Source organism: Triticum aestivum, chromosome 4A (genome assembly GCF_018294505.1).
Source record: "Triticum aestivum cultivar Chinese Spring chromosome 4A, IWGSC CS RefSeq v2.1, whole genome shotgun sequence".
Classification (NCBI taxonomy): Eukaryota; Viridiplantae; Streptophyta; class Magnoliopsida; order Poales; family Poaceae; genus Triticum; species Triticum aestivum.
The window spans coordinates 498,342,241-498,414,329 of NC_057803.1; the positions used below are offsets into that span (position 1 = coordinate 498,342,241).

General features: G+C 44.5%; 3 protein-coding genes across 4 annotated transcripts; all 3 read left to right on the forward strand.

Moving 5' to 3' along the window:
• The first annotated feature begins 26,524 nt into the window (after positions 1–26,524).
• LOC123086570 (calcium-dependent protein kinase 24) lies at positions 26,525–30,965 on the forward strand. Of its 2 annotated transcripts, none has more exons than XM_044508330.1 (9): positions 26,525–26,792; positions 26,978–27,069; positions 27,161–27,818; positions 28,576–28,719; positions 28,798–28,950; positions 29,062–29,177; positions 29,877–30,044; positions 30,153–30,377; positions 30,485–30,965. In XM_044508330.1, exons 3-9 carry the CDS (start codon positions 27,215–27,217, stop codon positions 30,614–30,616), a joined length of 1,542 nt encoding a protein of 513 aa, XP_044364265.1. In that variant the 5' UTR covers positions 26,525–26,792; positions 26,978–27,069; positions 27,161–27,214; the 3' UTR covers positions 30,617–30,965. The 2 variants fall into 2 exon arrangements, with proteins under 2 accessions (XP_044364265.1, XP_044364266.1); XM_044508331.1 differs by having other exon boundaries at positions 26,556–26,873.
• A 5,620-nt stretch (positions 30,966–36,585) lies between these two features.
• On the forward strand, positions 36,586–39,028 carry LOC123086571 (integrator complex subunit 3). Its single transcript, XM_044508332.1, has one exon. The coding sequence runs from the start codon at positions 36,700–36,702 to the stop codon at positions 38,158–38,160; it is 1,461 nt and encodes a 486-aa protein (XP_044364267.1). The 5' UTR covers positions 36,586–36,699; the 3' UTR covers positions 38,161–39,028.
• An 871-nt stretch (positions 39,029–39,899) lies between these two features.
• On the forward strand, positions 39,900–42,992 carry LOC123086572 (fructose-bisphosphate aldolase, chloroplastic). The gene is made up of 6 exons (XM_044508333.1): positions 39,900–40,196; positions 40,968–41,237; positions 41,469–41,578; positions 41,653–41,743; positions 41,843–42,112; positions 42,321–42,992. The coding sequence occupies exons 1-6, from the start codon at positions 40,050–40,052 to the stop codon at positions 42,597–42,599; spliced, it is 1,167 nt and encodes a 388-aa protein (XP_044364268.1). The 5' UTR covers positions 39,900–40,049; the 3' UTR covers positions 42,600–42,992.
• Positions 42,993–72,089: the final 29,097 nt, after the last annotated feature.

Sequence of the window (72,089 nt, forward strand, 5' to 3'; positions counted from 1 at the left end):
GCTTTGATCGGTGGCACCAAGGATGGGGCTTGGTGCCCTTTGAGCTTGAGTTTTTAACAAAGCTTACCTTCCACGGCATGCCTTGACGTGCTTGGAACAGCGAGTCCATGAATGAGCTTATCAGCGACCTTGGAGGTGAGCTCGTAAGTATGTTTGTTCCTCCAGACAGCTGGGCTCTGATGGTTATGGCATGGGTGAAGAAGTCGTCCACCAAACCTAAGGTGATTGGTGTTGAGATACCGGTGCAGGAACCGGGGTTGTACTATTCGTCGCCACCAAGGCCGTCGTAGACCACATTAGGGATGTACCTGTATCGAGTGTTCGTGCATGTCGAAGAAGTGGTCAATCCATCAATCGAAGTCCTGCCCCGCCGCTGGTGCCAGGGTCCGTTGACGACGTCCATTACAGGAGTCAACATCAGACTTTCCCCATGTTGCTCGGAATGATGGAGGCATGGGGCCTACTCCATCGTGTGGCGGAGGCCACTGCTTCTTTGGGAGAAGAGGCAGGGCTGGCTGCCTGAATGTGCTCTAATTTGAGGTAACAACTGAATCTTGTCAGATACTAGTTAAATCCGAGCTATGGGTGTGTAGCACTGATGTGCCAGTACATTTGATTGTGACCTGTTCTATTTTTGTACCTGAACTTTTTTTAGGAAGGGTTGTACGTCAACTTAATGTGCTAGCAGAACGTATTGTGTTGTCTATCTGTTTCTTTGCACAACATTCAAGATATTTTCCTGACATTGATAAAGACGATGAACTGTTATGTATTAGTTCGTTGGTTTCAACATAGCCCTACCCATAGTGATCCACTGCTTCCACCCTGATTGTGCCACCTGCGTGAAATTTTTGTACGCAAGTTTAGTGTGCTATGATGTTCTATATGACTGCGTCAACTATATAAATTTTTACTGAGCATCAGCAATACATATGGCTGAAAGATGTATTTACGAGCATTGACCATGGGTCTCTCTCTCTCACATACACACACGCACAAGTGGACCCGTTGAATTATTTCTTCGACCGTGACAACTTTTAATTAGATTCCACTGTACTCTAACTTTTTTCTTAAGTTATTAATTGAGCTCAGTGACTTCAAAAAATTGTACAGAAGCCTTGTTTGGGCCTTTCCGGCGTCGGTGAATGTGGGCTGAGTAGCCATGTAAAGTTGTACTGTACTACACAGGCTTTTTTTAACATCAGCAATGCAATTGGGCCGACAGTTGTACACTTAATCGGCTCAACTTGTTATTCTCCACCCCGTTGGGCTGCAAATCTTTCCTAGGTGGGATGCATTAGGCTTAACAAGAAAATGGGTTTTAAGAAATAATAAACGGGATGTAATTATAAAAATTGGGCAGTAATTGTAAAAAAATGCATCAAACACGTAATTAGTTTAAAAATATATTATTATTGGATTTTGAAAATTTTAATTTCATTACTTGTTGTGTGTGCAATACTTCGGTGGATTTTTACCTAATACAAATTTATTTTGAAATTATATTTAGTTTGACTAGAAATTTTGGAATAAAAATATTTCAGATCCCATCAAAATGTGGGAAATTTTATTGAATTCTGTTTTGAGCGGCTGGTTGAAATTATTAATCGTTGTCATAGCTACAAAATGGCATGTACTTTTAACAAACTGTAAATGGACTGTACTAAATTCCATTAGAATTCAAAAATGGGTTGTACATTCTTACAAATCACAAATGGGCTATATGTTCTCTGCCACATATTTGTGGCCCTACTAAGTTGACACGTACGCAAGGCTTTGTCAACTTATAGTCAACACACGGTTCTAGCAGTAGTGGCCGTTGGATGTCCATCCAACAGATTTTGTGCTTCTTCTTCAATCTCAGATATTCTTGCTTCAGCCGCCCAAAAAATGATCCTCCCCTGACATCTGGGGCGCACCGTTTCAGAGGCTGACCTGTGGGCCTACTAAGTTGACGCATACCAAGGGCTTTGTCAACTTAGTCAATATAAACGATTCTAGCTGCAGTGACCGTATGATGTCCATTCAACAGCCGTCGTGCTTCTTTAACCTCTGGTCTTCTTGCTCCAGCCGCCCAAACCAGCACTGGCCGTATCGCCTGCTCCTACCTCCCGTGTCCAGCTATGCTGCCACCGCCTGTGCAAAACTGTCTTGCACCCGTTGTATGTGAACGTAGAGTCTGCCACATAGAGTTGGAATTATCCGGTTAATACAATTCTAGCATGAATAATAAACATTTATCATGATATAAGGAAATATAAAATAACAACTTTATTATTGCCTCTATGGCATATTTCCTTCAGTCTCCCACTTGCACTAGAGTCAATAATCTAGTTCACATCGCCATGTGATTAACACCAATAGTTCACATTACCATGTGATTAACACCCATAGTTCACATTGCCATGTGACCAACATCCAAAGGGTTTACTAGAGTCAGTAATCTAGTTCACGTCGCCATATGATTAACACCCAAAGAGTACTAAGGTGTGATCATGTTTTGCTTGTGAGAGTGGTTTAGTCAAGGGGTCTGCCACATTCAGATCCGTATGTATTTTGTAAATTTATATGTCTACAATGCTCTGCATGGAGCTACTCTAGCTAATTTCTCACACTTTCAATACGTATCCAGATTGAGAATCGGAGTCATCTGGATCGGTGTAAAAGCTTGCATTGACGTAACTCTTTACGATGAACTCTTTATCACCTCCATAACCGAGAAATATTTCCTTAGTCCTCATAGGTAACTAAGGATAACTTTGACCGATGTCCAGTGATCCGCTCCTGGATCACTATCGTACCCCCTTGCCAAACTCATGGCAAGGTACACAATAGGTCTGGTACACTGCATAGCATACTTTATAGAACATGTGGTCTTAGGCATACAGAATGACTTTCATTGTATTTCTATTTTTTTGCAGTGGTTGGGTTTTGAGCCTTACTCAACTTCACACCTTGCAACCCAGTCAAGAACCCTTTCTTTGACTGGTCCATTTTGAACTTTCTTCAAAACTTTGTCAAGGTATGTGTTTTGTGAAAGTCCTATTAAATGTCTTGATCTATCTCTATAGATCTTGATGTCTAATATATAAGCAGCTTCACCGAGGTCTTTCATTGAAAAACTTTTATTCAAGTATCCTTTTATGCTATCCAAAAATTCTACATCATTTCCAATCAACAATATGTCATCCACATATAATATTAGAAATGCTACAGAGCTCCCACTCACTTTCTTGTAAATACAGACTTCTCCGAAAGTGTGTATAAAACCATATGCTTTGATCACCTCATCAAAGCGTATATTCCAACTCCGAGATGCTTGCACCAGTCCATAGATGGATCGCTGGAGCTTGCACACTTTGTTAGCACCTTTAGAATCGACAAAACCTTCTGGTTGCATCATATACAACTCTTCTTTAATAAATCCATTAAGGAATGCAGTTTTGACGTCCATTTGCCAGATTTAATAATCATAAAATTCGTCAATTGCTAACATGATTTGGACAGACTAAAGCATCACTACGAGTGAGAAAATCTCATCGTAGTCAACACATTGAACTTGTCGAAAACCTTTTGCGACAAGTCAAGCCTTGTAGATAGTAACACTACCATCAGTGTCTGTCTTCCTCTTGAAGATCCATTTATTATCAATGGCTTGCTGATTATCGGGCAAGTCCACCAAAGTCCACACTTTGTTCTCATACATGGATCCTATCTCAGATTTCATGGCCTTAAGCCATTTATCGGAATCTAGGCTCATCATAGCTTCTTCATAGTTCGTAGGTTCGTCATGGTCTAGTAACATGACTTCCAGAACAGGATTACCGTACCACTCTGGTGCGGAACATGCTCTGGTTGACCTACAAGGTTCGGTAGTAACTTGATCTGAAGTTTCATGATCATTATCATTAGCTTCCTCTCTAGTTGGTGTAGGCATCACGAGAATGGTTTTCTGATGATCTACTTTCCAATTCAAGAGAAGGTACAATTACCTCATCAAGTTCTACTTTCCTACCACTCACTTCTTTTGAGAGAAACTCCTTTTCTAGAGAGGATCCCTTTTTAGCAACAAAGATCTTGCCTTTCGGATCTGTGGTAGAAGGTGTACCCAATGGTTTCCTTAGGGTATCCTATGAAGACGCACTTCTCCGCTTTGGGTTCGAGTTTATTAGGCTGAAGCCTTTTGACATAAGCATCACATCCCCAAACTTTTAAGAAATGACAACTTAGGTTTCTTGTCAAACCATAGTTCATACGGTGTCATCTCGATGGATTTAGACAGTGCCCTATTTAACGTGAATGCGGTTGTCTCTAATGCATAACCCCAAAACAATAGTGGTAAATCAGTAAGAGACATAATAGATCGCACCATCTAATAAAGTATGGTTATGACGTTTGGACACACCATTACTTTGTGGTGTTCCAGGTGGTGTGAGTTGTGAAATTATTCCACATTGTTTTAAATGAAGGCCAAACTCGTAACTCAAAGATCCACCTCTACGATCAGATCGTAGAAACTTTATTTTCTTGTTACGATGATTCTCCACTTCCCTCTGAAATTCCTTGAACTTTTCAAATGTTTCAGACTTGTGTTTCATTAAGTAGATATACCCATATCTGCTCAAATCATCTCTGAAGGTTAGAAAATAACGATACCCGCCGCGTGCCTCAACACTCATCCGACCGCATACATCGGTATGTATTATTTCCAATAAGTCATTGGCTTGCTCCATTGTTCCGGAGAACGAAGTTTTAGTCATTGAGGCATGGTTCGCAATTATCAAATGATTCATAATCAAGTGATTCCAAAAGTCCATCTGCATGGAGTTTCTTCATGCGCTTTACACCAATATGACCAAAACGGCGGTGCCACAAGTATGTTGCACTATCATTATCAACTTCGCATCTTTTGGCATCTATATTATGAATATGTTTATTCTACGATCGAGATTCAATAAACCATTTACATCGGGTCTATGATCATAGAAGGTTTTATTCATGTAAACAAAACAACAATTTTTCTCTGACTTAAATGAATAACAGTATCGCAATAAACATGATCCAATCATATTCATGCTCAACGTAAACACCAAATAACATTTATTTAGGTCCAACGCTAATCACGAAGGTAGAGGGAGTGTGCGATGGTGATCTTATCAACCCTGGAATCACTTCCAATAGACATCGTCGCCTCGCCCTTAACTAGTCTCTGTTCATTTTGCAACTCCTGTTTCGAGTTACTAATCTTAGCAACTGAACCGGTATCAAATACTGAAAGAACATGCGGTGCCCCCATGTTTGGTTTTGGTAATTGATGACAATCTATATGGACTAATGGTTGCCTTGAGTTATATTTGAAGGTTTTGTCCATAGGCTTTTCTTGGAGTACATGTGTTGGTTTCAAGGAGAGTTTGTGTTGACCAAGGTGCTATTCAAGGAATTATCCAAAGATTGGTCATGTGAGTGTTGAGCTTATTGCAAGCATGTCTTGAAGAAGAAGATTGTGTGATCATTCATGTCTACCTTCAAGACATCATCCAAATGAAGAGAATTGGAAAGATTCAAGGTTGATCAAGATTAAGTCAAGAATGAATCAAGTTGATCAACACGCAAAGCATACAAGATGTACTGAGGGATCAAGTGATCCCATGCTATGGTAAGCATTGTCCATTGCGCTTTTTTTGCTAACCCATGGTTTTCGTGAGAGTTCTTTGTGGGGTTAGGTTGCGATGTGCAAATTCAAGTGGAGCATCATGAAGAGATCAAATGCTTGAAGCTTGCCATCCATTATGGTAACAATGGATTTATGAAGATGTGCCGAAGAGTGGCTCACCCATAGTGGAGTATGGGGGAGCAATCAACTAGTCTTCATCGAGCCAACACAATCAATAAAGGTGGTCCAACTTGAGGAAGTCAAGATCATCATCATCTAGCTCAAGTGGACTATGTGCAAGACAAAGGTTTGCCCTTGATAGGTTTTCTATTTTACTGGTCTCATAGTGGTAGTTGGGAGACCGGGTTATAGGATCGATTGTCGTACTATCAAGGGGGGCTCTCGATGAGTAGCTTGATTGTATCGTTCGTAGAGATCTCAAACCATTGCATCCTTGCATCATCTTCTTGGTTCTTGTTTGGTTCTCTTTGAGAGTTCTAGAGCTTATCATCATCTTGATGACAAGCTCGAGTTCGTCGAAAACAGAGTTCACTTGCATCTTTTATGATGTTTTCGATGTTGGAGGTTATGCCCATTCTTCTCTATGGAAGGTTGTACTCCTCCATTTGTTAGGCATACCTCCCCTGCCTCTTCTTTCTATGTTTGATGCTACTCGTCGTCTTGTATCCAACAAGCTTGAGTTTGCTCAATTCGGAGCTCTTTTGTAGAAGTTATGGCAGTTCTGGTTTTATGGGATCTGTTTTGGAAAGGTATGGGTGGATTCTTCACGTACACATCCCCTTTGCACCCTCTGAGCTTTTCCCCTTCGTTGAAGGCTCCCTTGCGGCCTTCTCCCTGAGATCTGGTCCCAGCGGTAGTACTGCTTGGAGCTCTCAGTTGTAGTACCGCTGCGACTCCGTGCTCTTACCGCCTCGACTTGAGGGTTCTCCTCTCGTGTCGGGTTTTGCGGCACTAGCTGCGGCTGTAGAGGCGGTAGTACCGCTCATAGGCGGTAGTACCGCTCATAGGCGTTAGTACCGCCCTTATCACCATGATAGTACCGCCCTGGGTCCAGGTCCTGCTTTGCTTCTCGCTCTCTTCTCACTGTGCGGCAGTACCGCGAGGTGGAACGGTAGTACCGCTGGCCACAGTGGCAGTACCGCCCCTCCCCCCCAGCGGTAGTACCGACCTGTGCGGGGCTGGGCGGGGGTTACGGTTGGATTGTCTCCCCCCTTTTAAAAGGGGGTCTTCTTCCCCATTGAACGTTATCTCTTGAGCTCGTGTTCTTCCCCCATTGTTGACCTTCTTCGAGCTTGCTAACTCTCAATCCCTCCATGAATTCTTGCTAGTTTTTGAGGGAAAAGAGATCTAGATCCATATTTCCACCAATCACTTTCTCCTCTATGTGAGGGGAACCCCTTGGATCTAGATCTTGGAGTTCTTGGTGTTCTCCTTCTTGTTCTTCCTCTCATTTTCTTCCCTAGCATTAGTTGCTTCAGTGGGATTTGAGAGAGAAGGACTTGGATAATTCCTTAATACCACCTTGGTCAACTCATAAACTCCTTGAAACCAACACATGTACTTCAAGAAATGCCTATGGACAAATCCTTCAAATATAACTCAATGCAACCATTAGTCCATAGAGAATGTCATCAATTACCAAAACCACACATGGGGGCACCGCATGTCCTTTCAGCAAGGGTGTGAACTTCGGGATACATTGTCGTCTCCGCGTGCCTCGTTATCTCTTACCCGAGCCCTTTACTTATGCACTTTACTTTGTGATAGCCATATTGTTCTTTGTCATTTTTCTTGCTATCACATAGTTGCTTATCGTTCTTAGCCTAAGTTGTTGGTGCACATAGGTGAGCCTAGTTGTTTTAGGTTTTGTGCTTGGCAAATTAACCGCTAGGTTTATTCTGCATTTGTTCAAGCCTAAACCGTAATTATTTTAAAGCGCCTATTCACCCCCCTCTAGGCGACATCCTCGATCTTTCAAATACCCTGGGGTTACTATGAACACTAGTAAAGTACACATCAATAACATGTATATCAAATATACCTTTGTTCACTTTGCCATCCTTCTTATCCGCCAAGTATTTCGGGTAGTTCCGCTTCTAGTGACCATTCCCTTTGTAGTAGAAGCACTCAGTTTTAGGCTTAGGTCTAGCTTTGGGCTTCTTCACGTGAGTGGCAACTTGCTTTTCATTCTTCTTGAAGTTCCCTTTCTTTTCATTTGCCCCTTTTTCTTGAAACTAGTGGTCTTGTTAACCATCAACACTTGATGCTCTTTCTTGATTTCTACCTTCGCCGATTTCAGCATCACGAACAGCTCGGGAATCTTTTCCGTTATCCCTTGCACATTATAGTTCATCACGGAGTTCTAGTAGCTTGGTGATGGTGACTAGAGAACTCTGTCAATCACTATCTTATCTAGAAGATTAAGTCCCACTTGATTCAAGTGATTGTAGTTCCCAGACATTTTGAGCACATGCTCACTGGTTGAGCTATTCTCCTCCATCTTGTAGGCAAAGTACTTGTCAGAGGTCTCATACCTCTCGACACGGGCATGAGTCTGAAATACCAATTTCAGCTCTTAGAACATCTCATATGCTCCATGGCGTTCAAAATGTTTTTGAAGTCCCGGTTCTAAGCCGTGAAGCATGGCACACTAAACTATCAAGTAGTCATCATACCGAGCTTGTCAAACGTTCATAACGTCTACATCAGCTCCTGCAATAGGTATGTCACCTAGTGATGCATTAAGGACATAATTCTTCTGTGCAACAATGAGGATAATCCTCAGATCATTGACCCAGTCTGCATCATTGCTACTATCATATTTCAACTTTCTAGGAACATATCAAAAAAATAAGGGAGCTAGATCGTGGGCTATTGGTCTACAACATAGATATGCAAATACTATCAGGACTAAGTTCATGATAAATTAAGTTCAATTAATCAAATTACTTAAGAATTCCCACTTAGATAGACATCCTCCAAGTCATCTAAATGATATGTGATCCAAATCAACTAAACCATGTTCGATCATCATGTGAGATGGAGTAGTCATCAACGGTGAACATCTCTATGTTGATCATATCTACTATATGATTCACGTTCGACCTTTCGGTCTCTAGTGTTCCGAGGCCATGTCTGTACATGCCAGGCTCATCAAGTTTAACCCGAGTATTCCGCATGTGCAAAACTTTCTTGCACCCGTTGTGTGTGAACGTAGAGTCTATCACACCCGATCATCACGTGGTGTCTCAACACGACGAACTGTCACAACGGTGCATACGCAGGGAGAACATTTATACCTTGAAATTTTAGTTAATGGATCATCTTATTGTCACACCCTAGCTAGTTCAAGCATTAGAGTGTGCATCATGTTTAAATTTCTCTTAAATTTGAAATGGGGAAAGCAGAAACCCCCAACACCCCCTGTAAACAGCTAGGGTTTACCAAAATAATTTCAATGAACCTGAAATGCCCTTCTAAAATGTTCACCCTCTTTGTCTTAGGTTAGAACCTCTGGCAAAATTGGTGCACAATTTTTCTAGGTCAACAGAAGGTCATTGAATTAAATCATAAGTATTTGAATTTGGGCATTTAAATGCTATAAAATAATTTAAATGCCCAAGTAATTCTGGAAATAAATGTTTGCTGTTGGAAATATTCCAAACAGAGCCCACAATTATTTTCAGGATTTTTGGAAACATTTTAGTATTTTTAATAAAGCTAAACAGTTGCAGTTAAATAGAAAACAGAAACTAAATCAAAAAAAGGGGAAAGAAGTCCACCTGGGCCTTACCTGGCTCGGCCCAGCCTACTGGCTCGGCCAGTCACCCCCTACCTCGCGCCAGGAGGCAGGGGCGCGTGCTCGCCGCACGCTGGCCACGCGCCGGCCACCTCCTGCTTCTGCCGACGCCGGGAGACGCCCAGAGGACGCCACGCGACCCCCACGTCTCCCTCTCATCCTCTCTCACTCTCCCCCTCGTCTCCCTCATCCTCTCCCGCGATGGCCAAGCGCGTCCCACGCTGCTGATCGCCGTAGTTGCCACCACAGCCACTCCCTCGCCCCTCCGACGAGCCCATTAGCTCTGCCTCGACTCCCTCGTCCTCCCCACCGAGCCACGCATCGCCGGAGGCCCTGCATCGCCTCCTTCGCCCTCGTCTTCAACCTCGGGCACCCAAGCCATCTCCGGTCGATTCGCCGGCCTCAAGTCCTCCCCGAGCTCGCTGACCCCCTCTCTGACTCCGCTGTGAGCTCCTCTTCCTCTTCCCCTAGCTCCCGTGCTCGTTTGGCCCCTGTAGCCACCGTTTCCACCGCACCCGAGAGCTCCCCGCCGCCGGCCATGGCGCCGTTGTGGCCAGAGCCACTGTGGCTCGAAGCCAAGCTCGCAGTTGTGCTCAGTGCAGCACCAGGAACCCGTAGCCACCACCAGCTCCTTCTCCCGTGCACCGTAGCCTCGAAACCGTCCTCACCCGACTCCGGCGACCGCCAAGCTCGTCGCCGACGACGTTTCCGGCCACCCCGAGCCCAACTACCACCACCAAACGCCGCGGCTCGTTCCCAGCTACTCGTAGATGGTCTCCGCCATCGATTTGGTCGCCTGAGGGCGTTTTCCGAAGCCCTCCGCCGTCTCGGCCTTGCCGGTGACTCAACGCCGGCAGGATTAGCCCTGTTGACCGGTGGTTTGACCACTAACGTGGACTGGGTGGGCCCAGGTTGACTCCTTTGAGTCAATGACAAGTGGGCCCCCCTCTGCTAATTATCCAGATTAGTTTCTAACTAAAATTAGTTAGTTTAATTAGTATAGTCACTGACTAGTGGGCCCTGCCCAGTAATTAGGCTAACTAAATGTAGTTAGTGCACTGAGAGGCTGACAGAAGGGGCCCACCAGTCAGGTTTGACCTGGGCTGGCGCCTTTGACCTGCTGAGGTCAGCATGATGCAATGTTGACGCAGTAATGCATTCTCTGGATTTAATTTTATTCAGGAAATTCCAGAAAATAGTCAAAACTTCTAAAAATCATAGAAAATCAACCATAGCTCCAAATGCAAAGAATTATATATGAAAAATGATCAGAAAAATTCAATCTATCCATCTGTAATGGTTTCATGCATGACAAAACAAGTTTACCTTGCTGTATAAGCAGAATAAGGAAATGCACTATTAAGGCCATGTTTAATGAGCTAATATTTGAATCTTTGATTCAAATGAGTTCATTCCTTTCTAATATAACTTGCATTAGGCCAAGACACATTCATATTGCCATGTCATAGCATGCATCATATTGTTGCATATCGTCATGTGTTGATTGTGTTCCGATGTGTTCCTCGTGGTAGGTTCTGCCTCCGAGGATATTCACGAGTATCCAACTAAAGGGCAGTATCCCACTACCACTCCATCAGGCAAGCAACCATTGATCATTCCGATACAAACCCATGTTCTCGCTTCTGCTCTTGTTTACTGCATTAAGACAACGCGATTCAAACTGCTGTGTGCTACGGTAGTTGAACCCTTATCCTCTGCACGACCTGTCATTGCCACAGTAACTAGATGAAACCCACTAGCATGTGTAGGAGTTGATTGAGCCACGTATGTGTTTCCTACCTTGCTATGCCTGCTATGCTTAGAGTTGTGTCAGGTCTGGTTCATCTGGGTGATGGGCTAGAGTGAAATGCTTATGTCGGTAATGTGAGGGATGTGTTGAACATGTTTTGGTAAAGGTATCGATGAGAGGCCATGTAGGAGTACATGGTGGGTTGTTTCATTGAGGCCGTCCCTAAGAACTGAGATCTGTATGTGTGATTTAAGATTCAGCTACTACCATGCATTGGGATCCTTAATTGACCCTCTCGGCTTCTTAACCACCCTAGTACTCTGTCCAGGAGTTGCAAATAGTTTCTGGTGTTTGTAGGTTATGTGTTGGCGGCCGTGCGTAGCGCTGACCCTAGGGGTGGGCTATGTTGCGGTAGATACACCGTGGCACGGTGTACCGAGTCACCCGTTTGGTGTCTCGGGAACCCTGTTCACATCGTTCGGGGCCGTATGTGGAAACCTCGGCCGGACTCCCTGCGGATGGAACCTGGATAGGCGATAAACCTGGACTAGAGACTTAAGTGTTTAGGTAGGCCGTGGCCGACACCCTCGCTGGGCTTCCGCTTGAAGGTTGCCGAGTACATGTCGTGTAAACGGCGGTAAGTGGTGAAAGCGTGTATGAGAAGTACACCCCTGCAGGGTATAAAACTATTCGAATAGCCGCGTCCGCGGTAAAGGACTACTTGGTTGCCTATACAGTTCATAGACAAGTTAATGGATACTACTAAAAGACTCAAGATAAGTGTGAGTATCGAGGATGGCCCTCTCGTAGGATGACGAGGGAGGATCCACGGTGGAGTATTGTGTTGGTGAGTAGTGGACTCGTGTGCGAAAACTATTTTACTGGTGAAGTTCCGTAGGATAGCTTAGCCAAGAGTCAAAGCTGGCTTGCTGCATTAACCCCACCACCTTCTTGAGAATAAGCATGTTTAGTAGGTTCTGATGTAAGACTTGCTGAGTACCTTTGTACTCATGTTTGCTTAATTACTGTTTTCAGACGACAACACCGCCCCCTCCGATGGGTTCTATGTAGACCTTGACGTCGACGAGTGACTAGCCACCCAGGTGGTGATCCTGGCCATGGAGGGCCCTATGTAGATAGACAGGCTTCGAGAAGCCTTCTTTCTTTCTAGAGTCTGTACTCAGACTAGTTGCTTCCGCATGTGCTTGTATGTTTGTATGACTTGAGTGTCGGGTCATGTGACCCCTATCTGTATGAACATGTTATGTATGGCTCCCTGGAGCCTTTAAATAAAGTACTTGAGTTGTAGAGTTTTGTTGTGATGCCATGTTGTATGTACTCATATCGGGCATATTGTGTGTATGATTGAAATGCTTGGTATGAGTGGGATCCGACAATCTAGTTGTTTATCCTTGGCAGCCTTTCTTATGGGGAAATGTAGTCTAGTGTTCCTCGAGCCATAGTAGTCCGCTACAGCCCGGTTCACCGGAGTCCTGCTAGCCCAGCACTACTGTTCAGGACACTTGACTGGCCGGCATGTGTTTCACTTCGTTCCTATGTCTGTCCCTTCAGGGAAATGTCACGCGGTGATTTCCGGAGTCCTGCCTAGCCTGCTACAGCCCGGGTTCCCCGGAGTCCTGTTAGCCCAGTGCTACAGCCCGGAATCACTCGCTGATGACCGACATGCTCGATGTGATTCATGTATGCCTGTCTCCATAGGTCTGTGCCGCTTTGGGTTCACGACTAGCCATGTCGGCCCGGGTTCTCTGTCATATGGATGCTAGCGACACTATCATATACGTGAGCCAAAAGGCGCAAACGGTCCCGGGCCATGGTAAGGCGACACCCGTGGGATACCGTGCGTGAGGCCGCAAAGTGATATGAGGTGTTACCGGCTAGATCGATGTGACTTGGAATCGGGGTCTTGACAGCGTTGGCGTCAGAGCCGGACTGCCTGTAGGTTCGTTGAGCCAAACTGGTCGATATCGAGTCTAGAAATGCTTAGTTATATGTAGGGGAATTGATTGTGGGAGGGAACGTAAGGCTCTTTTACTCCTTTACCCTATGCCTCTGATCTGAGTCATTCCCTTCTCATTCAACGTGGGTTAAGGATTAGGCTCTCTTCTTCTATCAGGTTCACGTGTTACTAATCCGTAGTAGCTTATAGGATTGTTGCTACAAGTCCCAGTACAGTTTCTACTATTCTTAGTATGTTGCTAATTGGATCAGAACCTTGATATGATGTTGATGAGTGGTATTGCGAACTGTTGTGGATGTCTCAAATCTTTTTCTGAGCATTTGCAGCTGTTATGCTGTCCAATTTTCCCTAGGAATTCTGATGTCTTTGCATTGTGGTTGTGCTTTCAGATGGCCAACCATGTTCAAATCCAAGTGGTTCGCCTGACCCGGTGCCTCGACGTGCCCGGTCATACTGCTATGCTAGTCCGGGTAATGATCGAGACGGGCTACCGTTGGTATCCCGAATACACTGTCGAAGAGCAGTTCCGCGACTTTAATCAAAGCCAATATCTCTGCACCGTCAGGATATTTCCTTCTTATCCTGGATCTACCGAGCCCCTTCACTGTTCCTATGGACTCGGGGTTACTGTTGAGATGGCTGTGCAGGATGCTGCCTATTCCATGATGACCATCTTGCGAGTCCGGACTGGCCTGCTTCGGAACACCGACTTCCGTTACATGCCAGCTTCACTTCCGGGAGCGCAAGGGTATCTTCAGGCTATCTATGCTGACTCCACTCAGGAGGACTCATTAACTCGTACCACTGCCGAGATGCTCGAAGATAAGGACCGAGAGAATCGGGCCTTGAGGCTGGAGCTTTTCAATACCCGTGCTGATCATTGGGCCACATTGACTCGGTTTGCACCTGCGGTGCAAGCTGGATGTATGGATACAAGGGATCTGTATCCTGTGAGATCAGCTCTGCCAGACATGGTGGATTGGCGTGATGTGGGAGGCATCACCCCACCCCGTGGTCCCCGCAGGCCACCGTTTGTTGGTCCAAGACCTCATCCTAGCCCCTATGGTCCACAGGCTCCTCAGGACTGTATGTTCCCGGATGGTCATGTTGAACTTCCAGGCTATGGAGGTGACTTCTATGAGAACTACTACGGAGCTGTCTGAGTTAGTAGTAGTACCACTAGTATTGTAGTAGTTGTATCTCCACTGTCCTGCGTGACTTGTGGAATATGACTTAGTGTGTAGTCAATTCCGGAGGTGTAGACAAATAATGTATAGGAGCTTGGAATGCCTCCGATGAGATGTAATGTCTTTCATCATAGTTGTACTGTAGCCTGGGCTTGTACTGGACTATGTATGATGTGTATGACCGTTGGTATATATATGGCAGTTTTATATTACCATGACATACGGATGAACATCTCTGCATTCCGTGTTATCCATTACATTCTGCACTTCCTTGCTAAGTTTGAGCCATCCTTATCTAAACCATTGTCTTGTTTTCTCCTAGGATGGTCAACACCCGCAGCAACCCTGCTGCCTCGGAGCAGGGGGAAGCCAGTGCAGCTAGGGGTGAAAATCTGCCTCACCCACCTTCTCTGGCCGAAGTAATGCTGGAGGCGGAAAGAAACAAGCGTGAGACTAACCGCCTGCTGGAGCGGATTGAGCAGAACACTGCACGCCACCCGCGAAATGACTTGGTGTCAATCAATGACTTTATCAAGCTGTACCCACCAAAGTTTAACCATTCCGTCGAGCCCCTCGACGCGGATGACTGGCTTCGCAGCATCACCCACAAGCTACGTTCTGCCAACGTAGCCGAAGCCGACAAGGTTACCTATGCTGCCTATCACCTCGAAGGCCCTGCTAGCCTTTGGTGGGAAAACTTCGAAGCTATGCGCCCGGTCGGCCAAGTTACTACTTGGGCCGAATTCAGTGAGGCTTTCCGTGAGCATCACATTCCGGAAGGTCTCATGGATCGCAAGAGGGAGGAGTTCTGCAACTTCACCCAAGGAAGATTGACTGTGGATGCTTATAGCCGTGAATTTGGAAATCTGGCACGCTATGCTCCTGAAGAGGTATCTACTAATGCTAAGAAGCAAGCAAGGTTCCGCAAGGGACTTAGCCCTGAGCTTCGCCGCGATCTTCGTCTGCACGAGTGCACCTCCTTCCAGAAGTTGGTCAATAAAGCCATCAGTGCTGAGACGGGCCAGACTGATTATGACGCTTCACGCAAGCACTCCCATGATTTTGGCTCTTCATCCGGCTCTGGAACTCAGAAGCGCCGGTGTGGATTCCAAGCACGGCACTGCCACCCAGGTTCATCCCGAGGCCATCCTTTGAGGCGCCTCGTCCCAACCAGCAATTTGTACCGCCCAAGCCCTATGGTGGCCCCGCTGCTAATGCTGCTCCACGCCCCAATGTGGTGACATGCTTCAAGTGTGGAGAGCCGGGTCACTATAGCCGAGAGTGTCCCCAGAACAACAACCCCAATCAAACTGGAAAGTCCGTTGGCCGTGGTAAGCCCGCGGGAAAACATTCTACGCCAAGCCGGCCACCACTGCACGTGGCCATGTCAACTATGTTTCAGCCGAGGAGGCTCATGAGGATCCCAACGTCGTCCTTGGTACGCTCCTTGTTAACTGCCATCCGGCATCTGTTCTTTTCGATACTGGAGCATCTCATTCATTCATATCCGAGAACTATGCTCGATTGCATAACACGACATTCTGTGACATGCCCACTTCCATGGTAATTCAAACTCCGGGTTCCAAATGGCAAACTTCTAGAGTAAGCCATGGGAACGAAATTCTTGTCGATAGACTTGTCTTCCTTGCATCCTTAATAGCTCTCAAGTCCTCGGACATAAACATCATCTTGGGTATGGACTGGATGTCAGCTCATTATGCTAAGATCGATTGTGCCACTAGAACCGTTCAACTTACTCACCCATCGGGCAAGACAGTCAATGTCTTAACTCGAGTGGCCAAGCGCCAGCTTTACTCCCTAAATGCCAACCCCCTTCCAGATCTTGAGGATGTTCCGGTAGTCCGATACTTTCCGGATGTCTTTCCAGAAGAACTGCCAGGTGTTCCACCTGACAGGGATGTTGAGTTTGTGATAGACCTTGTTCCAGGAACCGTTCCAATTTCTAGAAGACCCTACAAGATGGCACCCTTAGAACTAGCCGAGCTTAAGAACCAACTCGATGAGTCCTTGAAAAAGGGTTTCATCCGTCCTAGTTCCTCTCCTTGGGCTTGCCCCGTCCTCTTCGTTAAGAAGAAGGATGGAACGGATCGAATGGTTGTGGATTACCGACCTGTCAATTTGGTCACCATCAAGAACAAATACCCGCTTCCCAGGATTAACGATCTGTATGATCAGCTCGCTGGATCCTCAGTCTTTTCCAAGATGGATTTGAGGTTGGGCTACCATCAAATCAAAATCAGAAACGGGGACATTCCCAAAACGGCCTTTGTTACTCGTTATGGCCAATACGAGTACACCGTCATGTCCTTCGGTTTAACCAATGCCCCAGCAACCTTCTCTCGGTTAATGAACTCAGTCTTCATGGAGTACTTGGATAAATTCGTCGTAGTATACCTCGATGACATACTCATCTACTCCAAGAATGAAGAGGAACATGCCGAACATCTAAGGCTGGTATTGATGAAACTTCGAGAGCATCGCCTTTATGCCAAATTATCCAAGTGTGAATTTTGGTTGCCAGAAGTGACCTATCTAGGCCATGTAATCTCTGGCAAGGGTATTGCTGTCAATCCCGAGCGAGTTCAAGCCATCCTTGATTGGACTCCACCTGAGACGGTTAAGAAAGTTCGGAGCTTCCTTGGCTTAGCGAGCTATTGCCGCCACTTCATCGAGAATTTCTCCAAGGTTGCTAAACCTCTAACTGAACTCCTCAAGAAAGATAAAAAGTTCGAGTGGACTCCACAGTGCGAGTTCAGCTTTCAGGAACTGAAAAGACGCCTAACATCTGCTCCCGTACTGGTACCACCAGATTTCTCCAAGGACTTTATTATCTATTGCGACGCCTCGCGACAAGGACTAGGTTGCATACTCATGCAAGATCGTCAGGTAATTGCCTATGCTTCACGGCAATTACACCCACATGAGGAAAATTATCCTACACATGATCTAGAGCTTGCAGCTGTAGTCCATGCACTTAAAACTTGGCGACATTACCTTCTCGGTAATCGTTGCGAGATCTTCACCGACCACCAAAGTTTGAAATATATCTTCACCCAACCAGATTTGAATCTCAGGCAAAGACGTTGGGTCGAGTTGATCTCGGACTACGACTTAGGAATAACTTACACCCCGGGCAAAGCCAATGTCATGGCTGATGCGCTAAGCCGTAAGTCCTATTGTAACAACCTGATGTTACAACAAAGTCAACCACTTCTCCATGAGGAATTTCGTAAGCTAAATCTCCACATTGTTCCTCAAGGATTCCTATCCACCCTGGTGGCGAAACCTACCCTTATGGATCAAATCATAACCGCCCAGCGGTATGATAAGGGCATATCCCGGATTAAGGAAAACATCGCTAGCGGAGTTGCTAAATGTTTCTCCATGGATGAGCGAGGTGTTGTTTTCTTCGAGAACCGTTTGGTGGTTCCCAAGAAACAACATCTGCGTCAGTTGATCCTTAAGGAAGCTCATGAATCCCCTCTCACCATTCATCCCGGTAGTACTAAAATGTATCAAGACCTACGCCAGAGGTTTTGGTGGACTAGGATGAAGAGAGAAATCGCTCAATACATTGCTAATTGCGACGTATGTCGTCGTGTTAAAGCAGAGCATCAACGGCCTGCTGGCACTCTTCAACCTTTGGCTATTCCCGAATGGAAATGGGATAAAATCAGTATGGATTTCATCACTGGGTTTCCCAGGACCAAGAGAGGGAATAATGCCATCTTCGTCGTGATCGACCGACTTTCCAAAGTAGCCCACTTTCTACCTGTTCGTGAGAGTATCACCGCTAGCCAGCTAGCCGATTTATACATCTCCCGAATAGTGTCTCTTCATGGTGTTCCATTGGAAATTAACTCAGACCGTGGGAGTCTCTTCACCTCTCGATTTTGGGAAAGTTTCCAAAATGCTATGGGAACTCGTCTCTCCTTTAGCACCACCTTCCATCCTCAATCAAGTGGTCAAGTAGAACGAGTCAATCAAATTCTGGAAGATATGCTCCGAGCTTCTGTCATCTCGTTCGGAATGAGTTGGGAGAAATGCCTTCCATTCGCGGAGTTTGCTTATAACAATAGTTATCAAGCCAGCTTAGGCAAGGCTCCTTTCGAAGTTCTCTATGGACGAAAATGTCGAACGCCTCTTAACTGGTCAGAAACCGGGGAAAGACAACTCTTTGGCCCGGATATGATTCAGGAAGCAGAAGAGCAGGTTCGCATTATTCGTGAGAAATTGAAAACAGCCCAATCTCGTCAAAAGAGTCAATATGATCGTAAACATAAGCCTATGACTTATAAAGTCGACGAGAAGGCTTACCTTCGGGTTACTCCGTTAAAGGGAACCCATCGTTTCGGTATCAAAGGCAAATTGGCTCCTCGTTACATTGGACCCTTTCGCATTCTTGCCAAACGAGGAGAAGTTGCCTACCAATTGGAACTACCTCCGCATCTTTCCAGAGTTCATGATGTCTTCCACGTTTCACAACTCAGGCGTTGCTTCGCGGATCCTATCCGTGGAGTGGACCACGAAACGCTTGATCTACAAGATAACCTCTCTTATCGGGAATATCCCGTTCGTATCCTTGATCAAGCCGAGCGTACCACTCGACGTCAGTAATATCAAGTTTCTCAAGGTTCAATGGTCACACCATTCCGAGGAAGAAGCCACTTGGGAAAGGGAGGATCGTCTTCGACTTGAGTACCCCACCTTCTTCCAGAGGATCCTAAATCTCGGGACGAGATTCTTTTGAGTGGGGGTGAGTTGTCACACCCTAGCTAGTTCAAGCATTAGAATGTGCATCATGTTTAAATTCTCTTAAATTTGAAATGGGGAAGCAGAACCCCCAACACCCCCCTGGAAACAACTAGGGTTTACTAAAAATATTTCAATGAACCTGAAATGCCCTTCTAAAAAGTTCACCCTCTTTGTCTTAGGTTAGAACCTCTGGCAAAATTGGTGCACAATTTTCTAGGTCAACAGAAGGTCATTGAATTAAATCATAAGTATTTGAATTTGGGCATTTAAATGCTATAAAATAATTTAAATGCCCAAATAATTCTGGAAATAAATGTTTGCTGTTGGAAATATCTAAACAGAGCCCACAATTTATTTTCAGGATTTTTGGAAATGTTTTAGTATTTTTAATAAAGCTAAACAGTTGCAGTTAAATAGAAAACAGAAACTAAATCAAAAAAAGGAGAAAGAAGCCCACCTGGGCCTTACCTGGCTCGGCCCAGCCTACTGGCTCGGCCAGTCACCCCCTACCTCACGCCAGGAGGCAGGGGCGCGTGCTCGCCGCACGCCGGCCACACGCCGGCCACCTCCTGCTTCTGCCGACACCGGGAGACGCCCAGAGGACGCCACGCGACCCCCACGTCTCCCTCTCATCCTCTCTCACTCTCCCCCTCGTCTCCCTCATCCTCTCCCGTGATGGCGGAGCGCGTCCCTCGCCGCCGATCGCCGTAGTTGCCACCATAGCCACTCCCTCGCCCCTCCGACGAGCCCATTAGCTCCGCCTAGACTCCCTCGTCCTCCCCACCGAGCCACGCATTGCCGGAGGCCCTGCATCGCCGCCTTCGCCCTTGTCTTCAACCTCGGGAACCCGAGCCATCTCCGGTCGATTCGCCGGCCTCAAGTCCTCCCCGAGCTCGCTGACCCCCTCTCCGACTCCGCTGTGAGCTCCTCTTCCTCTTCCCCTAGCTCCCGTGCTCGTTTGGCCCCTGTAGCCGCCGTTTCCACCGCACCCGAGAGCTCCCCGCCGCCGGCCATGGCGCCGTCATGGCCAGAGCCACTGTGGCTCGAAGCCAAGCTCGCAGTTGTGCTCAGTGCAGCACCAGGAACCCGTAGCTACCACCAGCTCCTTCTCCCGTGCACCGTAGCCTCGAAACTGTCCTCACCCGACTCCGGCGACCGCCAAGCTCGTCACAGGCGACGTTTCCGGCCACCCCGAGCCCAACTACCACCACCAAACGCTGCGGCTCGTTCCCAGCTACCCGTAGATGGTCTCCGCCGTCGATTTGGTCGCCTGAGGGCGTTTTCCGAAGCCCTCCGCCGTCTCGGCCTCGCCGGCGACTCAACGCCGGCGGGATTGGCCCTGTTGACCGGTGGTTTGACCACTGACGTGGACTGGGTGGGCCCAGGTTGACTCCTTTGAGTCAATGACAAGTGGGCCCCCCCTCTGCTAATTATCCAGATTAGTTTCTAATTAAATTAGTTAGTTTAATTAGTATAGTCACTGACTAGTGGGCCCTGCCCAGTAATTAGGCTAACTAAACGTAGTTAGTGCACTGAGAGGCTGACAGGAGGGGCCCACCAGTCAGGTTTGACCTGGGCTGGCGCCTTTGACCTGCTGAGGTCAGCATGACGCAATGCTGACGCAGTAATGCATTTTCTGGATTTATTTTTATTCAGGAAATTCCAGAAAATAGTTAAAACTTCTAAAAATCATAGAAATTCAACCATAGCTCCAAATGCAAATAATTTATATATGAAAAATGATCAGAAAAATTCAATCTATCCATCTGTAATGGTTACATGCATGACAAAACAAGTTTACCTTGCTGTTTAAGCAGAATAAGGAAATGCACTATTAAGGCCATGTTTAATGAGCTAATATTTGAATCTTTGATTCAAATGAGTTCATTCCTTTCTATTATAACTTGCATTAGGCCAAGACACATTCATATTGCCATGTCATAGCATGCATCATATTGTTGCATATCGTCATGTGTTGATTGTGTTCCGATGTGTTCTTCGTGGTAGGTTCTGCCTCCGAGGATATTCACGAGTATCCAACTGAAGGGCAGTATCCCACTACCACTCCATCAGGCAAGCAACCATTGATCATTCCGATACAAACCCATGTTCTCGCTTCTGCTCTTGTTTACTGCATTAAGACAACGCGATTCAAACTGCTGTGTGCTACGGTAGTTGAACCCTTATCCTCTGCATGACCTGTCATTGCCACAGTAACTAGATGAAACCCACTAGCATGTGTAGGAGTTGATTGAGCCATGTATGTGATTCCTACCTTGCTATGCCTGCTATGCTTAGAGTTGTGTCAGGTCTGGTTCATCTGGGTGATGGGCTAGAGTGAAATGCTTATGTCGGTAATGTGAGGGATGTGTTGAACATGTTTTGGTAAAGGTATCGATGAGAGGCCATGTAGGAGTACATGGTGGGTTGTTTCATTGAGGCCGTCCCTAAGAACTGAGATCTGTATGTGTGATTTAAGATTCAGCTACTACCATGCATTGGGATCCTTAATTGACCCTCTCGGCTTCTTAACCACCCTAGTACTCTGTCCAGGAGTTGCAAATAGTTTCTGGTGTTTGTAGGTTATGTGTTGGCGGCCGTGCGTAGCGCTGACCCTAGGGGTGGGCTATGTTGCGGTAGATACACCGTGGCACGGTGTACCGAGTCACCCGTTTGGTGTCTCGGGAACCCTGTTCACATCGTTCGGGGCCGTATGTGGAAACCTCGGCCGGACTCCCTGCGGATGGAACCTGGATAGGCGATAAACCTGGACTAGAGACTTAAGTGTTTAGGTAGGCCGTGGCCGACACCCTCGCTGGGCTTCCGCTTGAAGGTTGCCGAGTACATGTCGTGTAAACGGCGGTTAGTGGTGAAAGCGTGTATGACGAAGCACACCCCTGCAGGGTATAAAACTATTCGAATAGCCGCGTCCGCGGTAAAGGACTACTTGGTTGCCTATACAGTTCATAGACAAGTTAATGGATACTACTAAAAGACTCAAGATAAGTGTGAGTATCGAGGATGGCCCTCTCGTAGGATGACGAGGGAGGATCCACGGTGGAGTATTGTGTTGGTGAGTAGTGGACTCGTGTGCGAAAACTATTTTACTGGTGAAGTTCCGTAGGATAGCTTAGCCAAGAGTCAAAGCTGGCTTGCTGCATTAACCCCACCACCTTCTTGAGAATAAGCATGTTAGTAGGTTCTGATGTAAGACTTGCTGAGTACCTTTGTACTCATGTTTGCTTAATTATTGTTTTCAGACGACAACACCGCCCCCTCCGATAGGTTCTATGTAGACCTTAACATCGACGAGTGACTAGCCACCCAGGTGGTGATCCTGGCCATGGAGGGCCCTATGTAGATAGACAGGCTTCGAGAAGCCTTCTTTCTTTCTAGAGTCTGTACTCAGACTAGTTGCTTCCGCATGTGCTTGTATGTTTGTATGACTTGAGTGTTGGGTCATGTGACCCTATCTGTATGAACATGTTATGTATGGCTCCCTGGAGCCTTTAAATAAAGTAATTGAGTTGTAGAGTTTTGTTGTGATGCCATGTTGTATGTACTCATATCGGGCATATTGTGTGTATGATTGAAATGCTTGGTATGAGTGGGATCCGACAATCTAGTTGTTTATCCTTGGCAGCCTTTCTTATGGGGAAATGTAGTCTAGTGTTCCTCGAGCCATAGTAGTCCGCTACAGCCCGGTTCACCGGAGTCCTGCTAGCCCAGCACTACTGTTCAGGACACTTGACTGGCCGGCATGTGTTTCACTTCGTTCCTATGTCTGTCCCTTCGGGGAAATGTCACGCGGTGATTCCGGAGTCCTGCCTAGCCTGCTACAGCCCGGGTTCCCCGGAGTCCTGCTAGCCCAGTGCTACAGCCCGGAATCACTCGCTGATGACCGACATGCTCGATGTGATACATGTATGCCTGTCTTCGTAGGTCTGTGCCGCTTTGGGTTCACGACTAGCCATGTCGGCCCGGGTTCTCTGACATATGGATGCTAGCAACACTATCATATACGTGAGCCAAAAGGCGCAAACGGTCCCGGGCCATGGTAAGGCGACACTCATGGGATACCGTGCGTGAGGCCGCAAAGTGATATGAGGTGTTACCGGCTAGATCGATGTGACTTAGAATCGGGGTCCTGACACTTATAATGCTACCGCCGTACTAAGCAAAATAAGATGAATAAAAGATACACATCACATGCAATCAAAATAGGTGACATGATATGGCCATCATCATCTCGTGCTTTTGATCTCCATCTCCAAAGTATCGTCATGATCTCCATTGTCACCGGCTTGACACCTTAATCTCCGTCATAGCGTCGTGCTCGTCTCGCCAACTATTGCTTCTACAACTATCGCTGACACATAATGATAAAGTAAAATAATTACATGGCGTTTGCATTTCATACAATAAAGAGACAATCATAAGGCTCTTGTCGGTTGCCGATAACTTTTATAGAACATGATCATCTCATACAATAACATATATCACATCATGTCCTGACCATACCACATCACAACATGCCCTGCAGAAACAAGTTAGACGTCCTCTACTTTATTGTTGCAAGTTTTACCTGGCTGCTACGGGCTTCTAGCAAGAACCGTTCTTACCTACGCATCAATACCACAAAGGTGATTTATCAAGTTTGTTGTTTTAACCTTCAACAAGGATTGGCCGCAGTCAAATTCGATTCAATTAAAGTTGGAGAAACAGCCACCCACCAGCCACCTTTATGCAAAACTAGTTGCATGTCTGTCGGTGGAACCGATCTCATGAATGTGGTCATGTAAGGTTGGTCTGGGCCGCTTCATCCAACATACCACCGAATCAAAATAAGACGTTGGTGGTAAGTAGTATGACGATCACCGCCCACAACTCTTTGTGTTCTACTCATGCATATCATCTACGCATAGACCTGGCTCAGATGCCAATGTTTGGAAACATAGCATGCAATTTCAAAAATCTCCTATGCTCACGCAAGATCTATCTAGAAGATGCATAGCAACGAGAGGGGAAGAGTGTGTCTACGTACCCTCGTTGAACGAAAGCGAAAGCCTTTGACAACGCAGTTGATGTAGTCGAACTTCTTCTATCTCCGACCGATCAAGCATCGAAAGTACGACACCTCCGAGTTCTGCACACATTCAACGCGATGACGTCCCTCGCCTTCTTGATCCAGTAAGGTGTCGAGGAAGTAGATGAGTTCCGTCAAACACGACGACATGGTGACGGTGATGGTGAAGTGATTCTTGCAGGGCTTCGCCTAAGCACGACAAAACTATGACCGGGGGTGTAAACTATGGAGGGGGGCGCCGCACACGGCTAACAATTGATGCTGTGTGTTCTAGCGGTGCCCCCCACATATATATAGATTGGAGGGAAGGAGAGGCAGACAATGGGGCGCCCCATGTAGGAGGAATCCTACTTGGGCGGCTCCCCAATTCGGCCTCCCCCCTTCCATAAGTTTCGGAGGGGGGAGGAAGGAGGAGGGAGGAGGGAAGGAAGGGGGAGGCCGAATCCCTCCCCTTCCTTCTCTCTTCCCCTCTTTCCTTGTCCTCCTATTACGGCCTATATGGGGGCACACCGGCCCCTTGTGGGCTAGTCTGTCCCTCTCTTGGCCCATAAGGTCTGTATCTTTGCCGGGGGTGCCCGGAACCCCTTCCGGTGATCCGATATGTACTCAATACCCTCCGGAACAGTTCAGGTGTCCGAATACTATTATCCTATATATCAATCTTTACCTCTCGACCATTTCGAGACTCCTCGTCATGCCCGTGATCTCATCCGCGACTCCAAACAACATTCTGTCACCAAATCACATAACTCATATAATACAAAAATCGTCATCAAACGTTAAGCGTGCGGACCCTACGGGTTCGAGAACTATGTAGACATGACCGAGACACCTATCCGGTCAATAACCAATACCGGAACCTGGATGCTCATGTTGTCTCCTACATATTCTATGAAGATCTTTATCGGTCGAACCGTTATGACAACATACGTTATTCCCTTTGTCATCGGTATGTTACTTGCCTAAGATTCGATCGTCCGTATCTTCATACCTAGTTCAATCTCGTTAACAGCAAGTGTCTTTACTCATTCCGTAATACATCATCCCCCAACTAACTCGTTAGTCACTTTGCTTGCAAGGCTTCTTATGATGTGCATTACCGAGAGGGCCCAGAGATACCTCTCCGATACTCTGAGTGACAAATCCTAATCTCGATCTATGCCACCCCAACAAACACCTTCGGAGATACCTGTAGAGCATCTTTATAATCACCCAATTATGTTGTGACGTTTGATAGCACACAAGGTATTCGTCCGGTATTCGGAAGTTGCATAATCTCATAGTCAAAGGAATATGTATATGACATGAAGAAAGCAATAACAATAAAACTGAACGATCAATATGCTAAGCTAATGGGTGGGTCTTGTCCATCACATCATTCATCACATCATTCTCCTAATGACGTGATCCCGTTCATAAAATGACAACTCATGTCTATGGTTAGTAAACTTAACCATCTTTGATTAACGAGCTAGTTTAGTAGAGGCTTACTAGGGACACAATGTTTTGTCTATGTATCCACACATGTATCAAGTTTCCAGTTAATACAATTCTAGCATGAATAATAAACATTTATCATGATATAAGGAAATATAAAATAACAACTTTATTATTGCCTCTAGGGCATATTTCCTTCAGGAACATGTCCGAGAAGAGGAGGACACAAATCATATGGAACATGCTCGTAAAGAAGCAGACACAAATCATCACGACCATGTACCACCGGGTGGAGAAGAAGCACCTTTTACCTGCTCGTCAGTGTTGAACCGCATGGCAAGGATAACTCGAAAGTGGGAATGATGGTGAGAGTTTGGGCGGTGAGATGAGACTGGCTATATAGGGCGACTGAATCGGCGGGAGGTGACCCCAATTCCTCCCATCGCTTTTCATGATACGCGTGCGAGCTCGCGCCATCTCCATCGTCGCATGAGCTCGGCGCCGCGTTTTCTCCCTGTAACGCCCGGGCCTGTCTAAGGGGAAACAACCGATTCAACCATTCCCAACGTGTGTGGCTGGGGTTTGTTTTAAGGTTCATGTTATGTAGGCAAGCAGTGAATACATACTATTAAACGGGTCATTTTTGCATGTTTGGGCTGCATGTAGGCAGCCAAGCACGTCCTTAGATAAAATATAGGACCCATTAGTTGGGAATATCCGATAATGAATGTTTTGCTGAGAAAAGAAAACATAATTAATTATTGAAGAGTAAAATAATGGAGGAGAGGTCTTGGTTCCTTCCTCCCTCCTTCCTGAAAACCCCGTGGAGTCGTGGTACGACCTGACCTGACCTAACAATCCTGCCCGGCAGGCATTCTCCTTCCCCCAATCGGCCTATCCCCCTCTTCACCAACCCATCCTCCCCTTTTACCATTTCCAACCCCAGAAGAGATTACCATCGTCCCCGTCGTCGTCGTCGTCATCATCCCATCCCCTCCCCCCTACCCCAGAGAACTCGTATAAAAAATGGGCGAGCCACCAAGATCCTGTCCTTTTGTGCGACCCGACTCCTCCAACTTGTAGCAGCTCCACGCAGGATAAAGAGGTTTGTGCCAATCTTTCCCCCAGTTCTTCCGTTCTCATTTCTTGGGCGAGGTTGCATCTTCCCCATGTGACACCTGAGAAAGTGAGAGCAAGATTTCTTCGCCCTTCTCTTTATTTTTTGCTTCACGCTTTGGCCATAAACCTCCCATAAAGCTCCTTTTTCTCGCTTCCTAATCTCGTCGACAGGGTTGGAAAGCCCAAGAATCCCCAGAGCCCCACTCCGAGATCCCGAGCTTTCTGCGCTGCTCCGTCGCAATCCACAGGAATCCCCATCGGAGGTGAGCGAGCTCCCCCTTTTTGACCGGTTCTTGATTGCATCCCGCCGCCGCGTCGCCGGTTTTCTGACCCCTCCTCGTTTCTTGATTCAAGGTTTCGCGGCCTCCGTGCGGTTCTTGATCCAGGGTGCGCGCCGAGGACTCGCCAATGCAGCCGGACGCGAGCGGCAACGCTGGCGGCGGCGCGAATCCGAGGCCGAAGCTGCCGCCGGTGGCCGCCGCGCCGGCGCCGTCCGGGCGGCCGGCGTCCGTGCTGCCGCACAAGACGGCCAACGTGCGGGACCACTACCGCATCGGGAAGAAGCTGGGGCAGGGGCAGTTCGGCACCACCTACCTGTGCGTGGCCAAGGAGGACGGCGGCGAGTTCGCGTGCAAGTCCATCCCCAAGCGCAAGCTGCTGTGCCGCGAGGACTACGAGGACGTCTGGCGCGAGATCCAGATCATGCACCACCTCTCCGAGCACCCCAACGTCGTCCGCATCCGTGGCGCCTACGAGGACGCGCTCTTCGTGCACATTGTCATGGAGCTCTGCGCCGGCGGGGAGCTCTTCGACCGCATCGTGGCCAAGGGGCACTACACCGAGCGTGCTGCAGCGCAGCTCATCAGGACGATCGTTGGGGTCGTAGAGGCATGCCACTCGCTCGGCGTCATGCACCGGGATCTCAAGCCGGAGAACTTCCTGTTTGCCAGCACTGCCGAGGACGCCCCGCTCAAGACCACCGATTTTGGGCTATCCATGTTCTACAAGCCCGGTATGTACTATGCTTCTATTGATTTACATGTGTAGTACTTTGTTCTTTCATGTGTAGTACTTTGTTGACCAGTTCGAGCTTTGTTGGCATAGCATATTTGATCAGGTTGATTTAAATGTCGATAGTGCTTTTATTCCTTTTGCTAGAGTAAGAATGCTTGCCATGAGGTGACATTGCTTTGAAAGTGGGAAGAACTGGTACTGGAACAGTGTTGGAGTTCCAGTTGGAAATTATGATAATTAGTGGGTTGTTGTAGTTGCCAACAAAAGGAGTGTCAGAAACAGTTCCTAGTATTAATGAATGTCAAGGGCAGTGCTTGTGTTATTGTGTGGTTTATCTCGTTGGAACCTTGAAGACTTGCCAAAACTTGTCTTCTTTTAGATATGATGGCTGCAAGATACTGAAAGGAACCGTGTAACTTTGTAATGTTCATAAGATTACTATTTCGGAACCTCATATGGGTAGGAAGACAAGTGCGTTCATATAACCAGACAACACTGGTTCGAATCTCTGAAGCAAGTTTAGACTAGTTACATGTTGTGAAATGTGTAGTACCCATTACTAGCAATATCATCAATCTAGTTGTTTCCGAAAAAATATCATCAATTTAGCTGTTATTCTAGTGTGCAGTCTTGATTTGATATTTTCATCTGGCGCTTCAAATGCTATGTTGTATATTTTGAGTCTTATGTTTTACTTAAAATTTTCTGTTTGAGCCGGACTAGATTTGTTGAAATATCTGCTTCCATTTCCTCAGGTGACAAATTCTCTGATGTTGTTGGGAGCCCCTACTATGTTGCACCTGAGGTGCTTCAGAAATGCTATGGTCCAGAAGCTGATGTCTGGAGTGCTGGGGTGATTCTGTACATTTTGCTATGTGGTGTCCCCCCTTTCTGGGCAGGTAAACTAGTTGCAGTTAAACCATCAAATTGGTAGGCCTCCATATTCTCATGTTCCTTCATGCATGTTTTCTTTTCAGAAACTGAAGCAGGAATCTTCAGACAGATCCTTCGAGGCAAACTTGATTTTGAGTCTGAGCCCTGGCCTAGTATCTCTGACAGCGCTAAAGATCTAGTCCGTACTATGCTTTGCAGGGATCCTACAAAGCGACTCTCTGCTCATGAGGTTCTTTGTAAGTGCACCTCCTCCTTATTACTCATGGAACTGGTAGATTTGGTGCTTTAGACAGGATATATTTTGATTTTTTGCTTCTCATACTGTCATTGCCTTTGATGCCTGTCAGGTCATCCATGGATTGTTGATGATGCTGTGGCACCTGATAAGCCTATTGATTCTGCTGTTTTGTCAAGACTGAAGCATTTTTCTGCAATGAACAAGCTCAAGAAGATGGCATTGAGGGTATGAATTTTCAATTGTCCATTCGTAAATTCACAACTTCTTTTTGAGCAGAAAACTGTAGGAAAACCCTAACAGTAAAGTTTTATTAAACAAGAGAAACATGTTACATGAATGTGCTAGTAAATGCACTAGCTAATTCTCCAGATGTAGGTTGTATCCATGTGGTTAATTGCTAAGTTACCTCAAATTTAATGCTTCGTTCCATTATTCTTAACAATAGTGTTGCCATATTTGCATCATATACCAATGCATGCCTATCGAAGTCCAAGCATCTCTGGCTACCATCAGTGCTGCTTTTTTCTGTTACCATACACATTTATGGAAGGAAATAGTGGAGCATCTTGACGTGCCTGCCTAATTTTCTCTATTTTGCTAGTCTTGGCCAACTTTGTTTTATCCAGATGGTTTTCTAGCTTTCTAGAATGATCTTGTTCAGATCCATATTATCATAGCAGATTATTGTTATACGACAGTAGTTAGTGTATCAATGCTGTTATTAGGTCCCCGTCTTTTTTCTGTTTGTTATTTGGTTGTGAACTAAATACATATATATGGAGTCTTGAGGGTTTATGGCTGTTGATGCATTATAAAGATTGCATAATTTCTCAGATACTTGATAAGCATTTTGCAACTTGCAATGCTCATCTTGAGCTGCTTATTCACAGATATTCATCTTACTATTATCATTTTTTTCTTCAGGTTATTGCTGAAAGCCTGTCTGAGGAAGAGATTGGAGGTCTAAGGGAGCTGTTCAAAATGATTGATGCCGACAATAGTGGAACTATAACATTTGATGAGCTGAAAGATGGCTTGAAAAGGGTGGGCTCAGAGCTAACAGAACATGAAATCCAGGCTTTAATGGATGCGGTAGGTGCTTCGTTACAAGCTAAATAAACGGTTCCTTCATTCAGAAAACGAGTATAACAGAATCTCTGGATTTTATGATTCATAATGGTATCTATCTATTTGTTTAAGGCGGACATCGACAACAGCGGAACGATTGATTATGGTGAATTCATTGCAGCTACATTGCACATGAATAAACTAGAGAGGGAGGAGAACTTGGTGTCAGCATTCTCGTTTTTTGACAAGGATGGAAGTGGATTCATCACCATCGATGAGCTATCACATGCATGCCGCAAATTTGGTCTGGATGATGTTCACCTTGAGGATATGATCAAAGATGTCGATCAGAACAATGTCAGTGTTTCTTCATACTAAATTCCACCCTGTCCCATCCCATGCATATATGTTTTGTTCGATTCCTGACTTGTCTGTTTGCCAATTAATCTCTGTGTTGTTTTCAGGACGGGCAAATCGATTACAGTGAGTTCACGGCGATGATGAGGAAGGGCAATGCGGGTGCAACAGGGAGGCGAACCATGAGGAACAGCTTGAATCTGAATCTCGGCGACATCTTGAATCCCAGCAACAGCTAAGTCGGCATGGGGAGGAGAAATGCCATACCTGGTGGATGCCATTTTGTGGAAGTTTTTGCATGCCTGATCAGCTGGACTACTACTAATCTAAGAGGGAAAGGGAGATAGATGGAGTCTCCTAGTAGTACTCAGTAGCTAGAGGGAGGGAATGGCGCACTCCTTTGGTTGTAACCGAATCTTAGACGCTGGATATGGAGGTGATGATGCGATGAACTGCATTATGTATTCCTGTGGTTGAACACTGTTGGTAGCCGGGGATTGCATCAACTTTTTTACTGTCACTTCTGTTTACTGTCAACTGTTGGTACAGTTGTTGAAAGGAATTCAGATGATGCCTGCTGGCTGGTCACCTTGTGTCTATTTTTTCCTATATAATGGGGCTACCTTGTCTATACAGTGACGAGGTAGTATAAAATTTCTGCACAAAGAAACTATTTTCAAACAATTTTGCACAAATTGAATCCGTTATCAATTTACCATAAACATGTCCGTTAACTGCACTATCTATCTATAGGCATAATGCTTTGTCCTTGGGGTTCGGGCCTTTGATTTTCTGAAAAAATCATCGTGTATGTTCTCTTCGTATGACAGAAAACATGGGTCAGTTTGTGTGATTGTGTCTCCATTGACTGAGAATCCCTTGAGTCGATCAACCTGGCCATCACGTGAATCAGTGACGCGACGTGTATGAAGGAGAAATCAGGCGATTTAGACTTAGCAATGTGTACTGAAATTCTGTTTGGTTATTTTATTTTATTTTGAAAGAATGGTCTACCTTATATACATTCAAAACGAGCCGTAGCCCGGGTGACCAGAGGTCAGTTACGTACATGATTTTGGTGGAAACAGAGAGCTTCCACGCACAACTTTGAAAATAGTTACATGGGGGTGCTTTACAGAAGTGAAACACAAGGCAGAAAAAATAGTAGCCTAAGCAACAAGAATCAAGTGGGAAGCCTCTGAGCCCACGATAAAAGAGTTGTTCTGTCCATTTGACGCCGTGCCCGGTAACTCCACAGTCTGGCCTCTGAGCCCACGATAAAAGCGTTAGAGCACAATACCCCCGGCAACCATCTTTTTGTTGTTGTTGAAAGTGCGATCATTCCTGGCTTGCCACGACGACACAGCACAAGCAGCAAAAAGTACACACCACATAGGCCCATATTTGTTTCCTTCACTGATGCGTTCCACAAACTCCGCATTATCAACAAACTCCGATATACCACTGTTGGAGTGTTGGTTCATACCCAAACACCACCACAAGGAAGACTGGCATCACCACAAAAGCCACGGCAATTGCGCAACACATCTACTTCCTTCATTCAAAATAAATGACTCAACTTTATATTAAATTTTAGTATAAAATTAAGTCATTTATTTTAGAACGGAGGGAGTAGGAAGGAACTGAGTGGCGGAAAGGAGCGAAGACACTACTTTTGCTTGCTTGCTGGGAAATTTGGCAAGGACGAAACCAATGCACCTTTCGAAAGAAGCTGCCATGCACACTAGGTATTTTTTTTTTCGAAACACGGTCTTTTAGTGTCCGATTCATCAAAAAAGGTCAAAGAGAGTTGCTCAATTAATTAACGAAAAACTATGTGAAAACCACCACAACACGCTGCGTATAAAAAAGGCCCATAGGACGACCTGGCAACCCACACAAGAACTCCCCTAAAAAAAACCCACACAAGAACACATACACGCCGTTAAAGAGAAAAGTGCCGTCGAGGTTACAATCCGGTGTCATCGTCATCACACCCGCGCGAGGGCGACTCTGACTCCATCATCAATGACCATTGATGTATCCCTCGCCGCAAACAAGTGTTGCACCGGCCGATGCCAAACAGTCCACCACACACGCCAACAACCAGGCAGCTCCGACTCTGTCAACGAGCATTGCAGGCAAAAAACACTGGGCCTGCGCCGAGCCGATACTGCAACTGAGCACCGGTCTCGTGTCATCATCACCGCGGAGGCACCTCCTCTGCAGCTCCGACTTCAGGAAGACAAGTGAGGCACGGCAACCCCTCGAACACGACGGATGGGACTGACTACCAAAGCTCAGCATCCCAACTCCGCCCGAAGCCGCCATCGTTGCCACACAAGAAGTCGCTCCACAACACCATTGTCGGACGGACACTTGCCAACCGCAGTGCCGCGAGCGTCCAATCCATGGAGCGCGCAAACGGGATCCAATATTCTTCAAGACGGTGCTCCAAAGAAGGAAGCAATGATGTCGACGCCGTTGCCCGACCCGACTGGGCCTTAGACTTTCACCCAAAGAGCTGGAACCGAGGGTGTGTAGGGAGTGGACTCCACAGCGGCGCCTACAAGGAGGTGACACGATGTCTGCGGACACCAACGCCGTCGACCAGTAAGGCCCGACCTCGTTTAAATAGCGAGCGGATGCGAGGAGCCAACCGGCGTTAGGTTTAATGTCGGCCGGCTCACGAACGGATGTGTGGCCGGAGTAGGTTTCTCGGCACACGCGCGGGTTTAATGAAGGTAGGCGAGCAGTCTGTAGCCGTCTGAATACGGTGATCAGGGATGTTCAGCTGAGCGTGCAGCGGGCGGCGCTCTCTCGGTCGGCCGCCGCTTCAATGCGACAGTGAGAGGTCGCGTCCGCTTTGGGCCGGGGTCAATGCGAAGCGGCCACTCTAACAACAACATGAATGCGGACAGCTGACATCAGGCGGGAAAGCACGCGGACGAGGGAGAAGGATTTGGTGGGCCAACTTAGTCAGACGCGGATGCCACCCTCCTCTTCGGTTTGCGGGAAAAAATGCGTCTGAGCCGGCCTACAGACCGATGCAGGACTGTGTTGGATGGCAAAATACGTCCGCACTGTGGGATTGGGATAGTTGTGGATGCCCTTAGAGCATGTCTAACAGAGCCCTCAAACTGGTCAAACCCTCAAAATAACTATCAGTTTGAGGGTTGAGCAAAAAGGGCGCAGATCAGTACCCTCAAATCCCTAAACCCTCAAAAAAATTCCAAGCTGAACCCTCAAGTTCAAGGCCAACCTGCACTAGTGAGGGTTGGAGGACAATTTCCAGGCCCAACCCTCACTTGGTCAACGAGCTGCGCGGGAATGAAATTTCCCCAGCTGCCACTCACCACCGCGCCGCCGCCAGCCTTGGTCCGCGCCACCGCCGCCTGTTCTCGGCGCCGCCGCCGGCCATGGACCCCTCCAGCCCCCGGCCACCCCCTCCTCCGCTCCTCCGCCGCCGGCAACGGCCCCCGCGCCAACACCGGCGCCCGCCCTTGCCCCGCGCCTCCCGCCCCCGGCCACCCCGACCGCCGCCGCCGTCGTGGAGATGGTGGCGGCCACCCACGTCGGCCAAAAACAGTGGCGGGCGGGCACCCACGTCGACGAACAGCGACGGATTCCGGCGGTGAGCAGCGCACGACGTTGATGAAGACAGAGACGATTCCCTCGCTCTCGAGCATCCCGGCTCGATTCCCTCCGTGCAGACGAAGAGGACAACGAGACAGAGATTTTGAGGGTTGGTTTGAGGGCACTGATCTGCGCCAGGGATTTCCGGCCTTCAAAACGACATTTTTTCAGCCCTCAAACTGGTTTTGAAGGTTGAGTTTTTGAGGGCTCTTTTAGACATGCTCTTAGCCCGGTTTCAATCGTTAAAAACTTCCATGAGATGCCAGTTAAGCCGCCCCTTGGATTTCCTATAATCAAACCTGTACATGTTGAAATCATCCAGCAACAGCCATGGACCAGAAATGGTAGCAACCACCTGATTCATGATAGAGAAGAAATCCACTCCGCCAATTTCATCACAACTCACAAGGCGCATAGACGGTGGTAAGCATGAAGGACATGTTGCTGGTGCTAGAACTGAACTTAGCAGTGACGTGAAACTTATGCTTGCTGACAATTTGGCAGTCCACAACTTACTGATCCCAGGCAAGCAAAATAGCCCCGGTAGTACCTTCACCCGGCATGAAGGTGAAAGAACGTAGCCGATCAGAAAGAAACTCTCTCGCTTTAAGCATTGAAAACTGATGACAGTTTTGTCTACAACAGAGAATATCCGGATGACAGGAAGCAGTAGTTTGTCTAACAAGCGAGCACTTGTCCAAATCCCCCAACCCACGCACATTTCAGTTAATGATCTTCATAAAAGTTACTCCCTCCCATCCATAATAAGTATCGCAGTTTTGAGCTAAGTTTGAACTAACTTTACAACACTTATTTTGGATCGAAGGGAGTAATTAACATCTCCCCTATCGAAATGAACCACAAGAGGCCGAGGGGCTCAATGCTGTGCATGAGAATGTGGACGAATGCATGCCAAAGATAGTGCAAACTGAAGCCATGTACGTATTAATTCATAGATGCGTACAAAGTGGCGATACAGACTCATACCTATAACCAGAACAGCACTCCAAGGGGAAGAACATCCTTCAGGACAGAATCTGTCAAGAACTAAGATAATGCATCGCTGATGACTGAAGCTAAACCTGAAAGGCATGGAGGAAATAACAAAGCATGCTAAACTAAATGCAGATAACATACTAGAACATTCAGTAGGCTCCAGTACTGAAGAAGGAAGTGAGTTGCAGCTACTGATATCTGAACATAGCATCTCTGATATCCTGATTTTGACATGCCCGTTGCTCAAATTCGATTTGATGTTGCACAGAAAACGATGTTGCAGATATGACATTGGCCCTAAGTAGGAAGCTAATTAAGGTCAAAATGACCAGTTAGTCCGTGCTTCGTTTGTGTAGGTTTTCGTCCCTTTTTTCTTAAATTAATTGAGCAATTCTCTTCTTCTTAATTAATCGATGAGGCAAAATTTTTGCCTCCGTTTCGAAAAAAAATAGAAAGCTAATTGATGTTGTGTCTCCCTTTTTTCTTTTTCTTTTTGATTTTCATTTTGAGGGTACAGTTTTTTCTCTTTTCTGGAGTAAATTTTGCCTCTCCATTTTAAGAGCTCTTTTCTTTTTGAGGCAATCTCCATTTTAAGAGCTGGATTGGAATGGGCAAGTCTTTTTTGCGGGCCGTCCTGGAGCCCAGCCCACTAAGAAATTTAAGGGCTGTTTGGTTTCTAGCCACATCTTGCCATACTTTACCACATCTTACTTTAGACAAGTTTGATCAAGTTAGATGGGTGTTTGTTTCTAGTCACACCCAAGACAAGATTTTTTTTATGAGAAGTAAACCCCACATGTCATAGCATAAAATGTGTGACAAGATTCCCTTAGACAAGCCAAAGTGTGGCTAAGGGCCTGTGTTGGTTCATGACTAATTTTGCCACAACCGAGTTTAGGCAAAGTATGGCTCACAAAATGGCCACCACAAGTGTGGCAAGATTTAGCAAAAAGTTGAGTCTATGACATGTGGATCAAGTGGCTAGAAAAGTGTGACAAGCCACAAATGTGGAAATAAACCAAACACATGCCTAAGCTATTGTGGCACGACTAAGGTTAGGTGTGGCAAGCTTAGGCTGCAAACCAAACAGGCCCTAATAATTTGAGCAACTCAAGTTAGGGGGTGTTTGTTTTCAGGGATTTTTTTGTGTAGGGAATAGAAAAAGTCTCTTTTAAAGACTTTTTTACCAAACGAGAGGGACTTTTTAGGGACTAAACTAGACATTTGGGACTAAATGAAGAAGACTCTCAAGGAGAGTCTTTTTGAGACTTTTTGGGGCTTTTTCAACAATGCTCCTCCATGCACCCATTGGTCCGCCACCCCATGATATTGTTTGATTGTTATTTTTTCTATATACTAAAGGTAACATGATCATTTAATAACCTCTAGAAAGGAATTAGGGACTTTTTAGTCTCTGAAAACAAACAGGAAAAGACTTTTTAGAGACTAAGGACTTTTTAATTAGGACTAGAAAAAATCCTAGGACTAAAGAACCAAATACCACCTTAGTCAAGTGTGACAAAAAGTAATGTGACAATGTATGGCAAATATAGCGCACCCCTTATGTCTACGTATATAGGAATCCTTAAAAAAATGCTAATTCTAAAAAAAAAGCTAAAAAACCCCTAAAAAGAGGACCCATCTATCCATCATCGAGCGCTAACCTCTTTTCATCCTCCGGCCTCCCGCGATGGCGCCGCCGCCGCCACGGCTGCTCGCCGGCGGCGACCACAGTCCGCCCCCCACGTCAACCTCCTCCCCGGAGCACCCTCTCCTCTCCGCGCACCTCCTCCTCCCCGACCCATCCCCCTCCGATCTCTCCTCCCCGCACCTCCCCCACGCCCTAGCCTTCTCCTTCCTCACCCACCCGTCCCCTCTCCCGCGCCGCCTGCTCCTGCTCCTCCACGCCGCCGGGGGCCGCTTCCCCGCCTTCTACCACTCCTTCGCCTCCGCCCTCCTCTCGCTCCCCTTCCCGCTCCTCCTCCCCCACCCACGCGCCCGCCTCCTCCTCGCCGCCGCCGAGCTCACCCGCGCGGCCGCGCCGGGCTTCGCGCCCCTACTCCTGTCCCTCCTCCGCCGCGTGCCCTTCCCCGGAGACGCCCGCCTCCTCGACCACATCCGCGAGCATTCCTCCTTCCTCGTCGCCGAGGAGCCGCAGCTCCTCGCCTCCGCGGTCTTCGCGTTCCTCCGCCTCCTCGCCAGGAACCGCCTCGCTCCGTTCCCCAGGAGCGCCGAGTGCAGCAACTGCGAGGAGTGCAAGAGCGCGAAGAACCTCGAAGAGTGCGGAGAGAAGCTGGTGTCCTTCTGCGTCTCGGTGCTGCGGGATCACTTCCAGGTGTGCACGCTGATCGGGAGGGACCTTGTGCGATCGCTCCATGAGCTGGTGCTCGTGCCGGAGTTCCAGGGACTATGGAAAGACTTGATCCTGGCCCGAAACGTTGACATCTGCCGGGTTGTCACTCCAGGTTGGTGCACAGCCTTGTCTATCTCGCCGGAGATGGAGACGCAACTGCTGTTCTTGATGAACAATGTGAAGTGGGGAAGCCAGAAGAGGTACCAGCTGTGGTTTGCGAGGAAGCATTTGATGGTGCCTGGAGGGGAGGAGAGGATACCGGACATTGTCCGCTTCATATGCTGCGGGTACCTCCCGACCAATGAGGTTATACAGTCTGGTGTCATTGCCCGCTGGGCGGTCATCGGTTGGTTGCTGACTAGTTGCAGCAAGGGATACATCGTAGCGAATGCGAAGTTGGCGCTGTTCTATGACTGGCTGTTTTTTGATGAGACTAAGGGTAACGTCATGAACATTGAGCCAGCAATGCTTCTGATGTTGAACTCAATATCTCAGTATGTAGATATCACAAACATGCTACTCGAGTTCTTATTTCTCCTGATTGAGAACTATGAGGTGCGGAGGAAGGAGGCCATCGAGCAGTCTGTGAGGTGTGCATTTACAGTGCTGGTGAAGAAAGGAGTGCTCCCGTCATTGGAGTTGTTGACATGCTGCGAGAAGCTATCGCCACTGCTTAGGCAGAAGCTTGTGGCATTTTTATCTAGTACAACTCCTGTAGCAGCTGTAGAAGCCTGCTTGAAACCGATTAATGAGGTTTCTAAAGCAGCAGAGTTGAAGAAGAGAGTTTGCTCAAACTAGATGCCACAACCTCCTGTTTCCAGAATGAACTGCAGTCAACACCAATCCACCAATAATTCCACCTTGCGAATGATCTGAGAAGGCACACAGAGAGCAACTGCAAGACCACACCAATTTACAAGTAATTCAGGTGAAGGGCATCCCTTGAGCAAGAAAAAGGAATTTGGAGTGTGGGCTCATCATCAGCTTGCCCAGAATATGTCCAATAAAAAGACCACTCTGCCATTCAAACTAAATTAGATCTCAGTATCAACTCCGTTCAATTAATACTGAGAATGCCATAATATATGGTCATCATGACCAGGATGCTTGATTTTAAATTTCTGCCGGTTGAGAATTAAGACAAGTCAAGAGTTTGGTCAACCCATGGCATCTCTGATTAATATGCAGAACATATGTTCATCTGAAGCACATAATGAATTTGGCTGAATGATAGGCTGCTGCTCGTGATTCATTACAAGTTAGCTTCAAATGTGATGAATTGAAATGCTGGCAGCAAAGGAACTACTCTCTGCACAAACTCATCATCTGCTTCAACTGATGAAAGAAACCTCATGCCCCTTTTGACAATTCTGAGATAAATACACAATATAAGGATTGAATGCTGTGATCAGAGTTCAGACCTGGTGGCATGTCCGCATGTGCCGCACGACATCATGCACATCAAGCTTGTGATAGCGAGTGTTTTTGTTCAGGCATGCTAATACACTTTATGGGAGAAGTCACATACACCATAGGCAGTCTCTATGGATGTATTTCTCCCGAGTTATAGGACATCATCTGATCTAAGTAGGCCAACCTTGTGTACTTGTAAACATTTTGTAATTACCGGCTTTTGTTATTCAGTAGTGAAATCCCTTTCATCGTATTTTGTGTCTTGTCCTTTTATTGAGGGCACTAGGTGCCACATACCAACTCGCTCTCTGATGTTAATGTTTATGGTGAGTAGACAAAGGTGCCAAATTCCTTTTCTGCTTTACACTTTAAACTACACCTCCAGTCTGGAAAATATGCATATTTGTATCCATATTTCTCTGTTTTTCTCCTAGCCAGTGTGACACTTCCCAGTTCCTACTAATGCATTTTGATAGGAAATACTATGACATCAAAATTCAGACATTTTGGTAAGGCTAGGGAAATCATTTTTTCCTAAATGAAAGCATCATATCAAGATTCATGGGGTCAAGGGATGATACAAGATTGTTACAAGGCACTGGGGCACAAGGAGAAGCAGGACTCTGTCGCAGAAACAGTACAAAGAATGGTGTGCCACACAAACCACAGCTCGAGTTGTTATCACCAAAAGACTGACTGAGAAAACTGATTTATTCCACGGAATCAACGGTTACTGGACAAATACATGGATGCAATATATCAGGGCATCTCGACCGTCAGAAGACGCTTATGGGCGATAACCCTTGGTGAAATGCACCCACAGAATCGCAGAACGGTTCATCAGCCAAGGCCAGGGCGATAACCCTTGGTGAAATGCACCCACAGAATCGCAGAACGGTTCATCAGCCAAGGCCAATCCTTAAGGCCAAGAACATTCAGACAATATTTATGGACCGCATAGCGCAAACAAGAAAAGAAAATCAGCATTATAGAGGTTTTACATGGTACACAGAAAAGGGAACGAAATCATAGAGACAGCCATGTGGCAGAGCCAGGACAAAAAAGAGGTGGCAAGAGGATTGGAGCAACCAAATCACAGCCATCCATATCCAAAAGGCCAACCTCCGCCTCACAACTCATATCCCTTGTGCGCCCAGGTGCTCACCCTTATATCTCAGCGGTTGCTGCACTTCTCACCCCCCCTAAGGAAAGGCTGCAATTGTAAGGCGTGTCAAAGAAGAGGGTAGCACCTGATCTGCTTGCTTCCAGAAACAATGGCGTCTGCTACTCTCCTCAAATCGTCTTTCCTTCCCAAGAAGGCCGAATGGGGCACCACGCGCCAGGCCGCCGCCCCCAAGCCGGTGACCGTCTCCATGGTTGTCCGTGCCAGCGCATACGCCGATGAGCTTGTCAAAACCGCGGTATGCTTTCTTAACACCAACAGTATAATTCTAAAATTTTGCCATGCATATGCGTGTATTGGTTTGATCCTTGATGGGCAGTAACTTCTGGTGAGAATCCTCTTTACATCAGTGGGAAGGGGAGATCTGGATGTATTGTCAATACAGAAACTACCAGTGATAAATCAAATGTATTCTTATTAGGACGAACAGTTAACCTAGTACCGCTTATCATAATCCCTTCGACATAAGACGGATGTTTTGTCACGCAGAGGAAATTGTTTGGCTGCTTTTGATCACACCAAAATCACTAGTCTAAATGAACATGCATAACATATGTTTTCGATATTGCATTGGTACAGTAACTTTTCTATCTTCACCGCAGCGAGCTAAATAGATATGATTGATGTTGTGTTGTACCAAAAAAGAGCTTGTGAAAATCCAAACATAAACGTGATGTGTTTCTCGATTAGACATCTGCAGTAAGACATGACACGGGTTAATCACCACTAGCTTAACGATATGGCAGGATGCATCATGGCGCACAGAAATTAAACAACTCGCATTCCAGTGATATCATTGTTTGAATCCATGTGTCCGGCTTAAGCTGAGCAATCCATCTGAAGGTTCATAAGTCATAACAAAACTACATAGTTTCTTCTAAACTTTAAATCTTTGATAGCATAAATCATCAAGTTTACAACAGTAAAATTTCTACCAAACGAGCAAAGGTTTCATTCGGTTATGGACTTATGGTTCAGAAGATCTCAAGCTTTATTCTTCCTGCTGCAGAAAACCATCGCATCGCCAGGCAGGGGTATCCTTGCCATGGATGAGTCGAATGCCACCTGTGGCAAGAGACTTGCCTCGATTGGCCTTGAGAACACCGAGGCTAACCGCCAGGCTTACCGGACCCTTCTTGTCACTCCACCAGGCTTGGGAAACTACATCTCTGGTGCTATCCTCTTTGAGGAGACGCTCTACCAGTCGACTGTTGATGGAAAGAAGATTGTTGACATCCTTGTCGAGCAGGGAATCGTTCCCGGTATCAAGGTTGACAAGGTAGGCTGTCCACTGATTTCACTCCAAATTGGCACATGCATTCCCTTCTTAGAGCCTTTTTTAATTAAAACAATTCTAAACTGAAGATCCAAACTGCTACTATTACTAATGCATCAGAACAATCATATGTGCTCATGTGACTAGCTATACATTACAAGCAAAAACTGATGATCCCGGGTTTATTTCAAGCTTAGAAACAAAACATTCTTCTAAACTGGTGCTCATTCTCAGGGTCTTGTGCCACTTGTTGGTTCCAATGATGAGTCGTGGTGCCAAGGTCTCGATGGCCTTGCCTCCCGTGAAGCAGCATACTACCAGCAAGGCGCTCGCTTCGCCAAGTGGTTAGATATTTGCTCCTACAAGGACAGTTTACCTTCCTTTAGGTCACCCTAGCTGACATGAAGTTCTCTTGCAGGCGCACTGTTGTCAGCATTCCTAACGGCCCATCTGAGCTTGCTGTCAAGGAAGCTGCCTGGGGTCTTGCCCGTTACGCGGCCATCTCACAGGTATTGTTCCCATTTCCTAACAGTCCAAACTTCTACAGCACAATGGTCAGGCACAACATTCTAATGGATATGTAAACCTCTTGTTTGTTGATGTTCTAGGACAATGGGCTGGTGCCGATTGTGGAGCCTGAGATCATGCTCGACGGTGAGCACGGCATCGAGAGGACCTTCGAGGTCGCACAGAAGGTGTGGGCGGAGACCTTCTACTACATGGCTCAGAACAACGTCATGTTTGAGGGCATCCTCCTGAAGCCAAGCATGGTGACCCCTGGTGCTGAGTGCAAGGACAGGGCCACCCCTGAGGAAGTAGCCAGCTACACCCTCAAGCTCCTCCAGAGAAGGATCCCCCCTTCCGTCCCCGGCATCATGGTGAGCAGAGCACCCTCCCAAACCTAAGTGCACAATCATGAATATAAGATTATGTTGACAAGACACTATCCTCGACAACCAATTTGCATGGTGACATAGTAACAAACTCAAAAGTGCCAAAATAGTATGCCTTCAGAAATCCACATACCATTATATTATTTCTGCAGAAGCTTACATCCTATGTTGTTTCTTTTCTGTGGTGGTGCAGTTCTTGTCTGGCGGTCAGTCGGAGGTTGAGGCAACGCTGAACCTCAACGCGATGAACCAGGCGCCGAACCCGTGGCACGTGTCCTTCTCCTACGCGCGGGCGCTGCAGAACACCTGCCTCAAGACGTGGGGCGGGCGGCCGGAGAACGTGGCCGCGGCGCAGGAGGCGCTGCTGCTGCGCGCCAAGGCCAACTCCCTGGCGCAGCTCGGCAAGTACACCAGCGACGGCGAGGCCGCGGAAGCCAGCGAGAACATGTTCGTCAAGAACTACAGCTACTGATCCGTCGGCGAGCTGTCTATCTAATAATCTACCGCATCACTGTCAGCCAGTAGCGCCTTGAGCAGCTTGAGGGCGCCTTAGCCAGCCAGTGGGTCGTCGTTGTTACAGGTCGAGACCAGCTCTGATGGAAGAGATGGACAGAGAGTATATACTGTGTTTTGCCACCCTAAGTAAACTACTTTGGAATGGTCCTACTGTTGTATTCGCATGGTTTTTTCTAGAGCATTGTTGCCTTTGTTTGCTACCGTAAGTATGAACAATCTGAAGCGCCCCCCCTTTGGAACGCGGTAATTTTTCTGAGATATTATTTCTATCGGGTTTGCTATTTCACATCTAGATGTAAAATAACTATCTCGCATTTAAATCTAGAATCGTTGGATTATTTGTCTTTAATATTTGTGCAAAATACAATGGTCTAGTTGATGCGCTGTCTCGCGCTGCCTGTGTCCAGGTCGTTACTGGTCGAGGTTGGTCCGTTGTTGATTTTCACGAGCCTATACTCCTGAAGGTCGTTGTTGGTGCGAGGTTTGATTGCCTTTTTATATTTCTTTTCAAAAGTCTGTCCCATTTGACTTCCTAGTGTTTTTTTTCATTTCTGTTTTATTTGTCTTTTTTCTTTTGTTTTTTTCTATTTCATTATTTGTTTGGAATTATGAAATATTTTAAATTCATGATTTTTCATTTATGTTTTCTATTTTCACTTTTTATTTTTTTTCCTTTTTCTTTTTATTCGTCATTTATACGTTTAAAATTCATGAACTTGTTTCCACTCTGTCATATGTTCGCTTTAAATGTTGTGCAAATCTTGATTGTGGGTTATTTTGTCACGTGTGCTCTGTGTCGCATCGTGTGTTTCATATCTTCTTGTCGACTTGTTCACGTATGTGTCTTTTGTTGGACCATTTTAGCGACGCGGTCTAGGTCCTGTTCGGGATTGGTTTGCTAATTATTATCTAAATGAGAGTTAACAATGTTTAATCTAACTCATATACCGGTAGATACACGTGCTTCTGAGTCATGTTTGTTGCCCTTGCGTCGTGTTTTTTGTTTGTCCCTCGTGAAGCAGTGAGACCCAATATGATATTTTTTTAGTGAGCCGTTATTATGTTTTATGTATTGGTATTTTTGTGGGCTTAGCTTTTTTGTGGAGCGACACGTGTTTTTTATTCCTTGTTCTCTTTTTCTTTTGGTTTGACCGTGTAGCTAGAGAGGAGTGTAACTATATTTTTTCATTTTCAGATTTGCTAAATCTAATCTAGATAAGTTTCAGCTCATCTAATTCTGTCTGATTTGTTCACTTTAATGTTTGCACAAACTCGGTCATGCACGCTCAGTTTGTTTCTTTTCGTCGCGCGTCCTCTTGTATCATTTGTTTTGTGTCGTCATGTTCTTGCATTTTTTCCACATGGGCCTATATATGTTGTCGTTTGGGGGCCTCGACTATGAAGCTTATCGCCCATCTTCTCATTGACCGATCTTTGACCCCGGTTATTTTGCCTGTGTTTTATTTTTCATCCCAGTTATAGGTCCAACCTTGACATACAACTGACATGTAGTTTGTTTAATCCTAGTTACAAGTTGACCATTGACTCGCAATTGGGCTTATAGCTTTGTAGTTGTCCCAGGTGCATGTCCACCATCGACGCGCAACTTGAGCATGTGTTTTTATTTTTCACCACAGTTGCAAGTCCACCATTGACACGCAACTGGGCATATAGTTTGTCTCATCCTAGTTGCAAGTCAACCCTTGACTCATAATTAGGCTCGGAGTTTCGTAATTGTCCTAGGTGCAAGTCCACACTCGACTCGCAACTGGGTTCGTAATTGTCAAACTTGCAAGCCCACCCTCCATCCTACAACTGGAGTATGTGTTTTTGTTTTTCATCCCAGTTGCAAGTCCACACTTGACTCGCAACTGGGCACATAGCTTGCTTCATCCCAGTTGCAAGTCGACTCTTGACTCGCAACTGGCTCATAGTTTCGTAGTCGTCCTAGGTGCAAGTCCCCCTCGACTCACAATTGGACTCGTAGTCGTCCAAGTTGCAAGCCCACCCTCTACCCACAACAAGAGCATGTGTTTTGTTTTTCATCCCAATTGCAAGCCTACCTTTTGATTGCAACTGGCTCATAGCTTGTTTCATCCCAGTTGCAAGTCGACCCTTAACTTGCCACCGGGCTTGTAGAGTTGTAGTTGTCCCAGTTGTAAGTCTACCCTTGACTCGCAACTAGGCTCGTAACTGTCCGAGTTGCAAGCCCACTCTCGACTCGTAACCGAAGCATGTGTTTTTGTTTTTCATCCCAGTTGCAAGTCCATCATCGACATGCAATTGGGCGTGTAGCTTGTCTCATCCTAGTCGACTCTTGACTCGCAACTGGGCTCGTAGTTTCATAGTTGTCCCAAGAGCAAGTCCACCCTTGACTCGCAACCGGGATCGTAATTGTCAAACTTGCAAGCCCACCTTGGACCCGCAACTAGAGCATGTGTTTTTGTTTTTCATCCTAGTTGCAAGTCCATCCTTGACTCGCAACTGGGCCCATAGCTTCATTCCAGTTGCAAGTCAACCCTTGACTGGCAACTGGCTCGTAGTTTCGTAGTTATCCCAAGTGCAAGTCCCACTCGACTCACAATTAGGCTTTGTAGTTGTCCAAGTTGCAAGCTCACCCTCTACTCACAAATAGAGCATGTGTTTAGTTTTTCATCCCAGTTGCAAGTCTACCTTTTGATTGCAACGGGCTCATAGCTTATTTCATCCGAGTTGCAAGTGGACCCTTAAATTGTAACTGGGTTCGTAGTTGTCCCAATTGCAAGTCCACCCTTGACTCGCAATTGGGCTCGTAGTTGTCCGAGGTGCAAGCTCACCCTCCGAGTTGCAAGCCCACCTTTTGACCCGCAACTGGGCTTGTGTTTTGTCTTTCAACTAATTTGAAAGTCCACCATTGACTTGCAACTGGGACTGTAATTTGTTTCATGCTAGTTGCAAGTCGACCCTTGACTCGCAACCCCGCTTGTAGTTTCGTAGTTGTCTCAGTTGCAAGTCCACATTTGACTCGCAATTGGGCTCATAATCCTCCTAGTTGCAAGTTCATCCTCGAATTGCAACTAGGCACATGTTTTGTTTTTTTATCCTAGTTGCAAGTCCACCTTGACTCGCAAGTGGGACCATAGTTTGTTTCATCCTAGTTGCAAGTTGACCCTTGACTCACAACTGGGTCATTTGTTTCGTAGTTGTCTTAATTGCAAGTCCATCCTTGACTCGCAACTAGGATCATAGTTTTTTGTTGTCCCAGTTGCAAGTCCACGATCGACTCGCAACTGGTGCCATAGTTTGTTGATGTCCCAGTTGCAAGTCTACCCTCGACTCGCAACTAGTATGTGTTTTGTTTTTCATATCAGTTGCAAGTCCAACCTCAAATCATAACTCATATCTTAGTTTTATATACTTGTCTCAGTCACAAGTACACCCTCGACTCGCAATTAAGCCCATAATTTTTATCTCAGTTGCAAGCCACCATTGACTCACAACTGGGCTTGTGTTTTTGTCTTTCATCCTATTTGCAAGTCCATGGTTGACTTGCAACTAGGACCGTAATTTGTTTTATCCTAGTTGCAAGTCGACCCTTGACTTGCAATTAGTCACATAGTTTGTAGTTTTCCCAGTTGTAAGTCCATCCTCAACTCGTAACTCAGCTCGTAGTTCTCCTAGTTGCAAGCACACCCTTTGACTCGCAACTAGGCTTGTGCTTTGTTTTTTAACACGCAACTTGCCCCGACCTCTAGTTCCATGTCCAAACCCAAAATGTAAACCCACCAGACCCAGTTGCATTTCCAAGCCAAATAGACAACTAATGTCTATTGGCCGGTTCTGATTGTGATATAACCACAAGTGGCAAAAGGAGACAGATTTCGCATGAACCCAACTGCACGGACTCATGTACCGAGCGAGTAATAATGTGGTGTAAGAACAAGTACACATTGCACTACTGACTACGTGAGAGCGACATGGAAAGAGTGGAGTCTCTTGAGTAATAATATAATGATAGAGAAAAGGAGAAGGTAAAAAAGGTACTAATCTAATAGTGGACCTTGGATTGTTGTACGAGTGACATAGTGACTGTACATGCTGGTTTTTTAGATGACATGACAACAACATATAATTACTAGTTGGTTATAAAAGGAAAAGGAAGCTTATTGTTCCCCCGCAAAAGAAAAACGGAAGCCTATTGTTGAAATTATACGATTACTATGTCACCTCAGACCTAAAGAACACTCATATAAGCCTGGCCATAGTGAGAGAAACTGAGCTAGTACTCCCTCCTTCCTAAATATAAGTCTTTTTAGATATTTCAAATGGACTACAACATACAGATGTATGTAGACATATTTTAGAGTGCAGATCCACTCATTTTGCTCCGTATGTAGTCACTTGTTGGAATATCTAGAAAGACTTATATTTGGGAACAGAGGGAGTAACATGCATGCCAAATCAACACATTTAATTATGTGACAAGCAATTATGAGGAGAGATGTTTTGGTAACATAATATGTTACACAACATAGCGCACCCCAGGTGCCAAGTAAAAATACCGACACCAACCATGCTCCATCTAAGCATTGGCATCCACCACCGGTGGGATGGGTGGTGCTCTCTATGGACAGATCTTTCTCGGCAGCAAATCCTCTAATCAAATACTAGTAGTTTATATTGGCACTTTTCTAGGGAGTACTTTTTTTGAAAGAAGCACCAATTGATTTTTCTTTGTTTGTAAACATTGTCACAACTTTGTTTTTGGTCCAGAGCTATTTTAGGGTGATTGGTGTAGTACTCGGAGAATCGGCGTACTACCCAGTACTTACCCGTATGATTTTCATTAGCCATCACAATGATTGTAACCATGAGCAGATGGGAGATTAGGCTAGTGCGAAGCTTACCTTAAACCCTACCGCCGCCGTTGAAACGAGGAAAGTGGCGAGGGAATCGTGGAGAACGGCGGGAAAGTGATGTCGCGCCATCCGGCCTCATCTTGCGGTGGGAGAACGAATACTCCTGTAGCTCCAGCTGGCACTGCGCCCTCACGAGCAGCACACTGTACTCGATTGATTTGTTATCCTCTGGATGCTCGACCTTCGACCTGTACGCCCACCACCTCCGCCTGACTTTTGCCTCAAGCGAATCTGTCTGCTCCATCGCCTAGAGGAAATACTCGATGAACTCGAAGGACTGCGGCGTGACTGCCACCGGGGAGTGCATCGCCGCCCTCATCGTCGTCGTCTTGCTCTTTCACATACATTGCCACATGGCCCTCACCGTCCTTGAAATCTCCCACTCGTTGGCAAACCAAGTAAGAGTCTCCTTCAACCTTCCTAACTTTGCCTGGTCGCCGCTGGCGATCTGCCTGATTCGCTGCAGCATCCTCTCCATAGATGTCCTTCTGAGATGTCTGGTGCTAGCTTTGGAAGATGGGAGGAGAGGCAGTGGTCTTTCAATGGAGAAGAGGGAGAGGCGAGATGGTGGTTTTGCAAAGGAGAAGATGGAGAGGAGAGGGGGTGGTTTTGCAATGGAGAAGAGGGAGAGGCGAGACGGTGGTTTTCGAATGGAGAAGATGGAGAGGAGAGAGGATGGTTTTGCAATGGAGAAGAGTGAGAGGAGCGTGCCGCAACGATTTACAGGATTGAACGAGAGGGCCGGTGCACTGTGACTGGATAAAAATCAATTTACCCTTCAATTAAGAAAGCGACCCCACATTAACTAGTCTCCCTTGTATTCTGGGTCATATTTGACCATGATGTTAACAAATAAAATATATGTTATACATTGCAAAAATAATATAATTTGAAAGTACATTCAGATACGAACCAAACGATACAATTTTTGATGACATGCATTCACATTTTGCTTGTCAAATATAGTACGTGGTCAAACTTTGACCCAAAATACACAAAACAAAACAATACTTCCAAGACCAGTGCCTCTCCTTTCCTCTTAAACCACCACCGCTCCTCCCATGTTCCAATCCAAAACTAGCGCCACTCCTCTCCTCTTTCATTTCAAAACCACTGACGCTCTTTTCTTGTTCCAATCCAAAACCAGTGTCGCTCCTCTCCTCTTCCATTTCAAAACCACCATCGTCCTTTTCCCGTTCCAATCCAAAACCAGCGTTGCTCCTCTCCTCTTCCATTCAAAAACCACCGTTGGCGAGTGAAGGTGCTGTGGAGAAGTAGATTGATGGAGTTGTACAACCAATATGTGTGGCTCGCAGGCGACGACCCTGTGAAGCTAGCTAGGATGTTGGAGATGAAGGAAATATGCCCTAGAGGCAATAATAAAGTTATTATTTTATATTTCCTTATATCATGATAAATCTTTATTATTCATGCTAGAATTGTATTAACCGGAAACTTGATACATGTGTGGATACATAGACAAAACACCATGTCCCTAGTAAGCCTATACTAGACTAGCTCGTTAATCAAATATGGTTAAGTTTCCTAACCATAGACATGTGTTTTCATTTGATGAACGAGATCACATCATTAGGAGAATGTTGTGATGGACAAGACCCATCCGTTAGCTTGATCGTTCAGTTTTATTGCTACTACTTTCTTCATGTCAAATACATATTCCTTTGACTATGAGATTATGCAACTCCCGGATACTGGAGGAATACCTTGTGTGCTATCAAACATCACAATGTAACTGGGTGATTATAAAGATGCTCTATAGGTATCTTTGAAGGTGTTTTTTGAGTTGGCATAGATCGAGATTAGGATTTGTCACTCCGAGTATCGAAGAGGTATCTCTGGGCCCTCTCGGTAATGCACATCATAAGAAGCCTTGCAAGCAATGTGCCTAATGAGTTAGTTGCAGGATGATGTATTACGAAACGATTAAAGAGACTTGCCGGTAACGAGATTGAACTAGGTATGAAGATACCGACGATCGAATCTCGGGCAAGTAACATACCGATTGACAAAGGGAATTATGTATGTTGTCATAACGGTTTGATCGATAAAAATATTCGTAGAATATGTAGGAGCCAATATGAGCATCCATGTTCCTCTATTGGTTATTGACGAGAGAGGTGTCTCGGTCATGTCTACATAGTTCTCGAACCCGTAGGGTCCTCACGCTTAACGTTCGATGACGATTTAGTATTATATGAGTTATGTGATTTGGTGACCAAATATTGTTTGGAGTCCCATATGAGATCACGGACATGACGAGGAGTCTCGAAATGATCGAGAGGTAAAGAATGATATATAGGACGATGGTATTCGGACACCGGAAGTGTTCTGGAGGGTACCGAGTACTTATCGGGTCATCGGAAAGGAGTTTCGGGCACCCCCGACAAAGATATGGGCCTTATGGGCCAAGTGAGGGAACACACCAGCCCTGGTGCGCCCCTATAGAGGCCATCCCTATGTGGAGGAGAAGGAAACAGGGGAGGGCAAGGAAAGTGTGGATTAGGATTCCTACTTCCTTCCATCTCCCCCCTCTTTCCTTCCACCTCGGTTATATATGGCAGGGGGGCGTGCAGGTTTGGGAGGGTGCCCAAGTAGGATTCCTCCTACTTGGGGCGCCCCCTTGGCTGCTCCCTCTTCCTCCCACCTACATATATGAGGGGGGAGGCGCCTAGAACACACAACAACATCTGTTAGCCGTGTGCGGCGCCTCCCTCCATAGATTACACCCTCGGTCATATTCTCGCAGTGCTTAGGCGAAGCCCTGCATGGACCACTTCACCATCACTGTCACCACGCCATCGTGCTAACGGAACTCATCTCCCTCGACACTTTTCTGGATCAAGAGTTCGAGGGACGTCATCAGGCTGAACGTGTGCAGAACTCCGTACGTTCGGTGCTTGATCGGTCGGAACGAGAAGAAGTTCGATTACATCAACCGCGTTGTCAAACGCTTCCGCTTTCACTCTACAAGGGTACGTAGACATACTCCCCCCTCTCATTGCTATGCATATCCTAGATAGATCTTGTGTGAGCGTAGGACTTTTTTCGAAATTGCATGCTACGTTTCCCAACAGTGGCATCAGATCCAGGTTTATGCGTAGATGATATGCACGAGTAGAACACAAAGAGTTGTGGGCGGTGATCAGCTTACCACCAATATCTTATTTTGATTCGGCGGTATTGTTGGATGAAGCGTCCCGGAGCAACCTTACATGACCACATTCATGAGACCGGTTCCACCGAAAGACATGCAACTAGTTTTGCATAAAGGTGGTTGGCGGGTGTCTGTTTCTCCTATTTTAGTTGAATCGAATTTGACTGCGGCCGGTCCTTGTTGAAGGTTAAAACAACAAACTTAATAAATCACCGTTGTGGTTTTGATGCATAGGTAAGAACGGTTCTTGCTAGAAGCCCGTAGTAGCCACGTAAAACTTGCAACAACAAAGTAGAGGACGCCTAACTTGTTTTTGCAGGGCATGTTGTGATGTGATATGGTCAAGACATGATGTGATATTGAAGGAAATATGCCCTAGAGGCAATAATAAAGTTGTTATTTATATTTCCTTATATCATGATAAATGTTTATTATTCATGCTAGAATTGTATTAACTGGAAACTTAGTACATGTGTGAATACATAGACAAAATAGAGTGTCCCTAGTATGCCTCTACTTGACTAGTTCGTTAATCAAAGATGGTTAAGTTTCCTGACCATAGACATGTGTTGTCATTTGATGAATGGGATCACATCATTAGGAGAATGATGTGATGGACAAGACCCATCCGTTAGCTTAGCATAGTGATCATTTAGTTTTATTGCTATTGCTTTCTTCATGACTTATACGTGTTCCTCTGACTATGAGATTATGCAACTCCCGAATACCGGAGGAACACCCCGTGTGCTATCAAACATCACAACATAACTGGGTGATTATAAAGATGCTCTACAGGTGTCTCCAAAGGTGTTTGTTGAGTTGGCATAGATCGAGATTAGGATTTGGCACTCCGTGTATCGGAGAGGTATCTCTGGGCCCTCTCGGTAATGCTCATCACTATAAGCCTTGCAAGCAATGTGACTAATGAGTTAGTTGCGGGATGATGCATTACGGAATGAGTAAAGAGACTTGCCAATAACGAGATTGAACTAGGTATAATGATATTGACGATCGAATCTCGGGCAAGTAACATACCGATGACAAAGGGAATAACGTATGTTGTTATGCGGTTTGACCGATAAAGATCTTCGTAGAATATGTAGGAGCCAAAATGAGCATCCAGGTTCCGCTATTGGTTATTGACCGGAGATGTGTATCGGTCATGTCTACATAGTTCTCGAACCCGTAGGGTCCGCACGCTTAACGTTCAATGACGATTTATATTATGAGTTATGTGATTTGATGACCAAAGTTTGTTCGGAGTCCCAGATGAGATCAAGGACATGACGAGGAGTCTCGAAATGGTCGAGAGGTAAAGATTGATATATTGGAAGGCTATATTCAGACATCGGAATGGTTTCGGGTGATTTGGGTATTTTTTGGAGTACCGGAGAGTTACGGGAATTCGTCGGGGGAAGTTAATGGAGAGAGGGAAGAAGGGCCACGAGGTGGCGTGCGCCTCCCCCCCGCCCAAACCGAATTGGAAGGGGTGGGGGCGTGACCCCCCCCTTTCCTTCTCCCTCTCCCTCCTTTCCTTCTTTCCTACTCTGAAAAGGAAAGGGAATCCTACTAGGACTTGGGAGTCCTTGTAGGACTCCCTACACTTGGCGTGCCCCTAGGAGGGCTGGCCTCTCTCTCCCTCCTTTATATACATGGGTAGGGCGCACCCCAAAGGCACTCCAAGATTTTCTTAGCCGTGTGCAGTGCCCCCTCCACAGCTACACACCTCGGTCATATCGTCGTAGTGCTTAGGCGAAGCCCTGCGTCGGTAACTTCATCATCACCATTGCCACACCGTCGTGCTGATAGAACTCTCCCTCGTCCTCAACTGGATTAGGAGCTCAAGGGACGTCATCGTGCTGAACGTGTGCTGAACACGAAGGTGCCGTATGTTCGGTACTTGGATCGGTTGGACCGTGAAAACGTTCGACTACATCAATCGCGTTACTAAACGCTTCCGCTTTCGGTCTACGAGGGTACGTGGACACACTCTCTCGTATCGTTGCTATGCATCTCCTAGATAGATCTTGCGTGATCGTAGGTAAATATTTTGAACTACTGTGTTCCCCAACAATGGCATCAAAGCCAGGTCTATGCGTAGATGTTTTATGCACGAGTAGAACACAAAGAGTTGTGGGCAATAATAGTCATACTGCTTACCACCAACGTCTTACTTTGATTCGACGGTATTGTTGGATGAAGCGGACCAGACCAACATTACATGACCGTGTTCATGAGACTAGTTCTAACGACGTGCTTTGCACACATGTGGCTGGCGGGTGTCTGTTTCTCCAACTTTAGTTGAATCGAGTTTGACTATGGCCAGTCCTTGTTGAAGGTTAAAACAACACACTTGACGAAGAATCGTTGTGGTTTCGATGCGCAGTTAAGAACAATTCTTGCTAGAATCCCGTAGCAGCCACGTAAAACTTGCAACAACAAAGTAGAGGACGTCTAACTTGTTTTTGCAGGGCATGTTGTGATGTGATATGGTCAAGACGTGATGAGATATAAATTGTTGTATGAGATGATCATGTTTTGTTAAAGTTATCGGCAACTGGCAGGAGCCTTATGGTTGTCTCTTTATTTCATAAGGTGCAAGTGCCATATAATTGCTTTACTTTATCGCTATGCGATAACAATAGTTGCAAAAGCAATAGTTGGTGAGACGAACATGGGACGACACGTTGATAGAGATCAAGATGATGGAGATCATGGTGTCATGCCGGCGACGATGGAGATCACGACAGTGCTTTGGAGATGGAGATCAAAGGCACAAGATGATGATGGCCATATCATGTCACATATTTTGATTGCATGTGATGTTTATGCTTTATGCATCTTATCTTGCTTAGTACGTCGGTAGCATTATAATATGATCCCTCACTAAATTTCAAGGTATAAGTGTTCTCCCTGATTATGCACCATTGCTACAATTCGTTGTGCCGAGACACCACGTGATGATCGGGTGTGATAAGCTCTACGTTCACATACAACGGGTGCAAGACAGTTTTGCACACGCGGAATACTCGGGTTAAACTTGACGAGCCTAGCATATGCAGATATGGCCTCGGAACACTGAGACCGAAAGGTCGAATGTGAATCATATAGTAGATATGATCAACATAGAGATGTTCACCATTGAAAACTACTCCATCTCACGTGATGATCGAACATGGTTTAGTTGATATGGATCACGTGATCATTTATATGACTAGAGGGATGTCTATCTAAGTGGGAGTTCTTAAGTAATATGATTAATTGAACTTTAATTTATCATGAACTTAGTCATGATAGTATTTGCAAATTATGTTGTAGCTCAATAGCTCACGTTATAGCTCCCCGTTTATTTTTGATATGTTCCTAGAGAAAAATAAGTTGAAATATGATAGTAGCAATGATGCAGACTAGATCAGTGATCTGAGTATTATCCTCATTGCTGCACAGAAGAATTATGTCCTTGATGCACCGCTAGGAGACGAACCTATTGCAGGAGCAGATGCATACGTTATCAACGTTTGGCAAGCTCAGTATGATGACTACTTGATAGTTTAGTGCGCCATGCTTTATGGCTTAGAACCGGGACTTCAAAAATGTTTCAAACGCCACGGAGCATATAAGATGTTCCAAGAGCTGAAATTGGTATTTCAGACTCATGCCCGAGTCAAGAGGTATGAGACCTCTGGCAAGTACTTTGCCTACAAGATGGAGGAGAATAGCTCAAGAAGTGAGCATGTGCTCAGAATGTCTGAGTACTACAATCGCTTGAATCAAGTGTGAGTTAATCTTCCAGATAAGATATTGATTGATAGAGTTCTCTAGTCACTATCACTAAGTTACCGGAACTTCGTGATGAACTATAATATGCAAGGGATGATGAAAACGATTCTTGAGCTCTTCGTGATGCTAAAATCGGTGAAGGTTGAAATCAAGAAAGAGCATCAAGTGTTGATGATTAACAAGACCACTAGTTTCAAGAAGAAGGGGCAAAGGGAAACAAAGGTAACTTCAAGAAGAATGGCAAGAAAGTTGCCACTCCCGTGAAGAAGCCCAAAGCTAGACCTAAGCCTGAAACTGAGTGCTTCTACTACAAAGGAAATGGTCACTAGAAGCGGAACTGCCCCAAATAATTGGCGGATAAGAAGGATGGCAAAGTGAACAAAAGTATATATGATATACATGTTATTGATGTGTACTTTACTAGTGTTCATAATAGCCCTTGGGTATTTGATACTGGTTCAGTTGCTATGATTAGTAAGTTGAAACAGGAGTTACAAAATGAATAGAGACTAGTTGAGGGCGAGGTGACGATGTGTGTTGGAAGTGATTCCAAGGTTGATAAGATCACCATCGCACACCCCCTTTACCCTCGGGATTAGTTTTGAACCTAAAATAAATGTTATTTGGTGTTTGTGTTGAGCATAATATGATTGGATCATGTTTATTGCAATATAATTATTCATTTAAGTCAAAGAATAATTGTTATTTTGTTTACATGAATAAAACCTTCTATGGTCATATGCCCAAGGTGAATGGTTTATTGAATCTCGATCGTAGTGATACACACATTAATAATGTTGATGCCAAAAGACGCAAAGTTGATAATGATAGTGCAACATACTAGTGGCACTGCCGTTTAGGTCATATTGATGTAAAGCGCATGAAGAAACTCCATACAGATGGACTTTTGGAATCACTTGATTATGAATCATTTGATGCTTGTGAACCATGCCTCATGGGCAAGATGACTAAGACTCCGTTCTCCGGAACAATGGAGAGAGCCACTGACTTATTGGAAATAATACATACCGATGTATGCGGTCCGATGAGTGTTGAGGCTCGCGACGAGTATCATTATTTTTTGACCTTCACAGATGATATGAGCAGATATGGGTATATCTACTTAATGAAACATAAGTCTGAAACATTTGAAAAATTCAAAGAATTTCATAGTGAAGTGGAAAATCATCGTAACAAGAAAATAAAGTTTCTATGATCTGATCGCAAAGGCGAATATTTGACTTACGAGTTTGGCCTTCATTTAAAACGATGTGGAATAGTTTCGCAACTCACGCCACCTGGAATACCACAATGTAATGGTGTGTCCAAATGTTGTAACCGTACTTTATTAGATATTGTGCGATCTATGATGTCTCTTACCGATTTACCACTATCGTTTTGGGGTTATGCATTAGAGACAGCTGCATTCACGTTAAATAGGGCACCATCTAAATCCGTTGAGAAGACACCATATGAACTATGGTTTTGCAAGAAACCTAAGCTCTCATTTCTTAGAGTTTGGGGTTGTGATGCTTATGTGAAAACGCTTCAGCCTAATAAGCTCGAACCCAAATCGGAGAAATGCTTCTTCATAGGATACCCAAAGAAAACTATTGGGTACACCTTCTATCACAATCCGAAGGCAAGATCTTTGTTGCTAAGAATGGATCCTTTCTAGATAAGGAGTTTCTCTTGAAAGAAGTGAGTGGGAGGAAAGTAGAACTTGATGAGGTAGTTGTACCTTCTCCCGAATTGAAAAGTAGTTCATCACAGAAATCAGTTCCAGTGATTCCTGCTCCAATTAGTGAGGAAGCTAATGATGATGATCATGAAACTTCAGATCAAGTTACTACCTAACCTCGTATGTCAACTAGAGTATGGTCCGCACCAGAGTGGTATGGTAATCCTTTCTGGAAATCATGTTACCAGACAATGACTAACCTACGAACTATGAGGAAGTGATGATGAGCCCAGATTCCGTGAAATTGCTTGAGGCCATGAAATCTGAGATGTGATCCATGTATGAGAACAATGTATGGACTTTGATTGACTTGACTGATGATCGGTGAGCCATTGAGATTAAATGGATCTTCAAGAGGAAGGTGGACACTGATAGTAGTGTTACTATCTACAAAGCTCGAATTGTCGCAAAAGGTTTTCGACAAGTTAAAGGTGTTGACTACGATGAGAGTTTCTCACTCGTATCTATGCTTAAAGTCTGTCTGAATCATGTTAGCTATTGCCACATTTTTTGAAATTTGGCAAATGGATGTCAAAACTGCATTCCTTAATGAATTTCTTAAAGAAGAGTTGTATATGATGCAACCAGAAGGTTTTTGTCAATCCGAAAGGTGCTAACAAAGTTTGTAAGCTCTAGTGATCCATTTATGGACTGGTGCAAGCATCTCGGAGTTGGAATGTACACTTTGATAGTGTGATCAAAGCATATGGTTTTATACAGACTTTTGGAGAAGCCTGTATTTACAAGAAAGTGAGTGGGAGCTCTGTAGCATTTCTGATATTAAATGTGGTTGCCATATTATTGATTGGAAATAATACATAATTTCTGGACAACATAAAAAGGATACTTGAATAGGAATTTTTCAATGAAAGACCTCAGTGAAGCTACTTACATATTAGGCATCAAGATCTATAAAGATAGATCAGGACGCTTGATAAGACTTTCGATGAGTACATACCTTGATAAGATTTTGAAGGAGTTCAAAATGGATTAGTCAAAGAAGGAGTTCTTGCCTGAGTTGTAAGGTGTGAAGTTGAGTAAAGACTCAAAACCCGACCACGACAGAAAATAGAATGAGAGTGAAAAGTCATTCCCTATGCCTCAATCATAGGTTCTATAAAGTATGCTATGCTGTGTACCAGGCCTATTGTGTACCTCACCATGAGTTTGGCAAGAAGGTACAATAGTGATCTAGGAGTGGATCACTGGACAATGGTCAAAATTGTCCTCAGTGGAATAAGGATATGTTTCTCGGTTATGGAGGTGACAAAAATTCGTCGTAAAGGGTTACGTAAATGCAAGCTTTGACGCCGATCCAGATGACTCTAAGTCTCAATCTGGATACATATTGAAAGTGGGAGCGATTAGCTAGAGTAGCTCCGTGCAGAGCATTGTAGACATAGAAAATTTGCAAAATACATACGGCTCTAAATGTGGCAGACCCATTGACTAAACTTCTCTCACAAAGCAAAACATGATCACTCTTTGGGTGTTAATCACATAGTGATGTGAACTAGATTATTGACTCTAGTAAACCCTTTGGGTATTAGTCACATGGAGATGTGAACTAATCACATAAATATGTGAACTATTGGTGTTAAATCACATGACGATGTGAACTAGATTATTGACTCTAGTGCAAGTGGGAGACTGAAGGAAATATGCCCTAGAGGCAATAATAAAGTTGTTATTTATATTTCCATATATCATGATAAATGTTTATTATTCATGCTAGAATTGTATTAACCGGAAACTTAGTACATGTGTGAATACATAGACAAAATAGAGTGTCCCTAGTATGCCTCTACTTGACTAGCTCGTTAATCAAAGATGGTTAAGTTTCCTGACCATAGACATGTGTTGTCATTTGATGAACGAGATCACAACATTAGGAGAATGATGTGATGGACAAGACCCATCCATTAGCTTAGCATAATGATCGTTTAGTTTTATTGCTATTACTTTCTTCATGACTTATACATGTTCCTCTGACTATGAGATTATGCAACTCCCGAATACCGGAGGAACACCTTGTGTGCTATCAAACGTCACAACATAACTGAGTGATTATAAAGATGCTCTATAGGTGTATTCAAAGGTGTTTGTTGAGTTGGCATAGATCAATATTAGGATTTTTCACTTTGTGTATTGGAGAGGTATCTCTGGGCCCTCTCGGTAATGCTCATCACTATAAGACTTGCAAGCAATCTGACTAATGAGTTAGTTGCGGGATGATGCATTACAGAATGAGTAAAGAGACTGGCCAGTAACGATATTGAACTAGGTATAATGATACCGACGATCGAATCTCAGGCAAGTAACATACCGGTGACAAAGGGAATAACGTATGTTGTTATGCGCTTTGACTGATAAAGATCTTCGTAGAATATGTAGGAGCCAATATGAGCATCCAGGTTCCGCTATTGGTTATTGACCAGAGATGTGTCTCGGTCATTTCTACATAGTTCTTGAACCCGTAGGGTCCGCACGCTTAACATTCGATGACGATTTATATTATGAGTTATGTGATTTGATGACCGAAGTTTGTTCGGAGACGCGGATGAGATCACGGACATGACTAGGAGTATTGGAATGGTCGAGAGGTAAAGATCAATATATTGGAAGGCTATATTCGGACATCGAAATGGTTCCGAGTGATTCGGGTATTTTTCGGAGTACCAGAGAGTTACGGGAATTCGTCGGGGGAAGTTAATGGGCCTTATTGTGCTTTAGTAGAGAGAGGGAAGAAGGGCCACGAGGTGGCGTGCACCTCCCCCTGCCCAAATCGAATTGGACAAGGGGTGAGGGCGCGACCCCCCCCTTTCCTTCTTCCTCTCTCTCCTTTCCTTCTTTCCTACTCCGAAAAGGAAAGGGAACCCTACTAGGACCTGGGAGTCCTTGTAGGACTCCCTACACTTGGCACACCCCTAGGAGGGCCGGCCTCTCTCCCTCCCTGTTTTATATACATGGGCAGGGGGCACCCCAAAGGCACTCCAAGATTTGTCTTAGCCGTGTGTGGTGCCCCCTCCATAGTTACAGACCTCGATCATATCGTCGTAGTGCTTAGGTGAAGCCCTGCGTCGGTAACTTCATCATCACCGTTGCCACACTGTCGTGCTGACGGAACTCTCCCTCGTCCTCAATTGGATCAAGAGCTCGAGGGACATCATCGTGCTGAACGTGTGCTAAATACGGAGGTGCCGTATGTTTGGTACTTGGACCGGTTGGATCGTGAAGACGTTCAACTACATCAACCGCGTTACTAAACGCTTCCGCTTTCGGTCTACGAGGGTACGTGGACACACTCTCCTGTCTCGTTGCTATGCATCTCCTAGATAGATCTTGCGTGATCGTAGGTATTTTTTTTGAAATACTGCGTTCTCCAACAGATATACGTTATTGTATGAGATGATCATGTTTTGTAAAAGTTATCGGCAACTGGCAGGAGCCTTATGGTTGTCGCTCTATTGTATGAAATGCAAACGCCATGTAATTGATTTGCCTTATCACTATGCGTTAGGATAGTTGTAGAAGCGATAGTTGGCGAGACGACCACGACGCTACGATGGAGATCAAGGTGTCAAGCCAGTGACGATGGAGATCATGACAGTGCTTTGGAGATGGAGATCGAAGGGACAAGATGATGATGGCCATATCATGTCAAATATTTTGATTGCATGTGATCTTTATATTTTATGCATCTTATTTTGCTTAGTACGGCGGTAGCATTATAAGATGATCCCTTACTAAAATTTCAAGGTACAAGTGTTCTCCCTGAGTATGCACCGTTGCAACAGTTCGTCGTGCTGAGACACCATGTGATGATTGATGTCTACTATGCAACTTTATTCTTGTAGACACGTGTTGGGTCTCCAAGCATAGAGTTTTGTAGGATAGTAGCAATTTTCCCTCAAGTGGATGACCTAAGGTTTAGCAATCCGTGGGAGGCGTACGATGAAGATGGTCTCTCTCAAACAACCCTGCAATCAAATACAAGAAATCTCTTGTGTCCCCAACATGCCCAATACAATGGCAAATTGTATAGGTGCACTAGTTCGGTGAAGAGATGGTGATAAAAGTGTAATATGGATGGTGGAAATATATTTTTATAATCTGAATAAGTAAAAACAGCAAGGTAGCAAATAGTCAACGGGCACAAAAACGGTATTGCAATGCTTAAAAATGAGGCCAAGGGTCTGTACTTTCGCTAGTGCAATCTCTCAACAGTGCTAATATAATTGGATCATATAACCGTCCCTCAACGTGCAACGAAGAATCACTCCAAAGTTCCTATCTAGCGGAGAACATAAGACATAATTGTTTGTAGGGTACGAAACCACCTCAAAGCTATTCTTTCCAATCAATCTATCCTAGAGTTCGTACTAAAATAACACGAAGCTATTCTTTTCGATCGATCTAACCAAGAGTTCATACTAAAATAACACCAAAGCAAATTCAGATTCATAATATTCAATCCAACACAAAGAACTTCAAAGAGTGCCCCAAGATTTCTACCGGGGAAACAAAGACAAGAACATGCATCAACCCCTATGCATAGATTACCCCAATGTCACCTCGGGAATCCGCAAGTTGAGTGCCAAAACATATATCAAGTGAATCAATATGAAACCCGTTGTCACCATGAGTATTCAATTGCAAGACATATATCAAGTGCTCTCAAATCCATAAAAGTATTCTATTCGATAACAACGAAATCTCAAAGGGAAAAACTCAATTCATCACAAGAAGATAGAGAGGGGAAAACACCATATGATCCGACTATATTAACAAAGCCCGCAATACATCAAGATCATGACATCTCAAGAACATGAGAGAGAGATTAAACACATATCTACTGGTACAAACCCTCAGCCCTGAGGGTGGACTACTCCCTCCTCATCATGGTGGCCGCCGGGATGATGAAGATGGCCACCGGAGATGATTCCCTCCTTCGGCAGTGTGCCGGAAAGGGGTCTAGATTGGTTTTAGGTGGCTATAGAGGCCTGCAGCGGCGGAACTTCTGATCTAGGGTTATTTCTGACGGTTTCTCTATTTATAGGATTTTTTGGCGTCGGTTTCACGCGAAGATGGGCCTCGATGTGAGCACAACCCACCGGGGCTAGCCAGGCCTACCAGACGCGCCCTGGTGGGTTGTGCCCTCCTCGTGGCTCTTTTGGCCCTCCCACAAAGCTTTGGGGGTCTCTTTTGTTCCAAAAAATCGTCAAAAAGTTTCAGCTCATTTGGAGAACTTTCATTTCTGCACAAAAAACAACACCACGGTAGTTCTGCTAAAAATAGCGTCAATCCGGGTTAGTTCCGTGCAAATCATACCAAAACCATATAAAATTGTTGTAAACATGGCATGAATACTTCATAAATTATATATACGTTGGAGACGTATCTGCATCCCCATGCTTAATTCCAACTTGTTCTCGAGTAGGTAAATGATAAAAGAAATAATTTATGAAGTGTTAATGCTAGCAAAGTGTATAAGTTTGATCAATGAGAATTTCAATCACTTTTCCTAGCATCATAACAGCAACTCTTTCTCATAAAACTTATTATGATAAAGTAGAAATTGAAAATGGAATTTTTGTTGTGGAAAGCTACCTATCATATCATCTCATATTCTTTTCTTTGTAGCATGGACATTTGGTCTTTTATATGGTTCAAAGCAATAGTCTAGTTTTAAAATGAGTACCTAAATACTCAAGCATATCAACAAGCAATAATGTCTTTCAAAATATCAACACTAAAATAAGTTATTCCTAGCCCATCATCCTCAATCATTGATCCATTCATGAAACACACTCACATATTAGCTACACCCAATGCTCAAGTATAATCATAGTGCCTCCTAGTTGGTGCTTTATAAGAGAAGATGGAGACTAAAATTAAAAATAAAAATTGCATAAAGTAAAAGAAAGGCCCTTCGCAGAGGGAAGTAGGGATTTGTAGAGGTGCTAGAGCTAAAAGCGAAAATTGAGAGATAAAAAACATTTTGAGAGGCATACTTTTCCCACCAACGAAAACGACTTAGAGCTCCCAACACTTTCCATGCTAGATGTATCATAGGCGGTTCCCAAACAGAAAATAAAGTTTATTCCTTTTTCCACCATACTTTCACTTTCCACGGCTAACCGTATCCACGGGTGCCCTCCATACCAACACTTTCCAAGGAATTTATTATTTGACAACATAAATTAAATTCATTTTTCATTTCGGGACTGGGCATACCTAATACCTTTGCCTTACTCTCGTGCAATGACAAGTGAATAAACACTCATCATGAGAATAACACATCTAGCATGGAAAATATTGGCCACCCCTCACCGCCTCGCGAGCGGTACAAGCACACAAAAGAGAAATTTATTTTGAAAATTAGAGATGGCACATACAAATTTGCTTAGAACGGCAAAAGAATACCGCATATAGGTAGGTATGGTGGACTCATATGGCAAAACTGGTTTAAAGGATTTTGGATGCACAAGTAGTGATCATACTTAGTGCAAAATGAAGGCTAGCAAAAGATTGAGAAGCGACCAACCAAGAAACGAATAATCTCATAAGCGAGCATTGAGCATAATTAACACCGAATAATGCACCACAAGCATGATGTAATTTCATTGCACATCTATTGACTTTCGTGCTTGCATAGGGAATCACAAACCTTAACACAAATATTCTTACTAAAGCAAATTTACTCATCAACATGACTCACATATCACATCATCATATCTCAAAACTATTACTAGGAATCAAGCTTATTTTGTCCAATGATCTTCATGAATTTTTTTATTATATCCTTCTTGGCTATTTATCACTTTGGAACTAATTTTCATGTGTTGCTTTTGATAAGCTCAAACAAATATAGGTGAAGATCATGAGCATAATATTTCTTTCTCTCAAATTAATTTAAGTGAAGCAAGAGAGAATTTTTCAAAAATACTAAAGCACACCGTGCTCAAAAAGATATAAGTGAAGCACTAGAGCAAATGACAAGCTACTCCAAAAAAGATATAAGTGAAGACCAAGCAAGTAGTTAAGTAAATAGGTAGCTATTTGAGGACTCTCTCTTATTCAAAAACTTTCAGATCTAAGCATTTTATTAAAACAACAATCAAAACAAAATAAAATGACATTCCAAAAATAGCACACATCATGTGAAGAAGCAAAAACTTAGGCTCAGCGGATACTAACCGATAATTGTTGAAGAAGAAAGGTGGGATGCCTACCGGGGCATCCCCTAGCTTAGATGCTTGAGACTTCTTGAAATGTTGTTTTGGGGTTCCTTGGGCATCCCCAAGTTTGAGATTTTGTGTCTCCTTAATTCCTCTCATATCACGGTTTTCCTAAATCTCAAAAGCTTCATCCACACAAAACTCAACAAGAACTCGTGAGATAAGTTAGTATAAACCAATGCAAAAACCTTATCATTCTCTACTGTAACAAATCACTAAAATTATTATTCAACATTGCACAATAAATGCCTCTGCATATTTAATATTCCTACCCTCAAATAGGATCATTAAACAAGCAAACATATGCAAACAAATCAAACATAACAGCAATCTGCCAAAACAGTACAGGCTGTAAAGAATTCAAGAGTATCAATACTTCTTAAATTCACAAGATTATGAAAATTTACCACACTTTAGAAAATTTATCAGAGCTCATTTTGCAAAAAGTTTCAACATTTTATCATATTGACTTTGCTCGGGAATTTTTGCAACAGAGATGAACTTTCTGTTTTGAAACAGCAACATATAGACTTGCAAAATAAGCATGGTGAAGGCTATCCTTGACATTTTTATTGAAATAAAAGATGTAAAACATTATTCTTTATAACATCAAGCAAGTACTAACAAAATAAAAAGATGCACGAAGCAAAACTTATAGCATGTGACGAATGGCAATATAGCTCCAAGCGAGGTTATCGATAATGTTGGAGACAAGAGACGGGATGCCTTTCGGGGCATCCCCAAGCTTAGTTGCTTGGATCTTCCTTGACTATTATCTTGGGGTGCATTGGGAATCCCCAAGCTTAGGGTCTTGTTACTCCTTATTCTCCTCATATCGTCATCTCACCCAAAACTTGAAAACTTTAATCACACAAAACTTCATGAGATAGGTTAGTATGATAAAGAGAAAACCATTTCACTTTGGTACTGTCAAAGACAAGATTCATAATTGTTTACAAACAACGACTACTGTATCATATCATTTCCACAATTTATATTGAGCAATATAAGCCTTAGAAACTAGGAAACAAGCAAACTATGCATTGAAAACAGAATCTGTCAAAAACAGAACAGTCTGTAGCAATATGTACTCCAACCATACTTCTGCTACTCCAAAAATTCTGAAACATTAGTAAAACCTGGGAAATTTGTCTATTAATCTTATTCAAAAGACATGATGAAGAATATGATTAGCATATTTAAGTCTAACCCACTTCCTATGCATAGGGATTTTTTGAGCACACAATTTATGGGAACAAGAATCAACTAGCATAGGAAGGCAAAACAAGTGCAACTTCAAAACTTTCAACATAAAGAGAGGAAAATTGATATTATTGAAACACCTACAAGCAAATGTTCCTCCCTCATAATAATTTTCAGTAGAATTATCAATTAATTAAAAAATATAGCTATCACATAAAGCATTATTTTCATGAGCCACATGCATAAAAAATTTGTTACTCTCCGCATAAGCAAATTTATTCTCGTCAATAGTAGTGGGAGCAAACTCAACAAAATAACTATCATGAGAGTGAAAATTAAAATCATGATGACAAGTTTCATGGTTATCATTATTCAATATAGCATACATGTCATCACCATAATCATCATAGATAGCAACCTTGTTCTCATAATCAATTGAAGCCTCATCCAAAATGGTGGATTCATCATTAAATAAAGTCATGACCTCTCCGAATACACTTTCATCATTATAACCATCATAAATAGGAGGCATGAAATCATTATAACAAATTTGCACATCAAATCTTGGGGGACTAAATATATCATTTTCATCAAATATAGCATCCCCAAGCTTATGGCTTTGCATATCATTAGCATCATGGATATTCAAAGAATTCATACTAGCAATATTTGTGCCAAACATTTTATTGACTTCTTCTTCAAAAAATTGAGCACAATTTTCCGATCCAACATTTTCAAGAAAGATATTATAAAGATGATCAATAATATGATGCAACCTCAATTCCATTTTTATGTAGTTTTATTTTATAAACCAAACTAGTGATAAAACAAGAAACTAAAAGATTCAATTGCAAGATCTAAAGATATACCTTCAAGCACTCACCTCTCCGGCAACGGCGCCAGAAAAGAGCCTCATTGATGGGATGTGAGTGCCTCTTACCTAACCTCCTTGGCAACAACGCTCGAAAAGAGCTTGATGTCTACTACGCAACTTTATTCTTGTAGACACGTATTGGGCCTCCAAGCACAGAGTTCTGTAGGACAGTAGCAATTTTCCCTCAAGTGGATGACCTAAGGTTTATCAATCCGTGGGAGGCGTAGGATGAAGATGGTCTCTCTCAAACAACCCTGCGATCAAATACAAGAAATCTCTTGTGTCCCCAACACGCCCAATACAATGGCAAATTGTAGGTGCACTAATTTGGCGAAGAGATGGTGATAAAAGTGTAATATGGATGGTACAAATATATTTTTATAATCTAAATAAATAAAAACATCAAGGTAGCAAATAGTAAACGGGCACAAAAACGGTATTGCAATGCTTAAAAATGAGGCCTAGGGTCCCTACTTTCGCTAGTGCAATCTCTGAACAGTGCTAATATAATTGGATCATATAACCGTCCCTCAATGTGCAATGAAGAATCACTCCAAAGTTCCTACCTAGCGGAGAACATAAGACAGAATTGTTTGTTGGGTACGAAACCTCCTCAAAGCTATTCTTTCCGATCAATCTATCCTAGAGTCCGTACTAAAATAACACGAAGCTATTCTTTCCGATCGATCTAACAAAGAGTTCGTACTAAAATAACACCAAAGAAAATTCAGATTCATAATATTCAATCCAACACAAAGAACTTCAAAGAGTGCCCCAAGATTTCTACCGGAGAAACAAAGACAAGAATGTGTATCAACCCCTATGCATAGATTATCCCAATGTCACCTTGGGAATCCGTGAGTTGAGTGCCAAAACATATATCAAGTGAATCAATACGATACCCCATTGTCACCACGAGTATTCAATTGCAAGACATATATCAAGTGCTCTCAAATCCATAAAAGTATTCAATCCGATAAAAACGAAATCTCAAAGGGAAAAACTCAATTCATCAAAACAAGATAGAGAGGGGAAAACACCATATGATCCGACTATATTAACAAAGCCCGTGATACATCAAGATCGTGACATCTCAAGAACACGAGAGAGAGAGATAGATTAAACACATAACTACTGGTACAAACCCTCAGCCCCGAGGGTGTACTACTCCCTCCTCATCATGGTGGCCGCCGGGATGATGAAGATGGCCACCAAAGATGATTCCCCCCTCCGGCAGGGTGCCGGAACAGGGTCTAGATTGGTTTTCGGTGGCTATAGAGGCCTGCGGCAGCGGAACTTCTGATCTAGGGTTATTTCTGATGGTTTCTCTATTTATAGGATTTTTTGGCGGCGGTTTCATGCAAAGATGGGCCTCGAGGTGAGCACAACCCACCAGGGCTAGCCAGGCCCACCAGGCGCGCCCTGGTGGGTTGTGCCCTCCTCGTGGCTCTTCTGGCCCTCCCACGAAGCTTCGGGGGTCTCTTTTGTTCCAAAAAAATCGTCAAAAAGTTTCAGCTCATTTGGAGAACTTTCATTTCTGCACAAAAAACAACACCACGGTAGTTCTGCTGAAAATAGTGTCAATCCGGGTTAGTTCCATGCAAATCATACCAAAACCATATAAAATTGTTGTAAACATTGCATGAATACTTCATAAATTATAGATACATTGCAGACGTATCAATGATCGGGCGTGATAAGCTCTACGTTCACATACAATGGGTGCAAGATAGTTTTGCACATGCGGAATACTCGGGTTAAACTTCACGAGCCTAGCATGTACAGACGTGGCCTTGGAACACTGGAGACCGAAAGTTCGAACGTGAATCATATAGTAGATATGATCAACATATAGATGTTCACCATTGATGACTACTCCATCTCACGTGATGATCAGACATAGTTTAGTTGATTTGGATCACGTAATCATTTAAATGACTCGAGGGATATCTATCTAAGTGGGAGTTCTTTAGTAATATGATTAATTGAACTTAATTTATCATGAACTTAGTCCTGATAGTATTTGCATATCTATGTTGTAGATCAATAGCTTGCGATATAGCTCCCCCGTTTTATTCTTGATATGTTCCTAGAGAATACTAAGTTGAAAGATGATAGTAGCAATGATGTGGACTGGGTCCGTGATCTGAGGATTATCCTCGTTGCTGCACACAAGAATTATGTCGGATGTGGGGTTCCAGCTAACCCTTAAGGTCCGAACACTGGGGTGCGCGCGAAGTCTTCCCTCCTACCGATCTACGCTCTAGCTCGCTAAGATCTTGCAGACGAACTCGACGAACTCACAACACAGAAAGACACGGGATTTATACTGGTTCGGGCCACCGTTGTGGTGTAATACCCTACTCCAGTGTGGTGGTGGATTGCCTCTTGGGCTGATGATGAAAAATTACAGGGGGGAAGAACAACCTCCTGAGGTTGAGGTGTTCTTGTGTGTTGCCTCTCGCTCTGGTCGGGCCAAGCCAAGATGATCCCTCTACTATGGTGGCTAGCTCTACTTATAGAGGCCCTGGTCCTCTTCCCAAATATTGAACGGGAAGGGATCCAACATTGGCGGGCTAATTTGAAGGGGGACAGCTAGTACAAGCTATCCTGACAAAAGCGGTCTTCGCCTGCGCAAAGCTCTGGTGGTGACGCCGTCTTGGGCTCCACGATGACCTCCGTCTTGCAGTCCTTCTGGTCTTGGTCTTGTTGCACTGAAATGGCAACCTTTGCCTGATGCCTCGGTACTCCTCGCCTGCGCTTGCCTCCTTTGAACCAAAGAGGAAACAAGGGCACTGCGCACGCCTGGTGTCGATCATCATGGCTCACGTCACGAGAGCCTCGTGAGGTTCGCCTCGCCTTGATATCTCCGCTCCTCATGAGCCTTCCTGACTAGGCCACTCGAGAAGAGGTATCGTGTCGTCCGCCTCGCGAGGCTTGACCCCTCGCGAGGGTCTTGGGTGCCTTGTTGGTGAAGATGGGCCGTACGGCCTGCTGGGTCAGCCACGCCGTGGGCCACAGGCAGGCAAGTCTAGGGACCCCCGTTCCCAGAACACTGACAAATTATGTCCTTGATGCACCGCTAGGTGACAGACCTATTGCAGGAGCAGATGCAGTCGTTATGAACGTTTTACAAGCTCGGTATGATGACTACTTGATAGTTTAGTGCACCATGCTTTACGGCTTAGAACCGGGAATTCAAAAATATTTTGAACGCCATGGAGCATATGAGATGTTCCAAGAGCTGACAATGATATTTTAGATTCATGCCCGTGTTAAGAGGCATGAGACCTCTAACAAGTACTTTGCCTACAAGATGGAGGAGAATAGCTCAGCTAGTGAGCATGTGCTCAGAATGTCTGGGTACTACAATCGCTTGAATCAAGTGGGAGTTAATCTTCCAGATAATATAGTGATTGATAGAGTTCTCTAGTCACTATCACCAAGTTACTAGAACTTCGTGATGAACTACAATATGCAAGGGATGACGAAAACGATTCCCAAGCTCTTCGCGATGTTGAAATCGGTGAAGGTAGAAATCAAGAAATAGCATCAAGTGTTGATGGTTAACAAGACCACTAGTTTCAAGAAAAAGGGCAAGGGAAAGAAAGGGAACTTCAAATAGAATGGCAAGCAAGTTTCCACTCCCATGAAGAAGCCCAAAGCTAGACCCAAAACCTGAAACTGAGTGCTTCTACTACAAAGGAAATGGTCACTTGAAGTGGAACTGCCCCAAAAACTTGGCGGATAAGAAGGATGGCAAAGTGAACAAAGGTATATTTGATATACATGTTATTGATGTGTACTTTACTAGTGTTTGTAGCAATCCCTGGGTAATTTATACCGGTTCAGTTACTAAGATTAGTAACTCAAAAGGGAGTTGCAGAATGAACATATACTAGTTAAGAACGAGGTGACGATGTGTGTTGGAGGTAATTCCAAGGTTGATACGATCACCATCACACACTCCCTCTACTTTCGGGATTAGTGTTGAACCTAAATAAATGTTATTTGGTGTTTGCGTTGAGCATGAATATGATTGGATCATGTTTATTGTAATACGGTTATTCATTTAAGTCAGGGAATAACTATTGTTCTGTTTACATGAATAAAACCTTCTATGGTCATACACCCAATGTAAATGGTTTATTGAATCTCGATCATAGTGATACACATATCCATAATATTGATGCCAAAAGATGCAAAGTTAATAATGATAGTGCAACATACTTGTGGCAGTGCCGTTTAGGTCATATTAGTGTAAAATGCATGAAGAAAGTCCATGTAGATGGACTTTTGGAATCACTTGATTATTAATCATTTGATACTTGCGAACCATGCCTCATGGGCAAGATGACTAAAACTCCGTTCTATGGAATAATGGAGCGAGCCAATGACTTATTGGAAATAATACATACCGATGTATGCGGTCCGATGAGTGTTGAGGCTCGCGGCGGGTATCGTTATTTTCTGACCTTCACGGATGATTTGAGCAGATATAGGTATATCTACTTAATGAAACACAAGTATGAAACATTTGAAAAGTTCAGAGAATTTCAGAGTGAAGTGGATAATCATTGTAACAAGAAAATAAAGTTTCTACGATCTGATCGCGGAGGCGAATATTTGACTTACGAGTTTGGCCTTCATTTAAAACAATGTGGAATAGTTTCGCAACTCACGCCACCTGGAATACCACAATGTAATGGTGTGTCCGAATGTTGTAACCATACTTTATTAGATATGGTGCGATCTATGATGTCTCCTACCGATTTACCATTGTCGTTTTGGGGTTATGCATTACAGACAACTGCATTGACATTAAATATGGTATCGTCTAAATCCGTTGAGACGACACCATATGAACTTTGGTTTTGCAAGAAACCTAAGTTGTCATTTCTTAAAGTTTGAGATTGCGACACTTATGTCAAAAGGCTTCAGCCTGATAAGCTCGAACCCAAATCTAGAGAAGTGCGTCTTCATAGGATACCCTAAGGAAACAATTGGGTACACCTTCTACCACAAATCCGAAGGCAAGATCTTTGTTGCCAAGAATGGAACATTTCTAGAGAAGGAGTTTCTCTCGACAGAAGTGAGTGGGAGGAAAGTAGAACTTGATGAGGTAATTGTACCTTCTCTCGAATTGTAAAGTATCTCATGAGAGAAATCCATTCCCATGATGCCTACACCAACTAGAGGGGAAGCTAATGATAATGTTCAAGAAACTTCAGATCAAGTTACTACTGGACCTCGTAGGTCGAACAGAGCATGTTCTGCACCAGAGTGGTACGGTAACCCTGTTCTGGAAGTCATGTTACTAGACCATGACGAACCTACGAACTATGAAGAAGCTACGATGAGCCCAGATTCTGACAGATGGCTTGAGGCCATGAAATCTGAGATATGATTCATGTATGAGAACAAAGTGTGGACTTTGGTGGACTTGCCCGATGATCGGCAAACCATTGAGAATAAATGGATCTTTAAGAAGACTCACGCTGATAGCAATGTCACTATCTACAAAGCTTGACTTGTCGCAAAAGGTTTTCGACAAAGTTCAAGGAGTTGACTACGATGAGACTTTCTCACCCGTAGCAATGCGTAAGTCTGTCTGAATCATGTTAGCAATTGCCACATTTTATGATTATGAAATCTGGAAAATGGATGTCAAAAGCTGCATTCCTTAATGGATATTAAAGAAGAGTTGTATATGATGCAACCAAAAGGTTTTGTCGATCCTAAAGGTGCTAACAAAGTGTGAAAACTCCAGCGATCCATCTATGAACCGGTGCAAGCATCTCGGAGTTGGAATATACGCTTTGATGAGGTGATCAAAGCATATGGTTTTATATAGACTTATGGTGAAGCCTGTATTTACAAGAAAGTGAGCGGGAGCTCTGTAGCATTTCTGATATTATATTTGGATGACATATTGTTGATTGGAAATGATGTAGAAATTTTGGATAGCATAAAAGGACATTTGAATAAGAATTTTTCAATGAAAGACCTCGGTAAAGCTACTTATATATTAGGCATCAAGATCTATAGGGAAAGATTGAGTCGCTTAATAGGACTTTCGCAAAGCACATACCTTGACAAGATTTTGAAGAAGTTCAAAATGGACCAGTCAAAGAAGGAGTTCTTGCCTATAAGACTCAAAGCCCGACCACGGCATAAGATAGAGAGAATGAAAGTCATTCCGTATGCCTCAGCCATAGGTTCTATAAAGTATGCCATGCTGTGTACCAGACCTATTGTGTACCTTGCCATGAGTTTGGCAAGGGGGTATAATAGTGATCCAGGAGTAGATCACTGACAGTGGTCAAAATTATCCTTAGAGGACTAAGTAAATATTTCTTGGTTATGGAGGTGATAAAGAGTTCGTCGTAAAGAGTTACATCGATGCAAGCTTTGACACCAATTTGGATGACTCTAAGTCTCGATCTGGATACATATTTAAAGTGGGAGCAATAAGCTAGAGTAGTTGCATGCAGATCATTGTAAACATAGAAATTTGCAAAATTAAAATGGATC

Excerpts from the sequence above, each read along its gene's own strand:
- LOC123086571 (XM_044508332.1), top strand. The coding sequence starts at position 36,700 with ATGGCGCCGCCGCCGCCACGGCTGCTCGCCGGCGGCGACCACAGTCCG.
- LOC123086570 (XM_044508330.1), top strand. The coding sequence starts at position 27,215 with ATGCAGCCGGACGCGAGCGGCAACGCTGGCGGCGGCGCGAATCCGAGG. Across the intron at positions 27,819-28,575 it reads ATCCATGTTCTACAAGCCCG|GTGACAAATTCTCTGATGTT; the intron begins GTATGTACTATG and ends CCATTTCCTCAG. Across the intron at positions 29,178-29,876 it reads TCAAGAAGATGGCATTGAGG|GTTATTGCTGAAAGCCTGTC; the intron begins GTATGAATTTTC and ends TTTTTTCTTCAG.
- LOC123086572 (XM_044508333.1), top strand. The coding sequence starts at position 40,050 with ATGGCGTCTGCTACTCTCCTCAAATCGTCTTTCCTTCCCAAGAAGGCC. Across the intron at positions 40,197-40,967 it reads ATGAGCTTGTCAAAACCGCG|AAAACCATCGCATCGCCAGG; the intron begins GTATGCTTTCTT and ends TTCCTGCTGCAG. Across the intron at positions 41,744-41,842 it reads GTTACGCGGCCATCTCACAG|GACAATGGGCTGGTGCCGAT; the intron begins GTATTGTTCCCA and ends TTGATGTTCTAG.